The sequence below is a fragment of the Lycium barbarum genome, chromosome 3 (genome assembly GCF_019175385.1).
Source record: "Lycium barbarum isolate Lr01 chromosome 3, ASM1917538v2, whole genome shotgun sequence".
Lineage (NCBI taxonomy): Eukaryota > Viridiplantae > Streptophyta > Magnoliopsida > Solanales > Solanaceae > Lycium > Lycium barbarum.
Window position 1 is genome coordinate 117,329,204 of NC_083339.1, and position 62,326 is coordinate 117,391,529.

Sequence of the window (62,326 nt, forward strand, 5' to 3'; positions counted from 1 at the left end):
GCAATAGCACATGTGCAGTACGGGGTGTTTGAAAGCAATAGTGCATGCGCAGTGTATTTGAAAGCATTTATGTGAGGCATTTGAAAGCAATAGGAAATATTTGTGCATTGATACGTTTGAAAAATCGTTTGCAAGACTCAAGCATTATTTTACTGCAAATTTCAAAAATTATTGACACTTGAGAGGCATAATTGTTATAAGAAATCTCAAACCGCTCGACGAGTAATCCTTGCAAGGTTGTAAACATTACATACTTCAGCTTCCGCAATTGGAAACCTGCATCCAAAGAAAATTTGTAAATTTTTTTTTTTGGGGGGGGGTTGATTCGCGTTGACTTTGAAGATCTGGCCCTTAGTGCTTCATTCTTCCAACTTTGTCTGGACTTGTAACCTCCGCCTATTTCTAAGTCTTGGCCAACTAATAAAACTATCTGATTAAAAGTAATATTATTTTTAAAAAAAAAATATGAATAAAAATATGTATATAGTGATAAATAATTTCTGCTGCACTTGGGACTGTGACACATTGTGAAACAAAGCGAGCGTCCTTTCTCCAAAGTCTCCCTTTTGCCTGATGACTCTGTTGACCATATACTATTTCATGTCTATCGATGTCGCCTGCGTGGATACCCTTAAAAATTGTCCCAGTTTCTGGCACAGGAGGATATTGTTTTGCGATGATACCCTTAAAATTTGTCCCAGTTTCTGGCATAGGAGGATGTTTGTTTTGCAATGATGCCCTTAAAATATGTCCCAGTTTCTGGCATAAGAGGGTGTTAAACTTTTAAAATGACAAGACCGAGCCTTATATAGGCTGCCTACGTATCCCACAAAGGGAATCAGGTCAAGCGTAGTTCAAATTACAAGCGAAATAAAAGTGAGATTTTCTAATAATGTGACCGAGGCCCGTGTAGGCCGCCTATGTATCCCCCACCGTGGGAATTAGGTCAGGCGTAGTTCATGTTACAAGCAGGAATGGAAATTTTGGAAATTTAAAAGACCAAACCCGATATAGGTTTCTTAACGTGTCCCGCCGAGGGAACGTAATTTCATTACATAAGCATAGTTTGGCTTTGGCATTTAAGCTTTCAAAAGTTGGAGGCAAAAACAACAAAAGCATAAACACGATTCAGGCCTCGGTTTTGAATCGTGTTGTTTCATCAAATACTTAATACAAATTGTCTACCAAGACTCCCGGAGAGCCGGGGGCGGAGTACAAGTCCAATTGTTCAAAATATCTCCAGGCTCAGCATCCCAGTTAGTTGGGGTTTCAGAGCATTCATCCAAAACCATGTTGCATTCAGCTTCCTCCTCGGCAATGAATAAATTCTTGAGATCTTCCACGAGGCTCTCTTCAGGTTCTTCTTCTGATGCTTTGAAAAATGACTGATTCAGGAGAGGAACAGGCTTTGGCAAGGGGATATCACTTCTCCTTTTGATACTAGCCAGTGCAATTTCTTCAAGGGTGGATTCGTATCAAATACCAAAAGTGTCCTTTTGCCCAGACAACTAAATCGGTTCCACTACTCCATCCAAATTCACTCCGGAACAGTTTGGTGATTCAACCTTTTATCTTTTTCGATCGGCACAATAGTCCCTCCCAAATTGCAATCTCCATCAAGGGTAATCATGTTCACAATGGCATCACCATGATTGGGAAGCGGATTGTTGTTTATATTTGGGGGAACTCCTTTGAGCTGGATGACCCCTTCTTTGATTAATGCTTTGACTTTGTCTTTGAGAGTAAGGCAATTCTCAGTATCATGTCCGGCAACTCCCGAGTGATACGCACAATTTTTAGTCCCGTCATACCATCCAAGAAGGGGATTAGGAACTCTTCCCTGAATCGGTTGGAGTATCCCTGCGGTTCTCAGCCTTTCATACAGTTGGGCTAAGGGTTCGGCTAACGGTGTGTAAGTTTTGGTTGGCTTTCTTTTGAAATTTGGGCGAGGTCTGGGTGCGTTTTGTGGACGGTTTAGTGATTGGTATTGGGGTTGAGGTGAGTAGGTTAACTGGTGTTGTGATGGGCTTTGATGGGCGGGTGCTCCAGGTGAGTGATATACTGGTTGGCTATGTAAACAGGAAGGGGAGTGGGTGGAGGTTGGTAATAAAGCTGAGGGGCTTGGGTGTATTGGCTGTAGTATGAAGGCTGAGATGAAGGGTATTGGTAGGTTAACATTTGGTTCGGTCATCGCTCCTGGATGGTCATGACCGCGGACACTCCGTCCCTCTTCTTCTTAGCTGAATCTGATCGAATTGCCTTACTTGTTGCTTGCAAGGCTGCGAGATTTGTGACTCTTCCTGTTTTAATGCCTTCCCCTATGAAATCTCCCATTCTGATGACTTCAGAAAACTTTTGTCCGATGACATTTAACAGTCTTTCATAGTATGTGGCATCTTTTAAAGACTGTACAAAGAGCGTCGTCATCTCACTCTCCGTCATTGGGGGATGGACTTTTGCGGCTTCCGCTCTCCAGCGCATAGCATACTCCCCGAAGGTTTTTGTCGATTTTCTTTCTAATTTCTTCAAATAGAATCGGTCTGGGACAGTCTCAGTGTTGAACCTGAACCTATCCATGAATTCTTATGCCATTTCTCCCCAACTATATCATTTCTGCAGATCTTAGCATGTGTACCAATCGAGCGCCTCTCCTGTCAGGCTCCTTATGAACAGTTTCATCCGAATGGCCTGATCTTTTCTCACTCCGACAATTTTATCGCAGTATGATCTCAAGTGAGCCCGGGGATTTCCTTTTCCATCAAACATATTAAATTTTGGTACTTTATATACAGCGGGCAACTCGATGTCAGGATGAATACATAGATCCTCGTACTCCAGTCCTTCACATCCTTTGTTGGTTTGGATATTTCTAACAACTTCTCTCAGACTGCGTTGCTCTTTTGCTACATTCTCGTCTGCTCTCGCCCTGGCTTCCCTTTCCATCTCTTCATAAGGGTCAACCTCTGGATGATGCACGGCCTGCAACTGGGTAGTGAAAGGCTGAGCTTCTGCTACATATACCGGTGGCACATACTGTGTGTTATGGTTAGCGGTGTATGCCAAAGGTATGTGTTGAGTTGCTTGGTAGTTTTGGGGAAGTGGGGTAGTTTGGATAACTGGAGGCTGAGGAATATAGGGAGAGATTAAAGGTAGCGGATTGGCTTGTTGGAAGATAATTTGTTGGGGGTTGGCTTGTTGCGGGTCATTTTGTTGCGGGATGGTTTGATGTATGTTGGTTTGTTGCAGGGTGTTTTGTTGTGGGATGGTTTGCTGTGAGTGGATCGGTGGTGGAATGGCTTGTTGTGGGTTTGATTGTTGTGAGATGGTTTGTTGCGGGCTAGTTTGTTGTGGGATGGGGGGTGAATTGGTAGTGCATGGATTGACTGTGTGAAATGGAGGGTTTGAGGGAAAAGGTTGAGGAGCGGGCGAGTCAACAGGCGAAAAGGATGGTGGGATTGTTGCACTTGTTCTTTGTTCATGGTGGGGCGTGTTGAGGGTAATGGATAGGTTGGTGAGATTTCGCAGTCGCTCGATTTCACTTTGCATATTGGCTATTTGCTGTACCAGTTGGGCGATGAGTTCGTCATTCCCTCCTCCCGAACCTCGGGTTCGTCTCTTGGAATGGTGACAAGTCCCAAGCCAGTCTGTTCGGATGCCCCTGAATCATTCATATCGTTGGATGCTCATGCTTTTGATCTTGTGAAGTACGGGTGGTCTGCCAGTTCGCAGTCGACACGAATCAACCTTTGGGGGGATAATCAAAATAAAATAAAACCTTCAAAAATGAAGAAAACTGCGTTAGTATAGTGCGAATGCTTGCTGCTTAAAATAAAATAATGCGAACATTGGGAAAATAACGTCGAAAGAAGAACATATTGCATAGCAAATAAATCACATAGTAAAAGAGAAACATAGCAAACATAGCGCGACCTATTATGCACAGGACCTCCATTGTGCCAGAGGTAAGCCTAACGACAAATATTCGGGATTATGATAGAGTGATCCAAGCCATTTAATTGAGACATTTGAGTTTGGAAATAAAGAGGCCAAATTTCATTGAGTAAAATAAAGCGAGTACATCAAATAGACCAGAATATATCAAAGATAGCATAATATAAAGACAATCCTAAACTTGGCCTAAAATTTGCGTTTGATCATGCTGGAGGCTGAGCTGAAGATGATGCTCCATCATTGCTAGGCCCTGCTCCCGTATTTCCCAAATATTGCATTATATTCGCCATTTGATCCCACATCTCGGGAGTGACAACCATGGATCCCAAGCGAGCATGTTTATCCAAATTGTCTTCACTTTGTCTTCGAAACCTGATTCACCTGCTGGGCTAGGTTCTATGTTACCATAATCTTCTTGTAGCCATGCGTGATATTCTGGAACACCTCCTGCCGGTCCAGCCCCAATGCTTATCGGGTCAATGTTAACCCATTCATCGAGAATTAGGCCAGCTCTAGGAACTCTGAAGTCCAGCCCAAAGACGATTTCAGAACCGCTCATGTCAGCTTAGAGAGGGATTACTTGATCTATACCGAACTGTCGAAGCACGCGTACCGGGGGGTATGGCTAGAGGCCCTTCAGCCCAATAAGCTCAATGTAGTAAAGCTTCCTTCCTCTTATGTAAGCCGTGGTACGTGGTAGCAAAGGATACTTCCATTGGATTTGGTTGCCAGTTCGGGAAGCCAAGAACTCATACCAATCGTGAGTGCCAACTGGAGATATGAACGGCTTCGTCCTTTCATAAAAACTACCAATTTTGTTTGACTCGCTAAATCGTATATCTGCCATATTCGGGCGTTGATAGAAATGCTCCATTGCCCACATTTGGAGGAGAAGATTGCAACCCTCAAAGAAACTTGTTCCTCCCCGTTTACACTTTCCCAAAGCCCGGAGTATTTCCGCCAAAATCATCGGAACCAAAGTGAGTTGCGCGCCATCAACCCCTCAAAGAGTGCTCAAGCCACAGAACATATGCAGGTGCTGATCTTACCGTATTCACGTGGGAATACCAAAATCCCAAGTAAGGCGACAGCGAATACGATAGGTCGTCTAGCTTGTCAATGAGCGGGAGTGCACGAAAATTCCTTCTTGAACAATTTGTACCCGTCTTGACGCCCATACCTCTCATATAAATAGTCCAAAGATACTCAATTATTTTCGAAGCATCGAAGTTCCTTTGTGTTTTTCAACCCCAAATAGCGGAGAAATTTCTTTCCCGATTGACTGTGCGGGATAATCTGACCCTTCCCTTGGTATTTTAAGTTCGTGAAGTAGCTTATCTCTTCCAACGTGGGTGTGAGCTCAAAATCCTTAAATTTGAAAACCGCTCGGTTGGGGTCCCAAAATTGGAGTAAAGCTCTAACTGTGTGCTTGTCCGGAGTGATCTGAAACAGTGAAGGGAGGAATTTAAACATCCTTGTGACCGCCAGTCTACTACCCATGTCTAAATCTTCCCACCATACCCTCAGCTTGCTCGGGACGCCACTGACCATATTAATTTTGGGGATCTGCGGGACGAAATCCATCCTACAAAAAAGAAAAAGAAATGACTTTTCCAAACTCGACGTGTCATGATTAGGCTTGGATCCTTCTATCACTATCACGTTACACATAATATGCTTGTTGGTCATTGGGTTATGAAAAACCCGTCGACAATTCGGTAGGTTTCCTAATTGTGGAACCGATACCTAGGATCGACCCACCTAAGGTTTATGCATGCATGGCTTAATTTTTGGATTATTTGAAAAAATTTGTGGGTGCGCAAAACACACCTCGCGTGTACGTGTGATAGTGTGAGTTTTTCAGAAATGGAGGAAATATGAACGGAATGCCAGTTTAAGGAAAGCAGTAACATAGAAAATTTCACATAATAAAACAGCCACTTAAAAGCAGATAAGAAAAAAATAAAAGCAAAAATAAAGGAAAAATAAAGAAAACACTCAAAACATCCAATTAATTAATTATTAACCTAAGTTGTTATGGTTAAGAACCTAAAATCCCCAGCGGAGTCGCCAAGCTGTTATACCCCATTTAAACGGGTTAAAGTAGAGTACAATATATTGGTGATTCCTCTTTTGTTTATTTTAAGGAGTCGCCACCTAATTAGTTTATTGGTGAATTAGGACACCTAAACATTTAACTAAGGCAGAGTTAAACTAAACCTCTGTTAATGGTCTGCTTAATTAGCGTGATTCTAGGTAAGGGTTCTAGATTATCCTAAAGGGAAGGGGTTAGGCATCCTTTAGAATCCATTAATTATGGTTACAGCCCAAACTTAGGTTAATTGAGGCTAAAGATGCAAAATATAGCTTGTAAATGTTAATAAGGTTTTAAAGGAAAATATAATAATGCTATTCAAAATAATACCTATAAATGTTGTTAAGGTTTTAAATAGAAATACAATAATGCTATTTAAAATAAGATTTGTATAATGATTTCCATAAAAGAAGACTTTAAATGCTATTTAAAATAAGATTTATAAATGTTGTCAAGGCTTTAAATGAAAATATAATAATGTGATTTAAAATGAGACTTGAGAAAATATAATAGTTTGCATCTAAGTAATAGCTTTTACCAAATTTGAACTTTGAATAAAATTATGTTATGTGAATATGACGGTGCAAACAAAATCTAGCTTTATTTTTATAAATATGATGCAAAACGACGTGAGTTTCTTTCTCCTTTTTAGTTATTTAACTATACTCGGCTAAAAGATGCATAATCGGGCAACTCTTAAAAAAATGTTTATAAAATATATTTAAACTCATATTTGCGATATTGATGACGTTTTTTTGAAGTTTCTAAGACAGTAAAACATGATTCCTTTAACTCTAAATATGTATTCACGCTATTGAAAATCAACTATTCTAATGAAAATAATATTGTAGATACTATGAATAATTTAACAAAAGAAAGAGAGAATAAAATCTTATGGAATTAACTGTTGGTTTTCCTTAAATTAACTATCCATTACTAAAACTAAACCCCACTAATTTCGCTAAGGTTCATCTAAATTAACAAAACAAAGTAAAGGGTTAGTCGAATAATACAAATTAAATGCACAAAAACAAAGTAGAGGCGTAAATAAAATTAAATGGGCTCAGCCCATTTTTTAAGGCTGCTGCGATCAGTGATACTGTTGGGAATGGGCTCAGCCCATTTTTAAAACTGCTGCGAACTGTTCATGTTATTGGGCTTTGGCCCAGAATTTTTATTTCTTTCTTTTTCGTTTTTGCTGCGGACAAGGCTGGACAGAGAGAAGATTTCGTTGGGCTTTCAGCCCAACACCGAATGCGGAAGAAGAACGAGTCCCTCGGACTCGTATGCGATGGTCATGCATAAATGAAATGAAAAGGATTATTATATAATAAAATACTAAGGCCTAAATAAAGAAACTAAGTATGCAGATTGAATTAGCACATAACACAATAATAGGACACTTAGAGAAAATGTTCAAACCCAAACAATACAATAATGAAGAAACGGCTGAAGCCCATGTAGTCTATTTTATATCACTGAATAACTTAGGCCCAGATACCAAACAAAACAGTCAAATAAAAAATAGATGCAGGCCCAATTAAAATGATGACAGTCACAAGAATGAGGCAGGCCCAAAAACATGTCAGAAATACAAAAGAAAACAGTGAAGTAGACCCAAAACAATAGGGCAGTTCCAGTTTTCCAGAATGAATAACTTATGTATATATTACGTATATTTCGCGTATACACATTCATAAGGATGTCTAGATGGTTAGTATTGGAATGCTTTCACCCCCGCCTTCCCGATGTTGCACAAGTTCCAAGGGATTACATGAATCCCAGGCATGGCTAACACCGAGGGGGGGGGGGGTTCAAGCTTGATCCATAATGACCAATCCAACCTCCCTATTAATGTATTTTCATGAATATACTACAAAAATACATAGATATATGACCTCATTGCCTTAACAAAAATTAAAACACTTATAAATATATTGATAGCATTTCAGCCAATCTACCATACAACAATCAACAATTACAAAATGTGTTAAGGTAAAGAAGGGAGTTTAGATCTCATTTCAAACCCAAATATTAAGGAAAACTAAAAAGAGATCTTAACTTCATTACTTTCGTTTAACAACAGATCTTCAGCTTATACAAAGTTGCCTAAGTTTAAATGGAATGCAAATGAAAACACAACAGTGAAGAGAGTCGAAAGGCTTGACGTACACAACTTGAGAACCAACTCTCATTTGAAACTACACGCATATTCAGTGAAGTCGAAACTAAGCTATCATTCTCAAGAAAAACTAACAGCCCAAAACTAATCAAACTACCTTCACTTTGAATAGATAAAGAAAAACTAAAGCAAGACAGGAAGAGTGAGCTCTAATCTTAAAAATTACTTAGTTACTAAATGCTAAAAATATTACTAAAACTACATGTAATCTTAACTAAACAGGAAAAAGATTAATAAATGTAAAGCTTATCATTTTTAACCACTTGACTAATTAAAAGCGTCTAGCAAACGAGAGCTAATTAATACCAGCAACTAAGAAACATCCGTGATAAGAAACTACCTATAACATGAACGCAAATAAACAGAAACAAGAATTTCAAATCAAACCACATAGAAGAACAGGATTATAAAATGAAAAGAAGAAGGAAAATCACTTAGACAGATTCTGAAAGAAAGGGGGAGACTCATTAATTGAAAACACCACAGTGAGGGAAAGCTAAGGCAGAACCAAACTTGAAATTAACAAAATATTATAACTAATGACTCTGTTCCGTTGGCAAACAGCTAACATTTAGTCACGTTTAGCATGGTATGACTATTCTTGGATCATGAACAAAATTAGCTCAATGTTTAATCGAAATCCAGAGCCAGAAAAGGTAACGTATTGATTATGCTTAGTTTTATCTCAGTTTAAAGATAACAAGTTGTTGAGTTTTAACTTTTTAAAAAAAAAACTATAAATAAGATATGAGTGATTTTATTAGAACTAGTTGCTCTTAACATTGACCTTCACCATATACTAAGGGAGAAAACACAAAGAGAACATAGTAAAACTTCATATTTTCATACAGTAGCAAGGAAGCTAATTTTTTTAGCTAGATAAAAAAAAATTAAGCTAAACTTATACGAAACAGACACATAGAGTTAAAAGTAGAAGAACACTAAAACAAAGAAGGCAATTACCGAAACTACTAATCTAATCTACTTCTAATAAAGCTAATAAATCAACTAATCTCTAAACTAATATAAAATTATAATGGGCAGAATTAAAATAGAAATGCTAAGATAATGAAAGAATTACCTTCTTCGGGTGCAGCGAACAGGGTGCGGGGGTTTTCAATCTACCTCGAAACACCACAAATCCCGAGTTTGTATACACTCGGACCCGAACAAATATTAAAGGCAAAACAGAAAAGGATTTAGTATTTGACGATATCAAGAACATTAAGAACTAATATTTTTAAAGGGGAACTGGAACGGTTAAAGACGTGTATTTTCAGGGGAAATTTGGCAGCTGAAAACTTCTAATTTTTAGGGGATTTTCCAGGTGGCTAAAACTTATTTCCAGGGGGGTTCAAGGCGGCTAAAGACTTGCTTTTAATGACTCCCGAAAGGATTATTTATATCCCTCAACTAGGGTTTTTGCTCCGGGGTCTAAAACGAAAAATTGGGCGAGATTTAAGTTGAACCCCTTTTCAAATCAAACGTTAGGGTTCTGTCGTCGATCAGAATACCCAGATAAAGAGACAAAAACAATTAAAAATCGGTACTTGAAAAATGAAAAAGAGCTGATGAAGAAAGCGATTTGAATTCACAAATGGACGAAGTCCATTAAAACGTTTCAGATCGAAAGAACAAAGGGAGAAAAAGAGATAACCTCTTCAATGTTGACCCTGATCGAGCATTAAATTCTTTTCCCTAAATCGACCATGCATGGTCTGTGGGAGTGAAACGGGTCTGTGGAATCGCCAGTTTTGGCCGAGGAGAGAGAGAGACGAAGGAGGAGAGAGGAAGAGGAAAGAGAAAAGGAAGGGGGGGGGGGGGGGGGGGGGGGTGCGGCGCTTGGAGGAAAAGAACCCTAGTGGTTCATTATGTTTAGGGACTCGGGTCGGGTCAGATGATGGGCATTGGGATGGGCGAATTAAAAAAATATGAGCTGGGTCGATTTAGGCGGGTAATGGGCTGGGCGAAAAAGTTTAGGGGTTAATTGGGACGGTTGGGCCCAAAATTTGGTTGAATGAAAGAAGTAATTTGGGCTTTTAAATTTAAGTAAAAGACCTACTTTAATTAATTATATATTAACGGGTGCCAAAATATTATTTAATATAAAAGTATGTAATTATTAGTGCTCAGATACAAATAAAATTATATGATGTCATAATAGCCGTGCAATAATATTTTGAAAATCAACAGTAAATAAACGCTATTATTTAATTATGCGAAGATAAATGCGATGCGTGTGCATATATAGGATGGTAAAAATGCTGAAATGATTATAATGCAAATTATAACAATACTGATAATAATAATAATAATAATAATAATAATAATAATAATAATAATAATAATAATAATAATAATAATAATAATAGTAGTAATAATAGTAGTAATAATAGTAGTAGTAGTAGTAGTAGTAGTAGTAGTAGTAGTGGTAGTGGTAGTAGCAACAGTAGTAAAATAAAAATAACAGCAGTGACTACGATAGGATAATGAAACGCCGGTATTAATAAAAGCTAATGATTATAGTAAAATATAGATAATTAATTATTTTTTTAAAGTTACCAAAAAATACTAGAAGCGTAAATAGATATTTTGGAGGAAAGGTGGGACAAAATTGGGTGTCAACAGACTCCACAAACAAAACGATACTTAGATTGTTGAAAAGACGACTCGGCAATGTAAAAAGAAGTTGGCCTGATGTCCTTCCCGAAGTTCTTTGGTCTTACCGAGTTACACACAAAACTAGCACAAGAGAAACACCTTTTTCATTAGTCTATAGAGTGGAAGCGTTGGTACCAATCGAAGTAATGGAGCCAAGCATAAGGTATGCACATGCAACAGATGTGGAAAACATAGAAGCAATGAAGGATGGACTTAATCTGCTGGAAGAACACCGAGAATTGGCTTTAATCAAATTAACAGCACATAAACAACAAGTGGAAAGATACTACAACAATAAGACCAAATCACGGCAAATCAAAATTGGGGACTAGGTCATGCGAATGATAACTCCAGCTACCAAGATACCGAACGAAGGTAAACTAGGAGAAAATTAGGAAGGGCCTTATAAAGTTATAGCTGATGCAGGGAAAGGAACATTTCAATTGGAAACTTTGGATGGGAAGATTGTCTCCAACAACTACAACATAAGCAACTTGAAACTCTTCCATTCCTAACATCTAGTTGCATTCAACGAGTTGTACTCTTTTTTCTCTTACTCAGGTTTTGTCCTATTCGGGTTTTATCGGGAAGGTTTTTAACGAGGCAGTAAGTTGAATGTACGGGAAATGGACTACGAGCAACATCGTTTAGTTCTTCATACTTCACAACAAAATGATGGGGGACTATTACCGGGAACTGAAAAATGAGTCTATCTATCACTCCAAAAATATACGGAGTAAAGCCTCTGGGCTCGATTTATAGACTTATAACCATGTGTATAATAAAGCTGATTATGACATGATCTTTGTGAGTTTGTATGGTGCATTCATGATTCCGATCACATTATTATCAATTGATTATATTCATGATTCTGATCATATTACTACTTTCAATTGAGTTCTATTGATTATAGTCATGTTGGAGATTTCATAAGGAAAACATCCCAAAGCTTATGGGGTTTATGCATAAACTATGCCTAGAAGTACTCGATCGTACCCTAACCATAATATGCTGCTAAAATTAAGGATAATGGTACATATTCCAGGGAGCCCACTAGCCAACAATAGAACATGAATAAAGCTGAAAGCCAAGTTGTGGCCAATTCATTAAAGAATTTAGGGCAAGTAAAATGGACAGCTCGATGCACAAACATTCATGATTACGATCATATTATTTTCACTTAATTATGTTCATGATTCCGATCATATTTTTTAGATAGTATTCATGATTCTGATCATACATGCTAGCAATACATTCATAAAGCCGGAAGTTTCCGATTCCATTAGTTAATAAAAATGGAATTTGACATACGACTTTTTTACCAAAGAAGTCAAACTTCCCAAAAATTAAAATTTCAAAGTCGACGTACAATGATTCTGATGTTTAAAATCTTGATCGAATTGATCACCTGCGAAAGATTTTAATTAGAGAATACATCCAAGAGATTGTTTATAATAAAGGCGAAGCATGAATAAAAGAAATTTTGCTCAGAAAAAACAAAGCCTTACAAGAGAAAGACAAGGAAAATAAAACATTCAAACATGAGAAGAAGAAACTACCGAAGAAGAGGGAAGAAGGGCATCTTGGGCATTTTCATGGGAATGCTCTCGGGAACGTTCTTAACATTTGGATCAATCTTTATATCTTCTCCGATTACGGTATCTTCAGAAGCAAGAATGGATACGTCTCCAGATAACATATCCATTTCATCTGAGGTACCAGCATCCTCTTCTTCTCTCATTTCTTCTTCAGCCATAGATTCATCCTCATCATATCCAAGGATTTCTTTGGCTTCTTTCATATTCCGCTCAGCAACGGCGAGAGCTTGAATGATCAAAAGAGGTAGCTTCGAAAGTCTTCAGGAAATCATGACGAGCTTTGATAACAGCCTAGCTAAGAATTTTTTTGTTTTTCATCTTTAAATTCCTTCTCCATGTTTTCAATTTGTTGCTTGTACATATTATTTTGTTCCAAGAGTTGCTTTGAGTGCTCGCGCAATTTTTTGGAGTGACCTATAAATTTCAAGAAAAAATTATGATTCTCCGCCAAGGCAGTACTTTTCTTTTGAAGATCCCGATCTTTATCTGCCAACTCTTTCCGGAGAGCATGAATATCATGTTTACTTTGATCTAGATCAATCAAAGACTGTGCGAGTTCACCAGAATCCTTGACATTTTTCAATTCCAAAGCATGAAAATTAGATTCAAGTTTGTTGAATTTGGCACCTTGATCCCACAATTTGGTTTGGAGATCAATTTGAAGTTGATTCGATTCCATTAAATTTTGCTTCGGATCATTGATAACCAACTCTTCCTGTTTTGCTATGCGAAAAGCTTCGATTTTTCTTTTTCATGATCATCAATCCGTTTTTGAATTTTTTTTTCTTCAGACCGGTGTGTCGTTAGCTTATCTTTGGCCATATCCAACTCTGCAACAGAAGAGTTGCGTTCCACCTTGAAAATTTTCACTTCCTGAGCAAGTACGGCGTTCTTTTCACTAAGCTTTTGGATAAGTTTGGCCTCACCTTCAGAATGTTCAAGACTCTCACATAAATATGTCTGAGCCTGAATCATAAGCCTGAGAGCAACCATATCTATTTGGTGGGTAGGCGTATCTTTTAAAATCATATTCTCTTTAGAACCAATATAGTATGAGCAAAACGACTCATCACATGAGAATTGGCCAAAAGATTGTCCTCATTTGACAATTCAAAAGAATGGCTATGATTAACGGTAAGAGGAATAAAGGTCTTCATCCACATAGTCATGGGATCATCTCCCTGAAGAAGTTGTGCCCGAGAATCAACCCCGTGCAAAGTATTGCCTTCTTTTCAAACATTTTTTCTTTTATCAACAACGTTAAAGCGGGAAACGGGTTAAGCTGTATTATGAGGAATAGTGTGGGTACTTGTTCCTCGATTTTGAAAAGGAGAAGCAGAAGAATCAGTGGGGATATTAGCAACACCGGCATCAATGTTTTCAGTGTCGACAAAATCTCCAATATTAGCTTCACAGCAGTATCAGGAAGACAGGTCTCCGTTGTATCGGCAACAATATTATCAGTGGTATCTACCTCAGGAGCCACGACGTCACCTTTATTATAGCATTCAAAAACGCCTTGTAAATTTTCTTTCTCCTTCACCGGAGATTCATCTGAAACGACAACAATATCAGAAGAAGGAGGAAACTCAACCCCCCTGTGAGGATGTAACTAAAGGAGAGTCTTCCTCAGAATCAGTGTTTTCATCGATCAGCCTGAATTCACTAGGCATACCTCCTGTTTTCTCGGATCCAGCATCTGACAACTCCGCAGGATATTGCTTTTTCAGTTTTTCTTCTTCAAGGCAGGTTCTCTAACAGCCTTGGAATCCTTAAATTCAGCATTAGACCTCTTACCAGTGAAAGATCTTATTTTTTCCAACACCGATTCGTCATCACTCGGAAGAATCAGGCATTTCTTTATTATCACCTTTTTCGAAGAACCTGAGAATAACAAAACAAGTATGAGATAGGCTCTTCATCACTTGTAAAGTCAGATATTACTTCAAATATCCCTACCTCTGCTTTTCGTAGAAGCTCCGTCCGGTTTCGTCTCTTTAAGAGTATGAATACCCTTAGAAATGGCATACGCCCCCCATGTACGAACACTCGCCGAAGCTCGAATCATAGCTTCAGTAAATTCCCTTATGTTTGAGGGTTTAACCAATCCAGGAATAAAAGCTGCCGAACAAAGGAGAAGTTTAAAGAGAAGAATTAAGGAAATAAAAATTCTTTAAAAATAATATTACCTTTCACGTTCCATTTCTCTAAGGTACTAGCATCCCCGTTCACCAGCTGAGCAGTGGAGATAAATACTAAATCTTCACCCCAATGCCGGTCTTGACCATCTTCGGGGTCATCAAACAATTTACTAGATCCCCGAGCTCTAAACATAATCATAGAGCCACGGATAAAACGAATCGAATTCAAATATAAAATATGGTCGAGAGTAATATTCATTCCGGCCAGACGAGCAACATGCTCGAGCAATTGAAACAATTGCCAGACCCCAGGTGTAATTTGTGCCACACAAATGTTCAAGCGACGACACAATTCTTCTATCAATGGTGGAAGAGGCAAAGAAAAGCCAATAGTAAAAGGATAGAGATACATCGCCGAAAGATCGGAAAGATGAGCAGTTGCAGGCATATCCTTTCCCGGAACTAAGATATTGAGATCAGGATTCGTCTAGTGACACCTTTCCCGGACAGAACCAAGAGACTCTTCAGTAACATTAGAAATAATTGAAGAAACAAAAACCATTCTTTCCCCGTCTAGCTCCGAAATATCATGGTTATCACCTTTTGAAAGAGTAATCTTTAGATCTAAAGTATGTGAAGGATTCTTCGGAATCACACTATAGGCAGATGTATATTAACCATATCAGCCCCATTGTCACCAACATCAGAAGTTGATGCAGATGAAGGTCGTGGATCAACAGCATCAGCTATAGCATCACCCATAAATTTCTTAGGGGACAATCTGTTCTTAGGTCTTTCAGCACCAACATGAAGGGGAAGAGCGTCGACAATAACGGTCTTTTCTGATGAAATATTTTGAGAAGATGAAAGGGAAGACATGAGTAGAGATTGAAGAAATCAAAGAAGAAAGAAAAGAGGTGAAAGAATTGGAAGATTGAAAATTTTGGAGCGAAAAATTTGAGATAATGAGAAGGTAGAATTTAAATTTTTGTAGAAAAGGTAAAACCGCCATCATTACCTTGGAAAACGACGAGAAAATGTAGGGCACGACAACGGCCACGTGTCCCACGTCTGACTTCATCATTTAATGCGAGTCCTTTCAACTTCTGTGATTATGCCACGTATTCATCACACCAGTGGGCCACGATCTGCTGCCAGTTACAACATTTCCTCTTCCATGAAAAAAAGATCCAAATGTATAGATAAAAGAGGATTGATGAAAAACGACAAGACAATTTCTCGGGAATATCTTTGTGATGAACCCAAAAAAATGAGGGACTATCTGTATGGGTAAAAAATGTACCTGACACGTGGACCAACGTGTAGTTGACATGTGTCAGCTCATTCAATGACGAAAAATATTAGATGGTAATGCCGAGCATAGCATTTACGGAAAGGCAGCAGATTGGGTCAATGGAGAGAACATCAACGGAAACAACAGATAAGAACCTCTTTATTGGGCATCAAATGGAATTAATGTAGTAATGGCTGAAACGATTATTAACGGCCAGAATCAAGGAAATTAAATAAAAATCATTAATTCATCAATTAATGATTGTCGTTACAGACACACAACGGGAAGAGCACCGAATACGATCATATACCTATAAATAGAATTTTCATTGATAGGGGAGGCATCCAAGTTTGACTAAGAAAATACACTATTATCATTATTTCCTGCTGATTGTAATTTTTATTCTTTGGTCATCAAGCTTTCATTCATTCTTAAAGATTAAGAGCTACGTTATTGTTATTCATCAATATTGGAATAAGTTTACTTTTTCCTTTTTATTTATTTATTCTTTATCTGTTCTTTATTAATAACTAAGAAATTACTTACCTTAATTCTTTTATCTGTATTAAATTACTACCAACTGTAGTTAACCTCAGCACAAATTCAACTATTTGAGTTAAATACGAAATTTGACATCAGCATTATGTCCAATCAATATAGCATTAAGGCTATCTACATGATCTAATTTAGTAATATATACGCTCCTTCCCTTGCACCAGATTCTTGGGACCGGCAGTGCTGTGGATGTTGCACCCAGGGGCGGAGCCAAGTGTAACCGAGGGGGTTCGGAACCCCCTCGGCAAAAAATTACAATGTATATTAAAGGTTAGAATTATTTTTTATATATATATGGTAGGTGTTGAACCCCCTTGGCTTCTTCGTATGTTTACTTCTTCATATTTTTGAACCCCCTTACAGAAAATCCTGGCTCCGCCACTAGTTGCACCTCATCCAGTGGATTGTTATTATGGTGAAAAGACAGGAATTGTGGTTGGTATTGAACATTGAACCAAACAAGCAGCGACTTAAATGATCGGGGAGAAAAAAATGGTGATTGAAGCAGAATTCCTCAAAGCTTTCATTAGTACAGGAAATACTATATATATGTTGAATATATTTTTTCGTAGCTACTTACAAGTGTTTTCATTTCTTAAAATTTGATTAGTATAATATGTATATTACTTTACTTTCACAGATTTTTTCTCTTTGTATGATAAAGAGTGTATCTACAAAATTTCTATTTTGAGGGGTTAAATGATGTTATTGGCTTGATAAATACTTGTATTTGTTGCCTTTTTTTTTTTTTTTATATAGGGGTAGGGAAGGGGAAATGCGGGAGGGGATTACAATATGAGGATTCGAATCCTCGCCAACAAGGTGAAAGTTCAGGTAGTCAACTAACTGAACTACTAGATCCCTACGTATTTGTTGCGTGTTGTTAAAGGCAAATGCCCTGTTTTACCTTTCTAATGGTTTTTTGCTATTAAAAAAAAAAAAAAAAAAAAAAGGGCCATCGATGGAGGGTTAAGACAGACCCAAACTTGTAGAAATCTCAAAATAGATGCACTTTGTGGAGGAGTGTTTCATTTAGATGACGCTAGAGGTCCTCTATTTGAAGTTTTGGGTTTCACCTGCAAGTGCTGAAAGACCATTTTTTAAACTTATATATAGAATGTTACAAATCCTTTCAAAAACTCTTTTATCAATTATCCCAAAATAAATATTGTAATTATAGAATCTTTCACCAATTACTCTATGCACTAAGGCTTCATTTGTTTACACATAATTAAGGTTTTAATCATTAAGATCTCAGTCATTATGTTCGTTTTTTAGGTTTGAATCTTAATATCATAAGGAAATACTAAAAACAAATGAAAGTGTAAAAAAAAATCATTATCATGAAGATATAATTTTTCTAATAACAATTAATAGAAACATTTTAATTTTCTCGTGACAGCGCGAAGCACAGATTAGTTTGCTAGTTATAAATTATATTCTAACGGTAACGACTAACAAGTGTCTTTTACATATGCACATAATCAGTAGGGAAAAGGTCTGCTTTAATGTATGTGTAGGCACTTGGCTGGCCCAAGCCTTGCATATATGTTAAGAAATTCACCAAATATCTACAAAAGTTAAGTTCAGAACCACTTCTTGACACCTAATTAAGTTCGCTGTCCTAAAATCAATAACCTATAAAATTCATACCCGAGATTCGCCTCAGTTAATCTTTGTATATTAATCTTACTCCATTCTATCACTAATTGTTGTGAATCATGCGGACTCCATAAGGGCCTACGGGCTAGAAGTGGCAAATACGACTACTCCAGTTGAGAATATTGGGCCGAGTATAATATTGGAGAGTTTTATTTGGATCTAGGCCCAATTAGCAAGTAAAAACTGTTAAAAGAATGAGGGATTAGATAGAACGGTGATGCGTATTATGATTATGCTTAGGCAAACTTTGTATCTCTCATTTCCTTTCTCTGAGTTTTGCTTCTCATCCCTTCTTCTAGTTACTGCTCTTCTATGATTATGTAATTTCTCTTTAGTATTTTGGTTATTAATTCAACAATCAATCTTCTTCTATTATTGTGATCGTAAGCCCTTTTGGAGTCCGCATGGTTCATCACAACACTAATCATGTTATATTTGTGTGTTTTAATATTAAACTCGGATGCATGTAAAGTTTTTTCAAACGACGTATATAACGCCTACACTTGCTGTTTTAGGCTTTTAGCGTAAAGACAAGTCTCTATAGCAAAATGTCATCTCCCACTATTTACATTCAGAGTTTTTTTGGAGGGTTTCTCGAGGATGAGTGGTGCAAATTAATAAGTGTCATGGAGGGACGAACACAGCGGTCCCTCCTTGTATTCACCGTTTTTCAAATTGTATCCGCATTGAATATTTATATCAAAAGCTATATAATTTATACACTTTATTCAACTATTTTTATATCACACGTAGATATATGTCATAATATTTAATATTTATTCTCTTCTCATGTATAGACAAATGCACTTCAAATTTAATTCTCCGTCATTTTTGTTTCCTCCGTGTACTTTTACTTGTTCACTTTTGACTTTTCGTGTTCTAGCTGAATATTTATTCTCTTCTCATATATAGACATATGCAATTCAATTTTAATTCTCCTACACAAATTTATTTCCTCCATGCACTTTTACTTGTTCACTTTTGACTTTTTACATTCTTATAGAAAAAAGTACCAAAAGCTATATAACTTGTACACTTTATTTAATTATTTTTATATCCCACGTAGACATATGTCATAATACTTAATATTTATTCCCTTCTCATATATAGACATATGCACTTTAAATTTAATTCTCTGAAATATTTATTTCCTGCGTGTACTTTTACTTGTTCACTTTTAACTTTTCATGTTCTAGCCGAATATTTATTCTCTTCTCGTCTATAGACATATGTAGTTCAATTTTAATTCTCCTACACAAATTTATTTCCTCCATGCACTTTTACTTGTTCACTTTTGACTTTTTACATTTTTCTATTATATATAAGTCCCTTAAAGGGACGAACACAGCTTTAAACAGTTGTACCAAAAGCTTCACAGATTGTACCCGCAATGAATGCTTATACCATAAGATATATAACTTGTACACTTTACCCGACTATTTTCCTATCTCACGTGGACATTTCTAATATGTCATAGTACTTAATATTTATTCATTTCTCAAGTATAGAAGTATGCACTTCAATTTGAATTCTCCAACACATTTATTTCCTTCGTGTACTTTTACTTGTTCACTTTTGACTTTTCACGTTCTTACTGAGTATTTATTCTCTTCTCATGTATAGGCATATGCAGTTCAATTTTAATTCTCTTACACAAATTTATTTCCTCCATGCACTTTTACTTGTTCGCTTTTGACTTTTTACGTTCTTTAAGAATTAGTAAATCTCACATGGATGTATGCCATAGTACTAAATATTTATTTTCTTCTCATGTATACACGCATGCACTTCAATTTTAATTCTCCGACACATATTTATTTCCTCCATGCACTTTTACTTGTTCCCTTTTGACTTTTCACGTTCTTGCTGAATATTTATTTTCTTCTCATGTATACATATATGCACTTCAATTTTAAATTTTAAAGGGACGAACACAACTTTAAACAGCTGTACCAAAAGCTTCACAGATTGTACCCGTAATGAATGCTTATACCATAAGCTATATAAGTTGTACACTTTACCCAACTATTTTCCTATCTCACGTGGACATTTCTAATATGTCATAGTACTTAATATTTATTCCATAGACGTATGCACTTCAATTTTAATTTCCCGACACATTTATTTCCTCCGTACACTTTTACTTGTTCACTCTTGACTTTTCGCGTTCTTGAAAAATATAATATGTGTGTGTCCAAATTACTTGTTCATTTATAAAACCAAAATAAAATTAACCCTTTCTAATAAATATTCTTGAAAATAGTCTATTCGAGAGAGACTATGACAAATGTCTAAGTGGAATAAAAAAGTAGTTGGTTAAAGTGTACACTTTATATAACTTTTGGTACAAATTTGCATTGCTATTGTTCGTCCTCTTTTCACGTTTAACGTATTAAGATTGAAGGAAAACCCGTTTTCCTTCTTTGTCAATACTTTACTTATCTTACTCTCCTTTGCATTCTCTGATTATTATTTCTTTATATTTATAAAGTGTATTACTTTATATTTTCATTTCGGAATTAAAATTTGGTGATTTACGATATAACATATTACATTTCTAATATGTCATATAATATTTATTCCATAGACATATGCACTTCAATTTTAATTATTCGACACATTTATTTCCTCATATTTTTAAATTAATTTAATAAAAATATTTTATTAGTTTTGCTTTTAAAAAATCCAATATATACAACAATGGTTCTTATGTTTGGATCTGAACAGTTAATTGATTGAGATGGATATCAACTTGTCGGTATATATATAGGATATTAAACAATTTAAAAGAAAAAAATCTAAAATCAAAATATTAATTTTTCCCCACCTTCTTACTAATTTTCTTTTTCACATTGATGAACAACTTTCATTGCCATGACTATGATAAATTTTTAAAAATTATTTACAAAATACAAACCTTAAAAATATGCTAATTAAAGTGAATAAACATGCTCGGCCCGTGCATCGCACGGGCATATATAGCTAGTCTAAGCATAAATTGCCTCGTCTTATCTGTTCGTCCATTTTTGTTTGGTTTCATCATGGATTCTGGTGTAGATAATGATGTACGTCAACTTAAGTTGCTCCTCCTGTTCAAACAACTTTTAAGTTGTTTAAAAAATGTCATTTTTTTCATTTTAAAATTTTCATTTTATATTTAAAGAGATAATTTATAGCTTGAATTATATTCTTAATATCAATATCTCTAGCTTGTTTTAGACAATAATTTTTTTTATAAAAAAAAAAAAAAAAAAAACTTGAAATCCACATCCACTCAAATATTGTCACATCAATTAGGATGGAGGAAGTAATTTATACTTATGTCGACCATAAATTGAGGAGCATCACTATCTACATAGGGATTAGCTTTAAGTAATAGAGTCATTATACATTATTTTAAATCAGGCGTAGTGGTAGTTAGTAGGTACGCAATTTTGACAATTAGGTAGCTAAAATAATTCGGGGATTATAATTTCGGGACTAATTTATCTCATTTATTGGGATTATTTTATACCATTTAAAAAATAGTATAAAATAATCCCAGTATAAGTGGGATAAGAAGTGATATCCCATCTCTTGGGATGGGGTGCATTTTATACCTAGTTTAATAATAAATTTATACCTTCTACCAAATATGGTACAAAAAATTAGTGCCGGGATATCCCAGCTTATACCATGCACCAAACGACTTAGAGTTGGTTAGAATTCAGAAAATTCTCTGTTTTTTTCCATTATACTTATCTTTTAGCTTAGGCAAAATCTCCCTAGTTGCATGCTTACATCGAATAAAACTATAATAAATAGTGTCATACCGAAAGTCAGTGAAGAACGTAACCCATCAAAGTTTAAAATGTGCGTTGGAGCAGTTGGAATTAAAAAAAAAAAAAAAACTTGCAATCATCGTTAGGCTGCTGATGCAAATTCGTCCTTCTTTCTATCGTAAAGCCAAAAACGCCCCAAGACAAGGTACAACTGTTGGGAAGGGGACATGATCAATAGAACCTGGCTAGCTCCGAGCTGGGATAGTGACGCCCATTCTTAATCAGTTCTGAAAGGGTTCGCAGGTTAAAAACGCATGCCGTGAATCGGATGTGTTGTCGTAATTTGAATGGGTGAACTTGAAAATGGAAGCATCTCCGCGAGCAGAGGTGTCAAAATTAGACGATGAGAACATGATATTCCCAATATGTTTAATGTTGGACGGATCATAAGTAACTTGTTCATTTATTAACTTGACCTATTTTGATCTACTTAATAAATTAGTCATCTAAAAGTTGGTTGATATGTATCCCAAATTATTAAACCATGAAAAATATGGTGTCAAAATATTTTAAAAAATATGCTTTTATTTGATGTGTTAAATATCACCGTAATAAAGAAATAAGTTTCATTCTACTTACACAAATGGTGAGAAAACAATTAAGAAAATTAAAACTTAGTATAAGAGTTGTACTGGTCGAGATGATCCATCATCTAACCCATTTTGACCCATAGTTTATTTCAGCCTAAGTAACATTTGAGCGGGTTAATAATCCACTTATTTACTAATTCAATCCATCTTAATTTACCTGTACTATTAAAAAATTAGTACTATTTTCCCACTGAAATTTCCTACTGAAAATTGTTTAGTGGCTATTCCCACATATATTTTGATTGAATTAGTGGGAAAAGAAAAAACAGTAGTATTTTTACATTGAAAAATTATTAAGTTTTCCAGCGTTTCAATGGGAATATATTTTCTACAATGCGTTTTTTCAGTGAGCTGATTCGATGAAAATAAGGTAGAAAAATCATGTTTTATAACACAAACTTTCCACTAATCTTCGGTGGAAAAAACTTATTTTTCTAGTAGTGCTAAATCCCACCATGCGCATGGTTTCTCGTATGTTATACACATAAAAGTTTGAGTTCAACTCTTCTACACTCGCAACACAAGTGTAAAAAAAGGTTTTTATTATTCTATTAGGTAACTTTAAAGATCCGTAAATATTAATATTAATCAGGGCCGTCTCAGTAATAGTGGAGGCCTAAAGTCAAACTTCAAAAAGAGGCCCTAGTTAACTTTTTTAAAATGAAAGATCGTCATATATATTTTATTTAAAATCTACTTTTCTTATTTTTTGATATACGAAGTTATTAATTATTGTTTTATAATAGATCTGTTCTAACAATTCCTTTTCAATTAATAATATAGCTAATCCATTCAACCTCTCTTGAGACATTGTTGATTTTGGATAAGATTTTATCAATTTTAATTCTGAAAAACTTCTAACAGTTGAGGCAACAGTTTATATAAAAAATACATCTTTAAAAAAAAAATGGAGCCCCAAAAAAATGAGACCCCGAGCGATTGCTTTATTGACCTTATGATCAAGCCACCCCTGATATTAATATATAATCAAAAACAAAAAAATCACATACTATAACAGGTTAAGGTATATGCATCGACCACATAAAAGCTCTTTACACATCCAACAAGCTAATAGAGTACATATTTTTCGCAACCGGCTGGCATAGTGTCACGTGTCTGTCTTGTTGCTTAATGTAGCAATATTTACATGAAAATAGCACTCACCAAACTCTGTCGTTTGTTGATAACACAATCTCTACACAAAATTAAATCGATAGTACTATTTGGATTGAGGCATTGAGCGACCATAAATCTTTTGAAAGAGGATTTTAGTAAATCTGCAATTTAAACAACATAGCACCTAAACTTTCTGTTTTGGGGTATAGTCTAGTCTATACAAAAAAAAAAAAAATGTCGTTCTCCCACTATTTACTTTCATAGTCTTCTATTGGAGTGTTTTTTTAGGATGAGCGGTGTAAATTTAAGCACGAATTGTCCACTCATATCTGTTGGTCCATATTTGTTAATTTGGTCATGGATTCAGGTAAATTACGAATAATTGTTAAGTATGCTGAAAGACAAATGAATAAAAATGAAGAAACTATATAAGAATTCAGAGAGTTTATTATACCGACCATAAAGAGAAGAGCACTACTATACCTAAGGATTAGCTTAAAATTAAATAATAGAGCCATTATACTTTATATATTTAAATGAGCCGTATATGTAGTACTAGTATAGTACTTAGTTTCAGGAATATTAATTTAGTTTCAAGAATATTAATTTGGAGTTTACGGACATGCCAGTATTTTTGGAAAACATTCTTAATCGCTTAGGTCGCATAAATAGTACTCTCAAACACCGAAAGCCAGTGAAGAAACTTGTCGAAGTTTACTATAAAATGTGTTTTAATTGTTTTTACTAAAAAACAAAACACTCAATTAACATTCATAGATGGAGTTCTGATATACTTCATAGCCACATATAATGTTATGTTATTCCAATTGGCTGAATGTTCATGCCATGTTGATCAAGAAATGACATTATTATCACTTTTTCAAAAATAAAAAGGAAAAAATTAAAGAGACTTGGCGTGAAGAATTAAGAAAAAGAAATATCTAAATACTATAGAAATTAGCTGTTATACATTGTAACTTTAATCTATGTTTCATCTATAGAGGCATGGTAGTTTTCAACAATTTGTAATCAAACTTAAGATAATATTGATTCCAAAGAAGAGCATAATAAAAACTAGTTGGATCTAACTCACTGTTCAGTTCCTTTCGTGAACTGTTCTTTTTCAATCTAATTCTGACATATTTTTTTCGGTAAAGTATCGATCTCTAGCAGTGTTTTTATAGTACTACAATATTGACTACTATATATAGGACTTGCCTAACACTGGTCTTTACCTCCAAAATAATCATGGACGTATCTAGCATTATAGTTATGGACACGGGCGGATCCAAAGCCAGTGAGGGTGCTCACAAGATCACCCTCAGCAAAAAAAAAAATTGTATGTATAAGGTTTTTTTGTATTTTTTAGGTGCATATATAGATTTTGAATACCTTGAACACAAGAGTAATATTTTTTATGTGCATATATAGATTTTGAATACCTTGAAAACAAGAGTAGGAGTTGGTACAGTGATTTAGGGAGTTCAAAATTCACCTTGAGGTTCCAAGTTTAAACCTCAACCATTACATTTTCATTTTTTCAACCCGGCTCAGTGAAAATCATGAATCCGCCACTGGGTATGGATTCAACTGAACCCCTAACTTTCTACGCTGACCATAAATTTATATGTAAAAATTTACTAAGATTGCAATAAATAGTAGATATGAACCATAACACTAAAAATATAATGGATTCAACTTTAATAATCTTAAATTTGAACTCATAGAGTTTGAATTATGAATCCACTATAAGAACATAATAAGTGTCGCTTAATTGTGAAGGGGTCATGGCTGGGATATTTCACAGCTCTTAGATATCCAGGGGAACACTGATATGATAGTAAAATGTAATCGGCAAAACCAAAAGTCATGGTACTGAATATCTTATGTGCCTAGAGTTGATTGAGATTTGGGAGAGTAAAGCGGGACTACATAGGGAATAAAGACTAATCTACCGCTCTGATTTGTCCTAAAAATTGAGTAAGGATCTCTAGACCTAAAAATTCTCTAAATATTACATTTATCTCAACACAAACTATAAGTGTGTCTATATATATTAGACGAAGAAGAAAACGTTGGATGGGTCTAGATGAGATTAAACAAGAGTGGCTTGGTCAACGCCGATTCTAATAGTCAACCTCAATTTATTTGCAATTGAGACGTAGTTATTGTTGAAGTAGAATAGACCCTTGTGGTCCGGCCCTTCTCCGGACCCCGCACATAACGAGAGTTTAGTACCTTCTGGTAAAGTTGCTGTCATGTGACCAGGAGGTCATGCGTTTGAGCCGTGGAAATAGCCTCTTGCGGAAATGCAGGGTAAGGCTGCGTACAATAGATCCTTGTGGGCCGGCCCTTCCCCGGACCCCGCACATAACGAGAGCTTAGTACCTTCTGGTAAAGTTGTTGCCATGTGATCAGGAAGTCATGCGTTCGAGCCGTAGAAATAGCCTCTTGCGGAAATGCAGGGTAAGGCTGCGTACAAGAGATCCTTGTGGGCCGGCCGTTCCCCGAACCCCGCGCATAGCGGGAGCTTAGTGCACCGGCTGCCCCTTTTTATTGTTGAAATAGAACCCGGTCATCTGGTGGATACCCATGCCAAATATAAAGACTACCAAATAAGAGAGTATTCCCAATTCGGTGACGCCATTGATGAAGAGGCAGGAGCTGAAGAAAGGGTCTCATTTGGATTTGGTTGGAGCATTCAAGCAATGAGTGTGAAGATGAAGAAGTAAAAAGAGGGGAAAATCGTTTGTTGATAATGAGGCGGCATTAGCGGAGGCAGGGAGCTTGCTAGAGTTGATCAAGGGAGAGAAGATTGAGGGAAGGAACTCTCGGAAGATCTGGGTTTAAATCAGTTGGTTCTGCAGTTGTGAATCTTTTTACAGCACATTTGGCCTATGAGACTAGCATGAAAAAACCTAAGTTAAGCTAATAAATAGTTACCGTACCACTTATTTCTGTTATAGCCGCAAAATTGATGATGATGAAATCAAGGCTTTGATTTCCAGGAGTGCATAACTAGAGTCCGGAGCCTAAAGGGTATAAAAATACACGATTTTTATCAAAAGGGAACGTCTAAAAATTATTACCAAAAGGGGTATATCGTGGGCTGATCCACGATATACCCCAAAAAATTTTTTAACCTTGTCAGACGATTGAAGCAAAAAAAAAAAAAAAAAAAAAAATTACATGTATAACGTGGACTGATCCAATTGTATAACGTGGACTGATCCACGTTATACAATTTATATTGTATAACGTGGATCAGTCCACGTTATACAAGTAAAAAAAAAATTCCGTTTTCCAAACACTCACTCGGTAAGACGTTGCCTAGATTTAAATCATATTCGGTTATATTTTTAATAAAAGAAATTTATTGATTTTTTAAATTTTTAAAGCATGATTAACTCAAATAAATATTTTAACACATGCAAATAATTAAATGTGTTATCTATGCGAACAGAAATAAAAAATAAATATAAGTTAAATAAACGTCACACATTAACTGAGTAATAAATGTTAAATTACATACTAACTATTAAATTGCACAAGACATGTTATATATTCTTGGAAGAGTACATAAGGAAACAACAATTGTACAAGTTAAGAAAAAACATAAAAACCAACAAGTAACAATAACTACTGATTTCTATCGGGGCAGCGATTCTTGTTATGACCTGTTTGGTTGCACGTACTACACTTTCTAGCCATGCGAGCAGGAGCTATATCCATTTCATTCCTCCTTCTAGTTGTACTCCGCGCTCCTGAAGTTCGCTCGTATTCAGTGTTTGCAATTAAACTGAAGGGAGAAAGTGGCCAATATGCCTCATCACCCAACGGTGAAAAATTTCCACTGTACGTTTGCTTATAAAACCTGCAACTGTAGTACTTGCTAACATAGGTCTTTGGTTGAATTCCGCGAATATCACAAAATTTAATTGCATGTGAACATGGCATATGGTAGTTCTCCACTTTCCACACGAACACTTTTTCCCTTCGGCAGAGACTTTATGTATATTTCCGCCCTTACCTTCGTGTGCAAATGTCAGAATCTCAAAGACCCCTTCAGTTGCATTGTATTGCTGCATGTCAGTATGCTTTAGGGACCTCTCCCAGTATTCATCAAACTTCTTTTCAACAGCGCGCGGCCAAGACTTTTTATCCGCAATCAACAAATCAGCAAGGGTGCTTCTCTTAACAAACCGATCAACAAGATTTTTAAACGTATAACGGACCATGGCAGTAACGGGCAATCCACGAGCTTTCTTCAATAAACCGTTGTAAGACTCGGAGACATTCGTTGTCATAGCCCCCCACCTATAACCGTTGTCCTTATGCAATGTCCATTTTTCCTCCGGAAGAGCTTTTAACCACAAATACGCTGGAGATGACATTGTTTTGATTTGTTCCATCCTCATTTTATACTTCTTCTTCTGGTGCTCTGTAGCCGCCAACCACATTAGCTTCTCAAGGTCACTGCTGAGGAACTTTTTATTGAAGTTGCTTTTCAAATGCCGAACGCAAAACCTATGGTATGTGGATGGTGGTTGTAACCAATCATGTGTTTGGACACATTGCAAGATGCCCTGATGACGGTCAGAAATAAGTCCAATTCCTTGTCTCTCACGAACAATATGTCTCCACAACAACACAAGGAACCACGTCCAGGACTCAAAGCTCTCACGTGCAACAATAGCATATGCAAGTGGAAAAATGTTATTGTTTGCATCAATTCCAACAGCAATTAGCAGTTTCATCTCATACTTACCGTACAGATGAGTACCGTCTATTGAGATGACAGGCCTGCAACTTTTGAATCCATCGATGCTTGGTTTATAAGCCCAGAACAGAAACTTGAAGATGTGTTCACCTTGCATTGTAGTTGATTGGTGCTCCCACTCAACAATGGTCCCCGGATTGAAATATTTTAAGGCAGCCATGTATCGGGGCAATGTCTTGAAAGAGGTTTCAAAATCACCAAATACCATTTCAATAGCTTTCTTACGCCCCTTTTGTGCTTTTCTATAACTAGGAGTAAACAAATGCAATCCTTTTATTTTTTTTCTGAACTGACTTAATACTGATTTATGGATCGACCATAATATATGGTATCAATATAGTAGCAATTAGGTGACTGTTCAAATTGGAATGATCCGTTCTGTAATCATCCGTCAGACAACTGTGGTGGAGATCCGCTTTGCCTGCCTTCCACATACCACTTGAAATTTCTCTAAAACGGATCATCCACTCACACCCCAACATATGACGCTTGCAAATAACCCTCCAAAATTTACCTTTGGACTGATCACAAATGAACTCTTTCTTTTCTTTGAGACAATATTGTCTCACTGCGCCTTTCATTTCCTGCTTGTTCTGAAATAACATACCTAATTGCATAGTACAAGGAAAATTATCAACCCCTTAAAAATGGTCCAACAAATAAAAATAATATTCATTGTCACCATACTAACCTGATCTGATAAATTCAGGTTTTTTACAATCCTAAAGTGCAGATCGAATTGGACCGTCATCTCTCATGAAGGCAAAATCATCCGGGCCTTCTTCTGTGTTGTCCAAATATGGAATCGCATTAGAATGGTAGCTAACGTTACCATCACTCGGAGTAGTAATGTCTTCATAAGAATGACCATCACCATCAGATGAGTGATCATCGTCTATTTTTGTGTGATCTAATGGGATATCACTATCTGACTTATCGGAGTGATCATTAGCTACGTCGTTATTGCTCACAATTTGTGTGAGCTGAGTCAATACGGGGTTTTCTTCAAAATCGTCACACCTAAATTAACCCCAAGGACAAATTAAAAAATAAAAAATAATCAAAATAACATGCCGATTACAAAATGAAAAATAAAAATAAAGTTATATTATAAAAATAGTACATGAGAACTAAATAACATGTTGTATTCTTTTTATTTTCCATGGATGAACAATGAAAGAGGTTAGTTAGAATTTGCAGTATAATAATTTACATAGTTATCCTGAAAGTTATATCATAAAAATGGTACATGAGAACTAAATAACATGTTGTATTCTTGTGATGGTTAAACGCACAAAGACATTGAATAGAACGTAAATGAGAAAGTTTTCATAAAACATCGTTATATTTACCTTTCTGTAAATGACTCTACTTGAGTAGGGTGATATCGAACTATACTCCCGCCACCTAATTCAGTTGTATCTGGAGCACTACTCGGTCCAGGAATATCACGGCTCTGCATAGTCCAACCAAAGTTATGTGACTGGCTACCAACTCCTACCATTATTTCTTGTTGAAGTGTACCTCTTTGAAGCCCAATATTCATAGCGGGAAGATACGTAGTACCCCGAATATCAAACTCATCGTCAGTGGGTGCTTCAACATTAGTAGAGCGTTCACAACATTAGTAGGCCACTCAGGGAGTCTATTGATGATGGCCTCTGAATAAGGCTGCCACACAAACTACGATAGAAAGAATATAAAATTACATGATAATAAAATAAATAAATTACACAAAAGCGTAGCTATTATATCAAAACGCCATTAACAACCATAATTATGATAAAATACCTAGCCATCTATTAGGTTGTCCAATACATCCCTACATATGGGTAAAACATCACGTGCCTCATTTTCGTGGGATTTACGATGAGTCCACCTTCGTGCAAGAGCCGTGTGTGGCGGAAGAGCCCTGCGTGGTGGCTGCATCGGTATAATGCGCTCCCAAGCCCAAACCTATATTAAAAAATTAAAATAAATACGTAAAAACCTTATAACTATCAAATAGGACAACCAAATAAAATTATATAATTTTAAAGGTCACGTACCTGCAATAAGGAAATGAATCCACACACATCCTTGGCTTTCCTCAACGAAGCGCAGCATAAACAAGTATATAAATATGACAGTGCAGCCGCTCCCCAAGCTTGTCCACTCATTGCTCTAAGGTCACGCATGTTAAGCAAATAATCTAAATTAAGTAAGTCACCGGACTTATCCGGAAATATCGTGCCGCCACAAAGCCATAACAAGTATAACCTAACCCGCTGTTGCACATCAATTTCTGGGGTCTGATCTGTAATGTCATCTAAGCCTCTAATATATTCAATTAATTTATTTACTTCTAACCTACTAACACCATTAAAACAATCCAGACCGGGTGCCCAACCAGTAAGCTCATGGATCAATTGTTGCCACCCACCAATATCTATATATCTAGCATTAAGATTATTCAAGGGATAACCATCAACAACCAAGCCAAACATGACCTCGATATCTTGTAATGTGATGGTCGCCTCACCTGTACGCAGATGAAAGGTGTGCGTCTCAGGACGCCATCTCTCTATAAGTGCAGTGATGACTGCCCAATCATATGATACACATCTGTCACGACCCAACCCCGTAGGCCGTGACTAGTGCCCGAACTGGGCACCCGAACACACTCATCAAATCCGAATCACATACAGATAGCGTATACGGGCACAAATATCACACGCTGCCTCAAATTATATCAGACTGTCTCAGACACATTTCAAACACAACCATATATGTACATATATATCAAAAGCCGACAAGGCTATCAAATGGCGCAACGGCCCAAAACATATACAAACGCACGCCGACAAGGCTGCCATGGCAAGTGAGATCATACAAACACACCCGTACAGAAGTAGGCACAAAACCCACATATACGTCTACAGACCTCTAAACAGACAGACCGAATCATATGGCGGGACAGGGCCCTGCCGTACCCCTGAACAAATACATACATATGCAACGAACGAAGATATATACCAAAATGTAGGCTCCGGAATAAGAAGAGCACTCCAAACAGCAGAAGAGGGTATCCTAAACGGCTGGATCACCAAACTGTGCGTCTGCACCTGCGGGCATGAAACGCAGCCCCCCGAAGAAAGGGGGTCAGTACGAAATATGTACTGAGTATGCAAAGCAAAAGATACAGAAAACAAATCTGAGGCATAAACGAAATAGAAGTACAGAACATAAGTGCAAACCCAAAATATCAAAATGTTTACTCTCAAAATATAAGTCATGCATAGGCACAGAGAATATGGTCGCCCGCCCGTCGATGGCGCCATAACACAGCATAACACCAGAAGGTTCAAATCTCCGTATCCCCGTCACACATCATAACGCCATACACAGCATAACGCCAAATATAAGTGGAACCCGGCCCTCTAGCGAGTGGCTCGATGAACCATCAACACAGCATAACACCGAAATATATCAAAGTGCGCACGACAACAGAACCGGCCCGGGATCCGGCGAAAGATATAACAGAACGCACGAGCAGAGTCGTGAGTAACCATATGCATAAAATCATTATCATGGACTCAAATATAAGTAAAATGACCATACTTGAAAATCGAAATAATAGTCATACCAAAGTCTTTCAAAAGTCTTCCGAATTACATAAAGGAAAATCGCGGGACCCACGGACGGGTATCGACCCGAGCCGGGCCCGCCTATGGAGAACATACTCATCATACGCCATACAAACTCCTACGAAGATATCGAAGCAATCCGAGCCTTTATGTGAAAGATACGGCGTCCATAATTACGGAATTCTTTAAAACAAAACTTTTTGTGAAACATTTGGAAATCAGTTATTTCGAAGATATAAGGGTTCATATTTCATCACATCAAACATACGAGTGCCAAGAAATATATAAGAGTCATAACGTACTCGGATTGCGGATTTAGAATTTCCTCGAGGCTCGTGATATAACCTATGTATAACTAAGGCATGCCAAAAGAAGGAAGGTTTGAGCTTTACATACCTCGTACGCACTCCAAGCTAGCCCAACTCAAGCTAATCCCAACCTACGCCTCGGGCTCCCCAAGGTCTACAAATACGCCAACGAATATCAAACATTAGACATAGGCACTTAGGCGATTTACTCCAAACTAATACTCAAGTCTACAGAAATTTGGGCAGCATTTCCCCTGTAAAAAGTCCAACCCCGAGAATTTAACTCGGCCAAATCAACAATCACAACAACAATAACCAACCTAACAACCCCAATGACTAATCCGAAAGGCAATATAACATTAATAACTCTCTTTTACATCATTCAACAACATTCATAATATCCAATTCGACGGCTTACATTCAAGCCATATTATCGCTCATCCATTCAATTTCCAACCCGAACCCTTACCAACGATATTCAAGGACATGTTAACAATTTACATAACATTTCCAACAATCCAACAATTTCTCCAATTTACCCGAAAACAATCCCAAACCCGAGAACCTCACTATAACACACTCCTCATTTTCAAATCATGATTTGTATCAACAATCCACACTATAACGATAGCATTCTCATAAATGTACAACTTACATCAAACGCACAATAACCCTCAAACCAGCCCATACAATTTCAACATCAATCTTGAGTCATTAAACGCTCATTTCCAAACTAGAATTCATAACGACAACTAAAAAACTAAGCGATATTAATTCATCATTTGCCACACATGGGAGGCTACACACGGCCACATACCCACATACACATTTAAATGGTTCTCATTTATTTCTTCACCCTACAACAATCAAACATGCTACATAAGATCAATTCATCACCTCCACACCACACAACATACACACACCTCACACGACTAACACACCAAGCACATGACCCACTTCCAACATACCCTATCTCATGATTTTCATCCATTTTAGCATACTGCAACATGCATACAACATTTATGACACATAAAACAAGATCAAATCTTACCTTTCTTCTTCAACTCCACACTTTGCCTAGGGTTTGCGATCTACTAAACGGATGGCTTGATCGCTCCAACAACACTTCCACGTTACTTAGGGACCTTCAATTAGTGGATTTGCACCAAAGAAATAATTTTGGGGTGGCTAGAATTGGACTTGGTTTTCTATGGTTCTTGGCCGAGAGTTTGTAGTTGTTGTTCTTCAACTTCTTGTTTTTTTTTTGGCTAAGTATAAAATGAGAGAAGATGACTTAGAAGTCATCTTTTAAGTTCCCATACTAACTCTCCAAGTGTCCATGGCCCACACAAGTGTTGGACCATTTAAAATTGGCCACAAAGTGTGGGACTTCTTGCATGATTTTCAACTTCCAAATTTGTGACTTTTGGTCCCAACTTTTCCTAATTGTTCCATGCCAACAATTTCATGTACATCTTATGTCTCCAAATAGAATCGAAGGTCAAGAATCCCGACTTCAAGTCCCGGAATGGTCTTGGCCCTAACTTATCATAGTTAATCCGGGTTGTCCCAATGTATAAAAATACGGGACATAACATCATCCTACCTCTATTACTCCCCTAAATCCACACAGGCCAAAGTAGTCAAGGATGCGAGGATGAAAAGGATGACGCCTCACATGCTTCCAAAATTCAGTATCCGCGCGCCGAGGAAACAGGCATCCGGTCGGTCCTCTCAAGGAACCATCCCACACAACCTCTGATCGATGCTTCTCCTGGAGTGTTAACACATCGTACACTTCTGGCCCCGGATGTACGCATACCCGTGGAAACTCCATACCTTATATAAATAAATAAAAAATGAAGTCCAGATCAAGCTATTTGGAGTAACTCACTATTAAAAAAAATATATTATTCCAATTTTAGCAGAACAAATATGCACTGGCTAGATAAAGTCAACTTTCATACGCCTTATTTAGAAACCACTGATAGTGGACCACATTAATACCTATAAGGTATAGACAAAATAATTGTCTACCCACTTAGACTTAGGTCCCATATAATAAAGTATTATCATGACATTTTAAGTATTTTTTTTTTTGGCCTACTGAGGCATCAATTAAGTTTCACTTTTCTGGCTATATAAATATCACATTAAAGGTACAATGAAATATATTGTATAACAATCCATAACAAAATATATTGTATAACAATCCATAACAAAATATATTGAATAACGTGGAACTGTCCACGTTTCACAATTATACCAAACTTCCGAGCATAGGGAAGAAATTACAGGTTCTGCAGTCATAAATTACTATGGTAATGCATAAATACATCAAACAAAGCAACATTCACAAAATGGGAGGAAAACAATTCGATCCTTTATGACACATTTTACAATTCTTTTCTCCTGTACCGAAAATGTCATCATCGGTCCATTATTGGCAATATCCACAGTTCCACAATGTTTTAAGATAGTGATCTATACTTGTAAAACGTGGATTGATCCACGTTATACAATATATTTTGTATAACGTGGATCAGTCCACGTTTTACAAACATCCACAAAACTAACAAAAATAACAGCAACATAACAATCCATAGATCTTTTATAAAAGAATCCACAAAAATAACAGCAACATAACAACAAATTTTATTCAGATATTTTATATAACAATTCACAAAAATAACAGGAACATAACAATAAATTTCTTCAAAAGTGCTACTAAACAAATCGGACCTTTTATATAATAATGCTTCCAACAATCATATTTTAAGTTCAAATTAAAATAACACAAATAACACAAATAAAAAATAACAATTAAGATATATAAGACAAACAGATCTACATCTACTATAAATATACAATATTATATGAGTTAAAAAAAAATATCTTAATTTAAATAGCAATAATAGATAAAGATGAAGAAGTTGCTCCAAAAATTAGACTGTATTGCAGGGTTTAAAAAAAAAATAGAGGAGAAGGAAAAGGAAAAGGAGATGGAGGTTCTGCAAAATATTTGCAATGGAGGAGAATGGAAGAGAACGAAAGAGAATGGAATGAAGCGGCGGAAGAAATATTTTAGGACAGATGAAATATTTTAAGGCAGAACGGATCAGTCCAAGTTAACAAATAACATGTATAACGTGGACTGATCCACGTTATACAATTATAACTTGTATAACGTGGACTGATCCACGTTATACAATATATCCACGTTATACAAGTTATAATTGTATAACGTGGACTGATCCACGTTATACAATTTATATTGTATAACGTGGATCAGTCCACGTTATACATGTAAATTTTTTTATTTTTTTTTTTGCTTCAATCGTCTGACAAGGGTAAAAAAAAATTTGGGGTATATCGTGGATCAGCCCATGATATACCCCTTTTGGTATAATAATTTTTAGACGTTCCCTTTTGGTAAAAACCGTGTATTTTTATACCCTTTAGGCTCCGGACTCGCATAACTATGCAGCCATTTGTTGTTTATGACAAGTACCATCTTAGTATCTCAAAAGATGTTTCTCTCGAGTCTTGGCAGCTCTTTTTCAATATTCTGTCGGTGTCTGTCCATGCAATTTTCAACTTAAGACTATACCTGTGCTTGTAAGACGGGGCAGGCAAACAGTTCTCCAGATTCTTGAACACCAAAAAAGTGAAACAAATGTGCAAACGATGACCCCGCTTACTCCAATGGATATATTTAATTATACAACAGATCACACCGTTTGCTCCAATGAAATAAGTAAAATGTTCCGAAGTTTCACATAGTACTTAGATTTAAAAGAATACTCATTACCAAAATTGCTTCAGCATGGGAATTAAGCTGTACAAAGTCGAGTTCATATTTAAATTAAAGTAACCACCGATGAATTATGACTCTTCACTGAAACAAATATGATGTAATGGATCAAGCAACAACTACATGCTATATACAAATCTGGATCAGAAGCACAAGATCTAGACAATAACTGGACTTTTGTCTCTTAAACCTTTTATGACTCAGCTTGCTGGCTTTCTTTCTTTTGCCGCGACTTGTGGTGGATCCTGGGAAACAGTAGATCATTAAGTTGTCTTTCAGCACTATACTCCGAGGAGGCCTGCAAATACAAGATTCTATTGCCTTTTAACGTACATTGGATAAAAGAAAAGTGCAGGCACAGAAGAATATGGAGGAAAACATCTCGAAAATCCCATGTTTGGTTAGTTTTAATGCTTTGGAAAATATTTTCCTTCAGAACACAATTTACTGTAGTTTCTGGAAAATAACTTCCCTAGCAAGAGGAGTAAACTCATTTTACGTAACTCTCTCACGTCATTTCCAACTGATGGTTTCAACCCTCTCACACCCACCCCATCCTCACCCCAACGTCCACCTCCACACCCAACCCTAATCCCCACCTCCACATCCACCCATCCCCACTCCCCCACACCACCCTTCCAAACCCCCTGCCGCCACCCCCTAAGAGTTTGTTATGTCACGTTATATATTTTGAAAATATTTTTGCTTTACCTACCAAACACCAGAAAATATGTGAGATGATCACTTATTTTCCCATGAATTTTGCTTTATACCAAAAACACCATATTTCTTCAAGGTTGACCTTTCTCTTGCCCAGAAGAAATAAGAACAAAAACGAACTACCTCCGGTAGTTGAACAAATGATCCCAATAACCTAGAAGGTCTTAGGATTTTGAGATGAACAAATATGAGAAATGTATGTGCAGGTTGCATATCCCTTTTCTCTACTCAATCTGGGTTTTCAAATTTTCACATAGGATGCCCCTTAATTGGTTTCACATTACATTTCAACTTCTAGCTGTTGAAGACATAATTGAGCAAACATAAATGTGCCCTCTCTAATTGGTTAAGGTTTAAATAAAGTGTTCACATACTTCACCTTCGCGCATCGGAGCATGCAAAAGTCTTACGTTCACGTTTCACTTCCACCCTTCAACAACAACTATGCCTCAGTACCAAACAATTTGGGGTCCGATATATGAATCCTTACTGGCCATGTTTCTTACCGCCACTCTTCATTGAAAAGAAATTCACACGTCTTGGCCAATAACAAAGAATTCGGTATGCATGTGAGGGCATGCAAGACAGAATTATGACTCTCTAACAGATTAAACCTTTAGATGAGGTGGTCGCGCACATCAACGGTGGTGTCTAACTCCTAGCACCCATAGATAGAGCCTGTTTTTCAGGTTTGTGTCAGAGACTTAGATCCACAAAGAAGGAACTCATTTACGACACAATAGATATGCAACAAGACTAGAAATTAAGGATGGAGTCCTGAAAATGCTAAGAAGCAAAAGTATTAAAATACCTTACCCGCTTTCTAAATGAAAACCGTAGGGTTTGGACCTGTGTCCCAGAGCAAACTCTCAAGTCAAAACCAAGGCTGTCCACACCAATCAGAGACACCTCCTGCCAGAAGAAACTCGAGATGAATTCCCCAGTGAGTATCATACTTAATAGAAGTTTTAATTCTGTATAAGACGCATTTCCATCGCAATCACAGCCAAGTGATGCGCACTTGTATTTACAAAAAATTAAATACATAACAGAACAGAGATTCGTCTGTTTCAGTTCAGAATGCTGGCTACAATATTAGACATTACAACAACAACAACAACAGCCCAGTGAAATCCCCCATCTTGGGGTCTGGGGAGGGTATAATGTACGCAGACCTTACTCCTACCAAGGTAGGATGGCTGTTTCCGAGAGACCCTCGGCTCAATAGAAGCATAAAAAGGGGGTCAGATAAGGTTAAAAGATTTAAAACGATATTGCAATGAAATAATGCAAGCGACACAGTAAAACAGGATAATCAAGGAATTCAAAGCGATATGGAAATGCAAATCACGAAAGCGGCACAGATAAAATAGAGTAATCAAAGTACAGAAAGTAGCAAATAATAACATAAATCAAAGCACAAGAAATTATAATGCGCTAATGCGCCTACTAATAAGGAAAGATAACGAGACTTATATACTAGCCTTCTACCCTAATGTGGGTCCTCCACACCTTCCTATCTAAGGTCATGTCCTCGGTAAGCTGTAACTGCGTCATGTCCTGTCTAATCACCTCTCCCCAATATTTCTTTGGCCTACCCCTACCTCTTCTGAAACCATCCATGGCTAACCTCTCACACCTCCGCACTGGGGCATCTATGTCTCTCCTCTTCACATGCCCAAACCATCTCAGTCGCATTTCCCGCATCTTGTCTTCCACCGAGGCCACTCCCACCTTATCCCGAATAGCCTCATTTCTAATCCTGTCGTTCCTAGTGTGCCCACACATCCATCTCAACATTCTCATCTCGGCAACTTTCATCTTTTGAATGTGAGAGATCTTAACTGGCCAACACTCCGCCCCATACAACATAGCCGGTCTAACCACCACTCTGTAGAACTTGCCCTTCAGTTGTGGTGGCACCTTCTTGTCACATAGCACTCCTGAAGCTAGCCTCCATTTCATCCACCCTACCCCAATACGATGTGTGACATCATCGTCAATCTCCCCGCTGCCTTGCATGATAGACCCAAGGTACTTGAAACTACTTTTCTTTTGGATGGCCTGAGCACCAAGCCTAACTTCCACGCCAACCTCCTGGGGTGTCTCACTGAACTTACACTCTAAGTACTCTGTCTTGGTCCTACTCAGCTTACAATATTAGACATTATTATCAGGAAAAAAGTTTGTTTGAGGTTTAGGACATTTTAACTTCCAATCATATGTTCAGATTTCTCTTTTTATCTTATATTTTAAAAAATTCCTCCAGCGCAGGAGAAAGGGAAGTTGAGTTGCATGGTTTGCTTTATATTATTTTCCCCGTAGACCAATCCCTGGGTTGTACAGCAACGAACTTCTGAGGACAGATAAAAAAGTAAATCTACTGATGTCAGGACAATCTTTGTATCTGAGATTACAGGCTGAAGGGCCATACCTCCACCTGAATTCCCTTGCATCTCCAACAGAGAGATCTAAGAGCCTGCGTAGTCTTCTCTCCAGCAGCTTTAAGCCGAGATATTATTTTGGCAGCTGAATGTGCTATTGCATCAGGTCTAGCTCTCCTAAAATTATCTAACTCAACAAAGATCTGTGAGCACCAAAATAAAATAAAATAATTAAAAAAAAAACATAAGCCTGGTAATCCCTGAATAATGATGAACCTGCTAACAGGAATTCCTCACTAGCAGAAAATGGTCAAAGAATGCAGATATAGAACTGGTCATATTTCTTTTAGAATAATAAATCAGAGAAAAGGAAAAAGTATCCCAGGATTCATGTTTACGAGATTCATTTGGAAGGAAAATCCCACAATGAAATCATCATATCATTAATCATCCATCATGACACAAATCAGTTTCAGAGTCATGCTTGTGGAGTCATCGGAACTAGCTTTCATCTTTGCGTACATGTACAAACTTGTACAATCCAGGATAGACCTTTTTCCTGTTAACGATTCAAATGAAAAAGAGTATCCTTTTTTCCTCTTTCTGTTCTAATGATAGAAATTGTACTACATAAACTGAGACACGTGCAGATGAAGAATGGAATGTTGATCGACAACATTCAAGGTTGAACCTAAAAAACCTAGACAAACTAACCTGATTCCCATTGGAAGAAATTAACTGAATTTTGATCATCTCTAGCTTGTAAAATGAAGTTCCATTTCCTAGGTTCTCATCCTTCTCCAATTCTTCCCAGCTTGAACTATCTTGTGAAGATCCACTCTCATATTTGTGGCCATTTATTTGAATACCACCCTTTTCTTTGTGGTCGTCATCATTTTCCATCTGATTTACGTCAGTGTCACTCAATCTATCTTCGGATATCTGCTTTTGAATAGTAGTGTGCTCCTCGAGGAAGGATGGCCTTAGAAGGCCTTGTATAGCAAGACCTGCAGGAGGCTGGTCCATAAAATCTACAGGGTCATCTGTCACAACCTGAGCAGCAAAGTAGACAACAAAAGAAGTGGGTTATATTACCAATTAAAAAGCAGATTGAAAAGGTTTAATGCCGGCATGGCATATGCATTGCCGAAATTGAATGTAATAATGTGCTGATTTCACTCAATAGGAAGTCGATTTAATGTCTCTAAAATTTAACTTTTGACTTTTCATGGCATGATGTAGAGAATCACCTCAGAAATCTTTTTGGCAAAATACATTGGATGAGAAGAGCGCATGGTTTCTAATTTAGCCCAGTCCCCCAATGACTCATCAGAATCCCCATCCTCATCTTCATCATCAAGAATGGCAACCCAATCCTGTGAACAAGCATTTAAACTGATTTTTATAAATGGAAAGTGCAGTTACTGGGATTCGAAAAAGTAAAACAATTGGAATAAGTAAATACCTTGTCATAGTCATTGTCATCTTCATCATCATCAGTGTCATCTTCATCGAGGTCATCTTCGTCATCAATATCACTGTCCTCATCGTCAAATTCGTCTATGCCATAATCAACTTCAGATTGACCATATGACTCTAGCTCACTTAGCATTTCGGCAGTATCTAGGCCTATAATGACTTGCTGCATTGTATTTGAAATGTAAGCAAGCACTCAGAACTCTTTTCTTATCAACTTTTAGCTATTTACTACCTAGCAAGGTAACAAAAACGCAGACTAATTTGATAATTAACAAAAAGCAGAGTTATGTCAGCTTCATCATAGGTACTAACATTATGCATAAACATAGCTTCTTCTGACTACTCCATTCTTTTTTCCTTTTTCCTTTTCTAGAATGCTAAAAGAGCGCCAAGATAGTTGTAACCAACAAAAATGTGTAAAAGCAAACTTCCAGTTTATCTATAAACAATTGATATTTGAAGACTGGCAAGTAATTATGTGATAGAACAGTCTTTCCATGGGAAGATGATTATAGAAACAACAATCAAGAAGTTACTTTACCCAGACAAACTTATCTTGCATGGTAGATAAACCAGCATAACACAACTTGCATCATTATACATTGATGACATGCAATTCTGCAAAAGGTTAGTACGTATCACACTGGAATATTGTTGACTAATCTTGAGGAAAATACCCCTCTACTTAGGGAAAAGGGCTAAAAAGATCCTCCATTACGAATTTGGGTCAAAAATACCCTTCCCGTCATTAAAGTTTTCAAATATACCCCTATCTTAACAGAAATCCCCAAATCCCCCAAATAACCCGATTTCATTTTTTAAATCCGCTCCATCATTTAAACCCAACCCAACTAAATAAAAAACTTAGATCCAGCTTTCCATCTGGCAACAAAGTTTTAGCTGTAGAACCAATTAATTTGACTACATACGTGAAATTGCTATAATTTTTTAATATAAAGTATTAAAATGCAGAAGGTGAGGGATTGTAGGTTTTTTAATTAGTTAGGTTGGGTTTAAATGATGGAGCGGGTTTTAAAAATGAAACCGGGTTATTTAGGGGATTTCCGTTAAGATAAGGGTATATTTGGAAACTTTAATGACGGGAGGGGTATTTTCGACCCAAATTCGTAACGGAGGATATTTATTCCAAAGTAGAGGGGTATTTTTGACCCTTTTCCCAGAAACATATATCAAAGACGGAAGAATCATTTGGAAGTACTTAGAGAAGGCAGTATGCTCCGTTTGAGCCAATCACAAGAAATGTGCAAAGGAAAAATGCATCAATTAACTGCTATTTAAATATGAATAACAAACAGAACTTTTTAACTTCAATGTCCATACCACAACATTTTCTTCAGCTGTCAGAGTTTGCAGGATGTCTTCTTCATTCTTTACTTGAAAGTAGATGTCTGACCAAAGCGAAAGCACATAAACCTTCATAAAGGAGTGTGAATACTCCACTAACCATGACCAAAAGTACTAGTAGCAGGAAAACAACAAGAATTGAGCAGCTTACTTCCAAGTTCATCAGTTATGTAAGGCAAGTCTGGCCAGAAAATGTTCTCATGCACTTCATTGCTGACCACGCCTGAAAACATGAGTGTTGCTTTGCTGTTTATCTAGAGATCAAGTGGTAAAACCAATATTAGCTTTCCGAATAAACTAGCTACAATGATAAGTAGCAATCCGATTTCATCAGTTACGTAAGGAAAATCTGGCCAGGAAAAGTTATCATGCGCTACATTATTTACCAAACCTGAAAACATTAGTGTTGCTCTGCTGTATAAATAAAGATCAAGTGATAAAAGAAATATTGCATTTGCTTGTGACAGAGTAGAGGGAAAGCAGATATACTGAGAGCTGGGGAGTGATGTCCCGGCACTGGAAGTTTGTACGACTACTCCGGACCACCATGGATGACCTTAGATGTTATCCAGCTCTAATTAAAAGCAAAATGCATGATAGCATATGCAAAATTAACACTGAATTCAACTACCAATAAAGTTGTTTAATATTAAGAAAATTAACAAGTAAATCAAGATAAAAACTTGATCTCCAAGGGCACTGCGAAGCAGTAGTTCAGTAAGTAAATAAAATCTTAAGTGATCCCAAACTTGAGGAATAGCCTATTTTCCCTTATTTCTTTTTGGTGCACCAATAGGATTCCTACATGTATAGGTGATTGGATGTTATTTGTAGAAAACCATGTCTTCTTGTAAGATTTTCTACTTTTTGGTATATTTCCTGTATACGGGCAAGCTTTTGCCCTTTCTTTAAAGAAATCAATGACTTTATCAAACAAATAAAAACCAACAGACAATGACTAAGAATCTCTTTAAATTTGCATTCAAAGCAGTAAACGCATCCAATATACCATTAATAAAGCAAGCACGACTTCACTAAGCTCGCGATATAATATTGTCAGAAGCAATTTGAAAAAGAAAAAAAAAAGATATTCTTTTCGTAAGTAATTCGAAGCAAAGATATACTATCCATCAGTTTTTTGGCAAAATAAATGGAAAGAGGAGGATCATTACCTCAATGATGGTTCTAGAAGTTTCAGCTGGCGTAAGTTGAGCTTCCTCATTCTCTCCAATTTCCGAATCCGAAATGTCTTCAGATGGATGATACCTCGAGGGCTTCGCATTCTGTTTCACCGGTCCAGATGGCTGATCTCTTGCACTTGCTTTAATTCCACATTTTCCCTTACCTGTTCTTATTCTTCCAACACAATGCTCCGTCCTCGACCTCCTAAACTTATTCCTACAAGCAAACAGTACAAATTGTCAAAATTTACTTTCATTCTAGTTTATGATCGTAGAATATCTACTTCCTTCTTAGTCTAGGAGTATTCTAGAATATTTTGTTTCCTTCTAAGTCTAGTATCTACATTAATTACAGAATATTCAGTTTCTTTTTAGTTTAGTATCTATAAGGAAAATAACATATTTTCTATGTACACGGAACAATGTAATGAATCAGTGCAATGAGTTTTTTGTTCATTCTCTCTCCCATTTCTTCGATTCCATAACACAAATACCGCAACGAGTTTACAACATCATTTGAGCTTGCACAGTGTTTTGTACTTTTTTTTAACTGTTAGTATATAATCACCTAGATTAGTAATAGGATCACTAATAGGAGAAGTACATACCTAGGAATTAAGAAGCTGGCTGAGTGAGATAACCGGCAAGAGGTGCGGTTGAAGTTAACGGCGGGGAAACTGACTTTAACGGCGGCAGGTTCTACCATAAGCATTATTTCAAGTTTTCAGCAACTGAGAAATTGAATTTAGATCAGTGAAATAGAAACAAAAGCAAGGAGTTTTTTTTTTTTTTGTTTTCAAAGATCTTATTCGTCCATTGCTCTGTGATTGGGTCTAGTGGTTCTCTTATTATCCTTTTGAAAGCCGTTAGCTTGCTTGTTTCTTCTTCTTTATTCATTGCTAGAGAGGAGATATGCGATAAAAAGATTCCACGTTTACTCCCATACTGTCCCTACAACAACTCAGTCGACCTGCCAAACTAACCATATCAAATTACTATAATGCCCTTACCAGCCATTTCTTTTTGGAGTTATATCGAAGTTTAAGAAATAAAGAATAAAACTTTTAAAACATGCGATTTAAAATAGTTATAGATATTTAAATTATTTTAAATGTGAAAATTTTAAGTTAAATTATTTTTCAATATATAAATGCATTATTCTTTTGAGACAGACAAAAAAATTATATATATTGAGGGAGTATAAAGTGTTCCCTCCGTACCAATTTACATGGCACTATTTAATTAGGCACATAATTTAGGAAATAAAGGATTTTTTTGAAATTTATGGTTCAAAACGAGTCTCAAATATTTTTAGTTATTAGAGCCTGTTTGGATGGGCTTATGCCTATAAAGCTGTTTGCAGCTTATAAGTTAAAAAAAATAAATTGGGGTAATCTAACTTAATTTTTTGGCTTATAAGCTATTTTCAGCTTATAAGTTGTTTTAGAGCCCGTTTGGATTGGCTTATAAGTTGCTTATAAGTTGCTTATAAGCTGTTTTCAGCTTTTTTGAGTGTTTGGCTGGCCAGCTTAAAGTCATTTTGTGCTTAAAATAAGCTCAAAAAATAATTAGGCCCATTTGACTTAGCTTATCTAAAGCAGCTTATAAGCTGAAAACAGCTTATAAGCCAAAAAAAATAAGTTGGCCTACCCCAACTTATTTTTTTTAGCTTATAAGCTGTTTGCAGCTTATAGACATAAGCCCATCCAAACAGGCTCTTAGATAAGTTAGGTCAAATAGGCACAATTATTTTTTTGAGATTATTTTAAATACAAAATAAATCAGCTAAAAACTCAAAAAAGCTGAAAACAGCCTATAAGCAACTTATAAGTCAATTCAAACGGGCTCTAATCATTTCTTCAAAATATAGAAATGCGGCAATGCCACTTAAAATAAAGGTGTGCCCATAAATTGGAAAAAGGTATAAACCCTCCAAGTGAGAAAATATCTCAGTTCAACGGACCTTGCTCTTGGGAAGCCAATAACACGCAGTCTCACTTTCAGCTCTCAATCAGTTGTGAAAATCTTCTGGTAAATATTTCATTATTGCTCTGACCCATGTTGCAGTTATTGACCAAAAAGAAAAAAAGAGTTCGCTTTTTGCTGTGGGGGTGTATGGATAAGGTTTAAAATGATTTTTCGTTTTAACCCAGTTGAGTACTCCTACTATTTTTATCTAATTCTTGGGTTGTATGTTGCAGGAGTTTCAACTGATGCTTTTTCTTACCCACTGAGAATGCTCTGTTTGAGGTGTTCTCCGGTAATTTTTACTACTAGAAGACAGGAAACAATTCAATTCACCAAGAACTGTAACCTTAACATTGTGGTAAGATTCTGTAGCTTTTTTAAAGCCTAACAAATTCATTGTTCCCCCACTGCTATGTTATAAGCTCTATGCTAAGCTGCTTCAATAATTTTTAAAGTAATTAGAGAAACTTATCTGTTCATGTGGTTCTGTAAGATTCTTGTTATACCTTTGGTTTAATTAATCCCTTCTGTGTTCAAAGGAGCTAGCCAAATAGAAAAACAAAGAGAGTTGTATAAGTTTAGAGAAACTCTATGGCAACTGTAAAGAACTTCAATTTCCCTTTAGGAGGAATCACAGGTTGCCCGAATCGGGCGTTTAATAGAAATATGCTCATTTTGGGTTTCTATGATACATTACTGTTTGCCTTGTTTTCCTTATTTTCTTTTTAGGTAGACACTGCTCTTTTCTATTTCCTCTCTTCTTGCCCTTTGAAGTCACCGTTTGTCATAATTTTGATGTTTCCCAGGTGTGCGAAGCTAAAGGTCCACGACCAAGGTATCCTCGAGTGTGGAAAACTAAAAGGAAAATAGGGACTATTTCCAAGTCACTGAAGCTTGTTGAGTGTGTAAGATTTTCTCTTTTTAGTTCCTTTTTTGGGTCTGATTTGTTAATTAAAGGTCTCAATGTTCTCTGCATTAACATGAGGTTTGCCTCAATCTCTTCCTCGTAGCAAGCCAGGTTCTTATTTTAGTTTCCCTTCTATATATGCATAGTCAAGATTATTCATGTTGACACACACCCTACATGAACATTCACCTGCATCCTGAATAATATAATATATATATAAGTCTGGTTTAACAGAATGTAGCTTACTTTTGGATTTCTTTTTGTAGATAAAGGGATTATCAAATGTCAAGGAAGAAGTCTACGGAGCTCTTGATTCTTTCATTGCATGGGAACTGGAGTTCCCTTTGATTACAGTGAAGAAAGCATTAAAAATTCTTGAGAATGAAAAGGAGTGGAAAAGGATAATTCAGGTATCATCTTATCTGGTGCCCTAATTTTTCATTCCTCAAAAAGGCTTACCAGGTCCTAGAATAAATTGTATCAATGGAGGATATTTAATTATAGGTGACAAAGTGGATGTTGAGTAAGGGTCAAGGGAGAACAATGGGAAGCTATTTCATGTTGTTAAACGCCTTGGCTGAGGATGGGAGACTTGAGGAAGCTGAAGAGCTTTGGCTGAAACTATTCTCTCAGAATCTAGAAAGCATGCCTCGTATTTTCTTTCAGAAAATGATATCCATATACTATCACAGGGAGATGAATGAGAAGATGTTTGAGGTATCCTGCATTTTTTATGCCTTTCCTTTTTCTTGTTTCTGTACTCGTTCAATTCAATTTATTGGTTTTGCTCCAGTCATATCTTGGTACTTCTTTTTTATTTCCATGGAATAGTGCCGTTTCTTTCACAACTCATGATCCATTAGGCCTCTGGAATCAAATATGAACCATATCCTCTCCCTTTATCATTCTGTTGTCAGCTCGAGTTCACATTCTTGATGTTCAAAGATGTATCTTTTGATAAGTGACTTCTTTCAATGGTAATTGAATAGCCAAACTATATGCTACACAAGACTTTGGCGATTAAGAAGCATTATATGTGTGTGTGTGTGTGTCTGTGTCTCTGACTGTGTGTTTTTCCTTCCTTTTTTGGGGGGATAAAGTTAAGATAGTAGTCGAAGAAGGATTTTGGTAAAATCTAAAGTAGAAAGGAAGCAGTGAAATACATGGAATTTTAGAAAAGTGGCTCTCAGAAAACAACAAATGAAGGGAAGTTTACATTTTATCACTCGAACCATTGTGTGTTTTTATTTTGGTCTGTCTTTCCACAATAAGAACACTTAATCTCTCCATTTGAATGAAACCTGTTCATGGTGGTGTTAAAGGTGGAAATGGTGGTGGAGGGGAAGAAAATGCTAGTGGTGGAAAAACAAGTGGACTGGAGGGGTAAAATGAGTTGCGGCGCTGAGATGGCATGTCACGTGGGGCCCACCTCATCAAAATGTCAGTGCCACATGGGATTGGGTGTCCATCTTGGACAGTCCTAATGGAGGAGGGGTATATTTAAACCATTTAGGTAATGACAGTTTTCTTGTTTTTTAAGGATAGTATAACGGAGGGTAAAATTGATCCTTTTTGCATAGTAGAGGGGTATTCCCAAAAATAAATTAAATATTTTAAATTAAACACTGTATATTAATTTGTCATATATCAAACTAAACATCCAACAAAAAATAGTCCCCACATTACAATTCCTGCATAGCCTAATCCCAAAAATTCGTACATTACTAATCCAGGCATGTTATTATCTGCATTGTTAATTCCTACGTAACTTGTATCTTAACCAAATGACCCCTAAGTGGTACATGTAACTTGTCTCGTCCCTTTGTCACTAACCCAGGTTCTGGTGAAAGTTGTTACCCTTGGATAAGACTCTCAAGAATGAAAAGATAACAAGTTGCTTTCAAAAGAGTGAAAGGAGACCAGTTGTAACCTTTTGTAACGCTCAAAAAGTAGCAACTCTCTTAGAAATGAACACTATTTGGAGATTATGAACCGACAAAGGTAAATTTTGGCAGGATACTAAATGTGAAAGGACTCATAGTACAATCTAACTTTTTGGGGTTGCTAAACTTGAATGAATATGGTACATGTAACTTGTTCCTTGTCTCTCAGCATCTACATACTTTAGTCTAGCTGCTTTTGCTTCAACTGTTTTGGTTTGAGAAGGTATCGATCGAATCTGGAAGTGTTCGGGCTTTCCTTACTCTTCTTTCAATGGACACTATTATTTCAGTCGGAAGCTTTTTTTCTACAAGAACCATCAATTTATTGTATTCTCAATTGAATTAATGTATATGTTTTGTTTCATTGCTGAATATCTGGATTTATGTTCATCTGCAGATATTCGCAGACATGGAAGAACTTGGTATTAGGCCCACTGTACCTGTTGTCACAATGGTGGGAAATGTTTTTCAGAAACTTGGAATGTTGGACAAGTACCAGAAATTGCATAAGAAATACCCACCCCCAAAGTGGGAATATCGATACATAAAAGGAAAGAGGGTCAAAATAAGAACAAAAGATCTTGATAAATCTCAGGATCGTGATGTTGTAAGTCAGTCTGAGGAGGTAGATGAGTCTGAGTTCGACGAGAACTCACAAGAGCAACCAGATGAAGTTGGTGAAGATTATGTTAGAGCAACTCAAAGAAGTTGACGAGTGTGAACCTGGTGAGATATCAACTGTACCTAGTGAAACAAGGGAATCTTCTAAGTCAACTTAATGATTTGAATACCTATAAATTTCTCATTGCACGACATTCATTACTGTGTTCCCTCTCGTGTGAGATGACTCTAACTACTCATCGTCAAATGAACCAATAGCAAGTTAGCAACACCCAAAAGCATAGGTGTAATTTAAGTTAATCTGCCCGGTGACTGGGATGGATATTCAAGTGAAATGAGAGGGTGAGAATCAAGTGAAGAGCTTTTAAACCTACAAGATGATAAATGGATGTTGTGTCAGTAAGGGTCGCAAAATAAGCTCATGAAAATATGGTCCGTTCAAGTTTAGGTGGGTCATTTGGTCTCTTGATATATTGGTGTCTTATTTCTCTTGCAACCCTGCATTGACTTTGTTTCTTTTGAGTCGAGGGTCTATCGGAAACAGCCTCTCTACCCCTTAAAGGTTGAGATAAGATTTGCATACATTTTACCCTCTCTAGACCCCACTTGTGGGATTACACTGGGTATGTTATTTGTATATTATATATAGCAATAATAAAGACAAAAAAAAATCATTAGGTACTTAAACAAATTCTAAGAAAACAAACAACAAATTGGACAAGTAAAGTTATGATCATTGTTTAGCTCATTTTAACCCTAGTAACTTTGATCCACTAATTTATTAGCTCAGTCCATTCTAAGCTGTCTATATTCAACCCAACCTGCCCATTTGACATCCATATGTAACAGGAGTAGGGTTGCGGCCGTAAAAGGGTAAATGAGTTTGAATCTATAACCTCCCGCCTATGCCTACAGGAAGAGAATACGAGTTCCTACAGAGGCAATGGTTGAGAACAACTGTAGGAACCAATTTTTCCAAGAGCAAGGACAGGTGAACTAAAAATCAAAGCACATGAAGATATGTGAATGGAAATTAATTGGCCAAAACCATGTAAGAATGTTAGGTGAAAATTCTTAAATTAACTTTCTCAAAATGTGGTCATTCAGTGCCAAGAAGTCAACTCTAGAAAATGAATAGCACTATTCCAGCGGATATAAAAATACAGACCATCCTGTCCCTCATGCGGAATCAGATTTGCCTCAACTTACTTCCTACCCTTTCTTCGAGCAGAACCATTAGCAAAGCCCTTCCTATTAGTATTATTTTGTTTGTCAGCCTCATCATCCTCATCTTCATCTGCATCTTCATCCTCATCCTCATCCTCGCTATACTCGCTTTGATCACCATCTTCGTCTTCTTCAATATCATCTTCATCTTCAACGTCATTCTCTTCCTGCACTCCCTCAGCCACATGACCACCTCGACTTCCAGCTCTGGTCCTTTTCAATATTTTTAGTTTTAAGTTTGTCTTTGTGTCACACCCAATCCATGCGTCACACATCAAATGACAGTTTAAAATGTAGGTTCCTGCCTGTGGAGCTTGGATCTTTCCCAACACCAGTCGGCACCCACTCTTAACTTTCGCAACAGCATCTTTAACAGCGGCAGCAATCTCCTCCATATTAGCCCCTGATGCTTCCATTTTCGCTTCGGTTATTGTTGAAGCAGTTGTTATTGCTGCTGCTTCATCCATAAAGTTGATACTCTCAGAAAACCAGACATCGTTTGAATTGGCATCTGCAAGTAAAAACCAGAATTTTTCTCCCTTGGAGAATGGATAGTATGGAGCATGGGGAAGAGCTTCAATCAAACCATTAGCACGTCTGAGTGTCACCCATGCCTGCACCGTGACAAGGTCCCCCTCTTGTATGCCTTCCTCGCCCTCAGTCTCGCAACTAACTACAATTGTTGCACGAGGCATCAATTCCAGTACCTTCTCCACGTCTTGTACTTCAGCAGCAGATAGTCCAGCAACATCAGAAAGCAGCTCAGCACGTTCTTGAAGGGTCATGTCCTGGAGATTTTGTATCGTACGCACCTTCCATGGACAAAAAGGAGTAAAGGTTATGAATATGACAAGAACCATGTCACGAGTAACGATTAAACAATTAGAGTGCAGTAAATAGGAACAGAAGAAAGAATGCTGCAATCTTTTTAAGGAACGTCTCTGATATATCTTGATAGGAAAATAATGCCTACCTTCTTCCCTATCTTTGCGATGACTGCATCACTGAAATGCGGAAGCTGTAAAAGCGAAGCAAAACCTTCAGAGGATCCTGAACCTGCCTTCCTAGCACTAAGAGGAACGGCCTGCATCCACAACAGACGCACAAGATTCAATTTTCTGAAAAGCTGAAGAAGCATGAGTTTTAATATTAATGCCAGATAATATAAGGTTGCACGCCTTTTGATACAATGAAAGGAGGCATGAGTTTGACATTGACCTACCAATTAGGATGGTTTGGTCCAGTTAAAATTTCCAGGGGGTTGAGACCAGCTCAGGGCCCCAAACGTTTTACTAGCTTTTACTAGGCGAGGCCCGGTTTGTTTGTTTGTTTGTAACTTATAAAATTTTAATAAAAACAGGAAAACAATTGTTGAAGAGAAATATCTCAAACATTATTAACTTTCAAATGAATTCCAAATGGAATACTTAGAAATCTCAAATTGAAACTTCAAATATTATTAACGGTGGAAGTTTCACCGAATTCTTCAAATTGAAAGCTCAAATACAATTAAAAATTAAGTTACTTTTTTCGATTACAGGCCAACACAGTCCTGGTCCTTCCAATAGCCAAGCCCAGTCTGCACCGATTTTGGGCTACATTGGGACCAGCCCCAGCCTGCCATTTTTTCATCTGGGACGGTTTTGGACCCCTTTTCCTGGGCCTGTTAGGTCGGTTTCCTGGGACAACCTCTCTCAGTTGCCAGGTCTAATAAACAAGAAAAATCTAATTTGCTCCTATGTGTATGGTGGAAACCGTAGGTTACCTTCCTTTAAATCAAAACATAATCAATGTACCTCCTCATGGATGAAAAGACTTTGCTAAATACTCCCTTTCTGCTAAATCAACCTAAACTTTAGCAGTTGGGTGACAAAACTATGCTCACAGTTACTTTAGTAGTAGTAAATAAGTCATTTGAGACAATCAGAGAAGAGTTTCTTAAACAGCACTAAATCAAAGACCTGAATTATGCACTGGGACAGCTCGACGATTCCGATTGCAGGCCTTAGCCAACCATGTCCCTTAGCAGTGCGTGGCACAGTTGCCATCTGCATGAACAATAAACAAGAGGACCAACTCCAAGTCACAATTGGGAAGAGGGTAGATAAAAAACCAAAAGCTAAAGTATAAAGTCGACTTATATTAGCCAACACATACTGAACAGCAGCAAATGGTATTACAACAACAACATACCCAGTGAAATCCCACAAAGTGGGGTCTGAAGAAGGTCGAGTGTACACAGACCTTACCGCTACCTTGGGAGGTAGAGAGGTTGTTTCCGTGGTAGACCCTCGGCAAAAGGACAAGCAATTCAAAGCAATACGAAAAAAAGAAATAACGGAAGCGAATAAGCAAATGATATTAACGCACAAAAAAAAGATGGCTGGCTGCATCAACATCAGACAATCTCAACCTAAAAGAACTGCTGTTTGGCAAAATAAGTTCAAAACAACATATATAAGAAATTAAATAAGTCCAAGCAACTATCTAGAACACACAAAAAAAGATTTTAAAATGTTACCATCCAACCGCCATAAATATGTCAAGGAATGTGAAATACTATTTAATATCTTTATTTTGTCCTCATAATTTACATTTTACTATGATGTTGCAAACGAGAAAGTTGAGGAGGAGTCTGGATTGATGAAGATCAGAAAAGAGAATCTAAGGAACAGAAAATTGGTTCGAACAATTCTTGAAAACTTGATTAGACAGCTAAAAAGCTTGTCAACCTAGACTGGTTCATGAATATCAAACCCAAGTCAGTTCCCGAGAATGTTACAGGTTTGAGCTTGCCTTTTTATGTCTTACTCTATTTTCATAGCAATTTATATCTTCATCTAGCCTTGTATTTACTTTGGAGTTGTTGTGGTTATCTCTATTTGGAAAAAATAAAAGGCGGTATGTTTTCTTGCAAGAAAAACAAGACGATTACTTCCATTTGGACAGCTTAGCAGCTTCCCACCAGTACCCTAGTACTTCTTTAGCAAATTCAATATATCAAATTCAACTCAAAGTACTGAGAGTCAACATACTAGAAAAAGAATCACTTGAAACTAGAATCAGACGTGCCATCTGACGAATAATAATAGCATGAAACTCAACTCTGAGAGTGAAAAACTGCATGATACTATAAGTAACGCAAAAATTTACCTTCATTAGCCCTTCTAGAAGGCGAGGCGTAAGCTGCAGCACATGTTTGTAATCTTGCTGCAAGTTACTAGAGAAAGTGTCTGCTTTACGAAGTAAGTGGGCTTGAATCAACAATTCAGCCTGAAAAGGGAAGGAAACTACACTTAGCTACAAGAGATTCATGACAAATACAAAAGGCTTCAATTATCATTGTTATATCTCTTATGAGTTTCACCTTAACAATAGCAGGATGTTGTTTCCAAAATTTTGCTTGTTCTTGCCTGGCATTCTTACCGTCCAGGTTCAGTTCACCTTTCACAAGTTTGAAGAGCTCCTGAAGAGGTTCATCATCAGCTCTTCGAACTGGAATATCCATGAATTCAGCTGCCTTAGTGAAGACATCCATAACTTTGCTGTCATTTCAAGTGTCACAAGCAGTTTAAAAAACAGCCACAAGTATCACATATTGAACACACCCAATATCAACCAAGGCAAAATGCTTAATTTTCAGAGATTGAGGATTCAGGCAAAAGAAGTTTGTTTCCCAAGAAGATAAATTTTCTAACAAAGTTTCATAAGGTTTGTGAATGTCCTAGGTCAGAAGCGAATTTACATGCGAAAATTGGGGCACGTGAACCCATGCTCTTTCCGAAAAACTAGGTATTTTATGTACATATTTTCTAAAATTTATCTAATATCCTAGAGGAACAAGGATAAATTCCCACTTAACGCATTTTTTTCTCTCAATTCTTTAGTGCACCCATGTTCTAAAAATCCTAGATCGACCTCTGGCAGAGGTAATGGTATTGTTTTCAAACACATTCATGTAAGATGTTAGAGGTGACAGTATGCAAGGCATATGATCTGGACGTGATTCTTTGGGTATGTAAAATCAATCAATCAGCTATATCGCAATCCTAACCTAGTTTATGTCAGCTGTATTCTAATTGCAGTGCATAAGCTTAGCAAAAATATTTACCTTGGAGCCAAGGAGGGCTTCACTAATTCAAAATAAGCAGCAAGAGTTTCACGCCTGACATAATTTCCCCCATACTTTGATGCTCTTGATAGATAAACAACACCAAACACCATTGGCAACAGTATAAAACCTCCAAGAATCAAAATTAATAATATACCACTAGATGCGCCATTAAAATCAAGCATAAACTGAGGAAGCGCTATTCCCATTTGAAAACCCTACAGCAGGATGTAATAATGTTAGTACCTATATACAGATCTCAAGGCACTGAACATGTTTCTATCATTCCACAGATAAGAAAACTTGTATAAATTTGTTACTGGATAAGAATCAACACCTGTCTGCCATCTGGATGTCCATATTTCTCAAAATTCTCCCTTGAGACCGGATCTGTCAGGGCCTGGTAAGCCTTGGAAATATACTCCACAAAATACTTATTAGCAGCTGAAAATGAAGAAGAAAGATTAATATAACTGGTAAGTAGACATCATAATACAGAATACCCGGTTTTTCATCGATTTCAGTTTCTTTTTTCCTCCCCTTTCTTTCCTTCTTTTCTCTCTCTCTCTCTCTCTCTTCTTTTTCTTTTTTCTTTTTTTTTTTTTGATAGATGGATCTTCATCATTTAGAGGTAAAGTGACACATAAACTGCATCCCCGTAACACCTCTCACCTGGGTCAGGGTTTTTGTCTGGATGGTATTGTATTGAAAGTCTCCTGTATGCCTTCTTTATTACAGATTCGGAAACTCCTGGTTCTAGCCCAAGAATACTGAACGGATCAAATGTTTCAATCTGATTTAAAAGGAAAAGATACAATGTCAGCCAGACATTTACTTGCAACATCTATTGGCTCTTTTTTTTTTTTCTTTTCAATTCTTTTGGCTGGGTGGGGGGAGGGGAAACAGCAAAGTATGGTTTCCTAATCAAGGGCGTAGTGAAGGGGGATTCAATTTAGTCCCCTTCGCCAAAACATTATACTGCGTAAATCGGGTAAAAACTGATTTTTTTTCTGTCTATACATAAGTTTTCGAATCCCCTTGACATAAAGGGAGGCTTTTAGTATAGTAGGAAAGGAGGTTCAAAATATAATATTAAGTCACAAATCCAAATCCCATGCGTGGGGATGTAGCATTTTTTGAATCCCCTTATTTAAGTTCCTCGGTCTGCCAACTTCCTATCATCGATATGCAAGGAGAAAAATCTAGGATAACCTATCAATGTCATTTAGAGAACTGAAGTAATTGTGACATGGTTGACTTTTTACCTCACGACTACTTTGCTTGATGGAATAAACAAGGAAAACCACAATGACCCAAAGCAGCAGCACGGTAAAGTTGCTACAGGTTGAATACTTAGAGATCTGCACAAGGAAATTCAAAGATTAGAAAACAGGATACAGGCCACAATACTAAAAGCATAACTCCATGTGTTCATCCAACATAAAATTGTATACAGATGCTAGGTTGATAACTCACCCTTCGAAAAATGGATTTGTGATATTTTCCTGATCGAGAGCAAACTGAACACTCACAGTGAATACTCTTTTCCTTCTTTGAAGCAGCACGAAGTAATTTAAGTATTGTATAGGGTACTAAGGGTAGGGCAATTATTGACAATATAAAAACTGGGAACAAGGCACTATTTTCTCCAGAGTCAGCCATGAGAACTTCTCCACAGATAGTCAGCAGACGGTATAGCCTGCAAACAAACGTGATAGTACAAATAAATTGATTAGGACTGGACCAAGTGGGCACTCCAAAGGGCAGCCCCAAGGTCAGGGGAAGAGCTGCACCCCAAAGGGTGTGATGTACACAACCTAACCTAATGCAAGCATTAGTGGCTGCTTCCACGGCTCGAACCTCTGACCTATAGATCACACGGAGACAACTTTACCGTTGCTCCAAGGCTCGCCCTTCATTCCAATATATGTAAAAAGATAAAGAAATACAAGGACACTGATTATACTGCACTATTTCTAAAGAGTCCTCATTGGCTTTTAGTATTGGAATGAAAGTCAACTGATCCCTAGCGTATGAACCTCAGTAGAAACAGAAACATAAGTAAATTAAGTACCCTATCTCTCAAATGAGTAAACTCATATAACTATCTGTTAGGGCAAATCATCAAAATGGGGGCTCTAGATTTGCAAATCCCAAATAGAGAAAATTGGCAAAGCCCACAGAAAGACCCTCATTTGACACGCCAATAGAAAGACTCTCATTTGGCACGCCAATCAAAACGAATAGCAGGTTTAGATCAACAGTCAGCACCAAAACAAAATCTTCCCTCGAAAGTCAAAATTAAAAAAGCCCAACATTTGCATAGAAACGAAATGAGAAATCCAAAAGAGAAAAAAAGACTTGCCTCTATGGAAGTGATTGATTATTCAAGTCTAGTGAAGGAAGACTACAAAAATCAGCTATGAAGGACTTAGGATTGTTAACCCGAAACGTAAACCCCAAAAAAAAAACTCCCAAAATCGTTTACTTTGCAACTTGCAATTGAAAATTGTAGGTTTTATAAGGATTTGACATTGGGGAGATTCAATGGGAAATCTAACGTAATACAAATACAGATTTTTTCAATCTATTCATCTGCTTGACCTGGACTGAGCTGTCAAGTTGAGGGCAAAATTGTACCTTTAAATGAATTAACTTATTTTTTGGTATATTTTACTTTGTGCCCGCGCGGGTTTCTTATGAGTTCTCGCTCTCTTTTGGGGGTCAAAAAGACTGACTAAATTAATTACGCACTAATACTTGAATAGTCCTTTAAATTTATCACTAAATTTCGGTAAGAAGAAAGAACAGATTAGAAAATTTTCTCTTTGTATATTGATAAAGACTTGATGATGCAATCATTGTACATTTTGTTGTATTTATACAAGAAATAATATCATATTTGCTTAACTAACTTCACCTATCTTATTTACGATTAGTCATTGTATAACAAACTTTTATTCTTTACAGAGTAAAATAAAAATAAATGTCAACAAAATCTATTCTAGAAGTATTCTATGTGAAATGGATACTAAATAAAAGCCCAATAAAAATCTTTTGTAAAACAAAGATTTGATCTGTCAAGATTTTCCTTTAACAAAAGGATAAGGCATTTTGTTCGATATGCCCGAAGATTTTCTTCCTTTCTCATCATCTTTTTTGAGCTTCTGAATCTTTCAATCATGCCGGAGAGAAGAACCATTGTCAACACCCCTCCCCTCCCCTCAAGTTGGTGGGGGTGTGAACAAACTCCCAACCGGCTAATAAGCTAGTGATGATGATACCCATAAAGGGTTTCGGTGAAAACATCGGCAATCTGAGAAGAACCATTGTCAACACCCCACCCCTCCCCTCAAGTTGGTGGGGGTGTGAACAAACTCCCAACCGGCTAATAAGCTAGTGATGATGATACCCATAAAGGGTTTCGGTGAAAACATCGGCAATCTGAGAAGCGGAAGGAATAAATTGAGAGAAATAAGCCCAACAAGAAATGTATTATTAGCATCTAATTGAAAATTTTGTCAATTCTTTTTCACTACCACAGCCAAAAGACATCTTATTGTGCTCATTTTGATCACTTGTGAGAATATTTTTGTGTAATCAATCTCTTACGTTGAGTGTCACCTCTCATGACCAAACGAGCTTTGTATCTTTGCACACTACATCAGCAAGATATTTAACCTTGTAGACCCATTTACATAGAGAGGCTGCTTGCCTCTAGGTAGTTCACAACTTTCCAAGTGTGATTGGCCTCAAGTAATTTAAATTCTTTTGACATTAGAGAGGCTTCTTGCCTCTAGGTAGTTCACAACTTTCCAAGTGTGATTGGCCTCAAGTACTTTAAATTTTTTGCCATTGCCTCTTGCCAAGAAGGGTTAAGTCAAGCTTGTGAAAAGGAAGTAGGTTGATAAATATGAGAAGTGGAACTGAGTAGAGTCTTGTTAGATGATACGCTCAAATTGCACCTATTAATGGTATAATGCGAACGTTGTCAAATATAGTAACCCAACGAGATTGGGGTCGAATCCCACAGGAAATATGGTGTGAAAAGTTTACTAAACAAGTATTATACTAATCTTGCGTTCCTGGTGTATTCTAGAAAAGGGTTTTATAGTTGATTTGGTTTGTGGACTAATTTAAAGTGACTGGAAATTTAAAGTTGAAAATATATGGGTAAAAAGAACCAAGGTTGTGTCCCCGTCAGATAAAGTGTATGATCATGGGTATCGATCTTGATATACTTCTAATGGACTGTTTGTATGGATGCACTTAACCTCTATGTGAATCTGAACCATTTTCTAATAAGAAAAGATTATTTCTTTCTATGCTTTTTCCAAAGATAAGAAAGTATGCATGAAGAACGGTTAATTATGCCAAGTAAATTCTTCTTATTCCTAAGTGAACTTATTAAACAAGATTTAAAGCCCTGAGTTCTTGTTATTTGTTCTTACCTAACCCTAGCTATTTTCCCAAATAAACTAAAGTTTATACCATTAGCTAATGCTTGCAACCACTAACTATATGATGAAAACGAAGAACAAATAAACCCTAACAATCCATTATGCGTATATCTTTCACGATTCCCCAATCACAACACACCCAACCTTGGGTTCATAACCTTAGTAAAAGTGTTTAGCTACTCATGGCAACAAGAAAACAATAAAAGATTGAAGATTGCATAATTGAATTATTGTATTGAACTTACGAATAAAACTTGAAATGTAATTGTCTGGAGATCTTCAAAAGCAATAACAACTCAAAAGTAATTACTACAAGTCTAAAACTCCAGATGTCTGAAAAATAAAACCTAAACAGGTAGTTATACAAGTCAAACTCGGAATAATCAATCCCAGTCCTGTTCCAGCTCGGCTTGCACTTCGACGGGTCATCTTTGCACTTCGACGGTCGTCGACATGCTCGACGACCATATCGACGATCTGAGTATACTTTATCACTCTACAGGAACTCCACAGTCGAAGCACTTCGACGGACCGTTGATCATGTCGACGGTGCAAGTCGACGATCTGATGATGCTCTGATGATTTGTTACTTCACAGGAACTTATTGACGAGGTGATTCGACGGACCGTCGAGCATGTTGACGGTCCGTCCTTATGCTTATCAGAACAGATTTCTTATTTTCCTCGTTTTTTCGCTTTCCGAGCATTCTAACTTCAAAATACCTGCACAACACACAAAACACATCAAACTAACACAAACTTGCTCGAAAACAAGTAAAACTTAGAGTTAAAAAGCATTGGATGTGCCAAAATTCTCGGCACATCATTAGATTGAGATAAACTTGAAAAGGGAAGAATTGTAGGATTGGGAGTAGCAGAAAAACAAGAAAAGTGTAGATCGGTGTAGTAGACATTTTTACAGAAATAATCTTCTAGATAAGAGGATGGATGAGAGTCTCTAGTTGTTCTTCTGGGTCTAGGCAAAACCAAACAAACTAATCTATAGATGCAAGTTTGAAATTCATGATAAGAAAGGGAAACCAATCTAGATCAAAGTCTACAACAATGGCACAGAAAAAAATCGTTGACTCAGCTTTTCTAACAATATTGAGAGAGTACATATTTATGATAAGAGAAGGGAAATCAATCTAGATCAAAGTCTACGGCAAAGGCACAGAAAAAAAAAAAAAAAGACGTGAATTCCATTGATTCGACTTTTCTAACAATATTGAGAGAGTACATATTTTATGATAAGAAAAGAGAAATCAATCTAGATTAAAGTCTATGTAAAGGCACAGAAAAAAACTGGGACATCACCAACCTAGATTAAAGTCTATGGCAAAGAAAAAAATAAAGCAAATACATGAATCCCATTGACCTGGCTTTTCTAACAATGTTGAGAGAGTACATGAACGTAAAAAGATGGTTTAGAATTGTAACAAATGGTAGAAAACACACACATTATAAGCGACTGAAAAAGTAGATTCCATGAGAGGTAAAAGTTTAAAAACTCGACGGTGAATAGTATACACACTATAAGCAACTGAAAAAGTAGATTCCATGAGAAGTATGCGTTTTAAAACTCGATGACGCACGTTATAAGCGATTGGAAAAGTAGATACCATGAGAGGTATAAGTTTAAAAACTCGATGATATGGGTAGCATACACATTATAATAAGCGACTGAGAAAAAGCATATTACATGAGAGGTATAAGTTTACAAACATGATGGATAGTATTAGGGGTAGCGTAAGGGTGAGACTGGTAAAACATTTGCTCTAGGCTCCCAGAAATTTCGATCCCCCAAAAATTTTAATAGTGAATCTTATAATTTTATTTTTGCCTAGACAATATTGAAGATTGTAAATATAAAATTTGTATAAAAGAAGAAAGATAGAGAAACTACCTACTTTTTAACAGAAATATTTTAGAGTTTTGAATTAAACTACTTAAAATTTTATATTAATAAATAAAGTTTTTACAACAAGATTCAAGATAATATATTACAAACACATGTCTAGCATCTTATTAACTTGAATTAACTCTTACTATAAATAATAATATCATTATCTGAACTTAAAAGTTTTATGTCTTTTAAGAATACTACAGTAAAAACAACAAGTATGAAAAAATAAAAAAGGCAACACTAAATTAACTTTTTGTGTGTATTTTGTATATACTTGAGACCTATTATTAAAATTTGGCTTCAGTTTACTAATTTTACTAAGACGTCCTTGAATAGTATACACATTATAAGCGACTGGAAAAGCTAATTCCGTGAGAGGAATAAGTTTAGAAACTCGATGATGATAACATACGCATTATACATAATAAGCGGCTAGGAAAGTAGATTAAACTATAGGTCAAAAGAAACTCAATGATGGATCAAGATTACCTTGTTCATCCATCTAGAAACTTCTCTCTGTTCACTACTTGTGAATATATATTCTAGTGTCCCTGCTTCACCATGTCATCAATCTCCAGCTAGAATAATCTTGATGTTCGCAAAATCAAGCATTTTCGTGTTGCAAGTTACTACGGAGTTTGGGAGAAGAGAAGAGTTGCTTTTTCATATATGTGAGGTCTCAATGCTCATCCAAGCTATATATGTCCGGAGAAGGAAATGTAGCAAATTGAAACAAAACGTGTGAGTTTGAAGAGGTTTTAAGATATAGTGACACACAAGTTCCATTACTTGTATGAGGGTTCACACTATTGTGGTGTTACAACACAAGTTGTTCGATGTAATATGTTTTTGGAAGATAGAAAATTAGAATTGACCAAACTAGTTTCAAGTTCTTTAACATTGTCTGATCTGATGATTCATTGTGGTGTTGAATTGTTTTTCTATTAAGGTTAGAAAATGTTCCAAAACTGGAAAGCATTGCTTTTGGTTTAAAGTAGATAGGTCCATGTCCCCCGCTATAATCATCTATAATAAATAAAAAATACTTGTAATCATTGTGAGTAGTAATCTTGTAAGATCCCCAGGTATCCACATGAATAAGATTAAAAACAGATTTAGAGGATATGATAGAGGGATGCAATGATAACTTAGACTGTCTAGCCTTTGAACAAGCATCACAAAGAGTGATAAAATCATAGATGCAAACAAATTTAAACCGAGAAAGACTCTTCATATTCGATATTGGCAAATGCCCCAATCTAATGTGCCATAAGCTTACATCACTAGCTGAAAGCTTTAAAGGAATAGAAACAAAATTTGAAACTTCAACAATGTTAGACTGATTACAAACGTATTGAGAAGCTAAATTGTCTATTGAAACTAAAACATTAAAATTAGGAACTAGGTTGGATTTGACTGAAATTGAATTGAGCAGATAAAGACCATTTTAAATCTCACCAAGAATCACTTGCCTCTTCATTGAAGGGACTAGCAATATTACACTAAAAGAGGAAAAAATCAATAACCAAGTTAGCTATTTTGTGAAATTATGGATTGATAAGGTAATAAATCTGAAATTTGAAATAAAAAGGACATTGTGTAGAGTAATATCAGATAACAGAAGGTAAAATAGTGAGACTAATAAAGAGATACTAGATGGTGTATGTCCGTGCTGCGCACGAACCCAACACTTTGGATTATAGTGTATCTATGTGTATGTAGTATATATATTTTATTAGCCTATGTGTATGTAGTATATATATTTTATATTGCTAATAAACATACATAAGTTTGCACTGTCTATGCATATATATAGATGAACATTAATACATATACACAAATGTTGTTTGTCTATTACATT

At 36.6% G+C, this 62,326-nt stretch overlaps 3 protein-coding genes across 8 annotated transcripts; 1 reads left to right on the plus strand and 2 right to left on the minus strand.

Moving 5' to 3' along the window:
- Positions 1-36,166: 36,166 nt before the first annotated feature.
- On the minus strand, positions 36,167-44,228 carry LOC132631977 (uncharacterized protein At3g49140-like). Of its 4 annotated transcripts, none has more exons than XM_060347754.1 (10): positions 43,932-44,228; positions 43,315-43,540; positions 42,294-42,396; positions 42,119-42,186; positions 40,764-40,940; positions 40,549-40,674; positions 40,013-40,351; positions 39,349-39,501; positions 37,726-37,826; positions 36,167-36,492 (listed from the first exon to the last, which is right to left on the minus strand). In XM_060347754.1, exons 1-10 carry the CDS (start codon positions 44,033-44,035, stop codon positions 36,321-36,323), a joined length of 1,569 nt encoding a protein of 522 aa, XP_060203737.1. In that variant the 5' UTR covers positions 44,036-44,228; the 3' UTR covers positions 36,167-36,320. The 4 variants fall into 4 exon arrangements, with proteins under 4 accessions (XP_060203737.1, XP_060203738.1, XP_060203740.1 ...); XM_060347755.1 differs by having other exon boundaries at positions 37,731-37,826; positions 43,932-44,225; XM_060347756.1 differs by lacking the exon at positions 36,167-36,492 and adding an exon at positions 36,863-37,592 and having other exon boundaries at positions 37,731-37,826; positions 43,932-44,227.
- Positions 44,229-45,197: 969 nt separating this feature from the next.
- LOC132631978 (pentatricopeptide repeat-containing protein At4g21190) lies at positions 45,198-48,954 on the plus strand. Of its 2 annotated transcripts, none has more exons than XM_060347758.1 (6): positions 45,198-45,354; positions 45,525-45,649; positions 46,098-46,196; positions 46,465-46,608; positions 46,703-46,915; positions 48,539-48,954. In XM_060347758.1, exons 2-6 carry the CDS (start codon positions 45,560-45,562, stop codon positions 48,851-48,853), a joined length of 861 nt encoding a protein of 286 aa, XP_060203741.1. In that variant the 5' UTR covers positions 45,198-45,354; positions 45,525-45,559; the 3' UTR covers positions 48,854-48,954. The 2 variants fall into 2 exon arrangements, with proteins under 2 accessions (XP_060203741.1, XP_060203742.1); XM_060347759.1 differs by having other exon boundaries at positions 45,292-45,447.
- An 866-nt stretch (positions 48,955-49,820) lies between these two features.
- Positions 49,821-56,716, minus strand: LOC132631976 (dnaJ protein ERDJ2A-like). 2 transcript variants are annotated; one of them, XM_060347752.1, is made up of 11 exons: positions 56,466-56,716; positions 55,577-55,799; positions 55,366-55,461; positions 54,773-54,893; positions 54,438-54,544; positions 54,101-54,318; positions 53,357-53,534; positions 53,143-53,262; positions 51,951-52,037; positions 50,963-51,073; positions 49,821-50,801 (listed from the first exon to the last, which is right to left on the minus strand). In XM_060347752.1, exons 2-11 carry the CDS (start codon positions 55,760-55,762, stop codon positions 49,968-49,970), a joined length of 2,058 nt encoding a protein of 685 aa, XP_060203735.1. In that variant the 5' UTR covers positions 55,763-55,799; positions 56,466-56,716; the 3' UTR covers positions 49,821-49,967. The 2 variants fall into 2 exon arrangements, with proteins under 2 accessions (XP_060203735.1, XP_060203736.1); XM_060347753.1 differs by lacking the exon at positions 56,466-56,716 and adding an exon at positions 56,175-56,406.
- Between the last annotated feature and the right edge of the window lie 5,610 nt (positions 56,717-62,326).

What these genes read in the sequence shown, in the direction of transcription:
- LOC132631977 (XM_060347754.1), bottom strand. Translation starts at nt 44,035, where the DNA reads ATGCTTATGGTAGAACCTGCCGCCGTTAAAGTCAGTTTCCCCGCCGTT. An exon ending in CATAACTGATGAACTTGGAA is followed by an intron (nt 42,187 to 42,293) that starts GTAAGCTGCTCA and finishes CGCTTTGGTCAG; the next exon opens with ACATCTACTTTCAAGTAAAG. An exon ending in TTTCTTCCAATGGGAATCAG is followed by an intron (nt 39,502 to 40,012) that starts GTTAGTTTGTCT and finishes TGGTGCTCACAG; the next exon opens with ATCTTTGTTGAGTTAGATAA.
- LOC132631978 (XM_060347758.1), top strand. Translation starts at nt 45,560, where the DNA reads ATGCTCTGTTTGAGGTGTTCTCCGGTAATTTTTACTACTAGAAGACAG. An exon ending in ACTGTAACCTTAACATTGTG is followed by an intron (nt 45,650 to 46,097) that starts GTAAGATTCTGT and finishes GATGTTTCCCAG; the next exon opens with GTGTGCGAAGCTAAAGGTCC. An exon ending in AGTGGAAAAGGATAATTCAG is followed by an intron (nt 46,609 to 46,702) that starts GTATCATCTTAT and finishes ATTTAATTATAG; the next exon opens with GTGACAAAGTGGATGTTGAG.
- LOC132631976 (XM_060347752.1), bottom strand. Translation starts at nt 55,762, where the DNA reads ATGGCTGACTCTGGAGAAAATAGTGCCTTGTTCCCAGTTTTTATATTG. An exon ending in ACAAATCCATTTTTCGAAGG is followed by an intron (nt 55,462 to 55,576) that starts GTGAGTTATCAA and finishes TTCCTTGTGCAG; the next exon opens with ATCTCTAAGTATTCAACCTG. An exon ending in AACATCCTGCTATTGTTAAG is followed by an intron (nt 53,263 to 53,356) that starts GTGAAACTCATA and finishes TTCCCTTTTCAG; the next exon opens with GCTGAATTGTTGATTCAAGC.